We start from the raw sequence: 72,089 nt of genomic DNA on the forward strand, positions 1-72,089 counted from the left end.
ATGATCTGAATTTGACACTGAAATAGCAGTCCTAGGTGTCGGGGGTTAGTTCTTGAACATCCCACTATAGTACCAGTCGGCCTTTCTCTGTCCTTGCAAGACACCTTACTTGTCTGGATAAGGCCAAGTAAGCACCCGCACCCAAAGCTCTTCCAGCAGGCTATTCTGGGCTAAATTCTTAAGTGTGGTTGTGGAGGCCCTGTAAGCTTGCAAAGATCACGCTTGAGCAACCTCTAGTAGAGGAAGGGCTATAAAGCACTCTGCATAAGGCAAGCTTGTTATGCCTTGTATCTTCCTCCTGTAAGGAATCTGAGGTAGCTGTAGTTGCTGCATGTTCTGGTCTGGTACATAAAAGGAGCATTTTACTCTGACCAGTCTTGATAAAGGGCAGAGTACAGTGGGATAAGATCTTTGGACATAGATAAGATCTTTGGACATAGATGCTATCTTTGTCAATTGGGCAACAGACTTTCCACCACTGTGGCCACATGGCCAAAAGTAAGGCTGTTTACATCTGTACCCAGATCCTGACCATTGGATTGACTGTTGGACCATATTGTCAACATGGCAATTGGCCAGGATGGTTGACATCACAAAAGGTAGGAGACCATAGTTTTTGATCATTTTACTTGGACTTGAAGGCTAGTGTCTGCAGGGTTAACCCCCAGCTTTCATATCTGCAAATTGGGTCATCTGACGACATCCCAAAAGGTAGGAGACCATAGTTTTTGATCATTTTACTTGGACTTCAAGGCTAGTGTCTGCAGGGTTAACCCCCAGCTTTCATATCTGCAAATTGGGTCATCTGACATTCAGCCATCTATTTCCATTTTGGAGAAATGGATGACGAAAAGGAGCGGGCCCAGTACCTAGACCTGGGGGACTCTGCTACTGACTCACCTTGCCTATTTTGACCTCCAGAGTCCTAATCTAGCAGGTGATAAGGGTTCTCACCTAAACTAGTAAAATTTGTCTCTAATCCCTGAAGTATTGCATCAAAAGCCTTGGCCAGCTTCAAGTAAGCTGTGCATGGTCTTGCCTTCATCCAGTGGTTTGACTCAGTCCACTAGCTTTGATAAGCATGGTCTTTAACAATGTTATAGGCCTGTAATTACCTAGGTCAGTGGCTGGATCCCCTTTGTACAGGGGAATGACTGTAGCCATCTTTCATGCCTTGGGCACAACCTGACTGAAGGTTCCAGTTAAAGTTATTCAAGTGGACAAAAGGTCCTGTTTAATTCTATTAAACATCCCAAGATGCATTTTTTCCTCTAGTAATGGTTGGGGGTCCATTGAGGTATTTCCTTTTGGACTATTGGGTAGGGGTGGGAGAAGTAGGAGCTTAACATTGGTAGTGACCTCCAGGCCAGTGAGTTGCACTGGGTCATTCACTTTAGTCTGAGGTTTTGTTTTTAATACAGACAAGACTTCATCTTTAGTTCTACACAGTAGCTGGCATAAATATGTGAAAAAGGGTTGTTGCAATAGTGAGCCATATTAGAAAATGTGTGATTCCTCATGTTTGGAATGGCCAGATGTACTGTCTCTACAGTATGGTGCCCTTTGTGTGTGTGTGTATGCACATAGGCTTCTTTTGTACTTTTGTTTATCTGGTTGTAAAATTGCTTTAGGTAAATGAGTATTAAAAGCCTAAGGATTTTGTCATAATTTACCTGAAACAAAATTCAGGGAAGAAATCTAAATCTGCATGCAATTTTAAAGGCTTAAATGTAAGTACATGGCAAGGTGGTCCCAACTATGAGGCAGACTCTTTTTGTCCTTGTGGCAGGTGAAGTACCATTTAAGGGCTTTCCTTGAAAATAACTTAATTTCCATGAAGTGGCATTTCTGTTCACCCTAAAATTTAAAGAACTTTAACAAGGACTGGCATTTAATTGGTATAATGAGCTTTAAAAGGAATTTGTGGTACATGGGTTAAGATGCAAACCAGAAACTGTTGCAACAAGTGAGACAGGAAAAATAGTGGATCCTTTCCCAATAATATATTTCGCCACAAGGATACATTTGAAGATTCACCACTCACTTTTCTGGAAGGTAACATTCGTCCACCTCTTAAATGAACAGTCCCAAGAAAGTAATAAAAGGGAGAGGGAAGAAAATGTGATGGAAACGTACAAAGTAAAAGGGAGGAAATCTTCAACTGGGGAATTACAATTGAAACCAGTGCTAAAAACACTGGCACACCTTGGAAAATTCAACAGGTAGAGGGCTGGAATTTGTCCAGTGTCCTTGGACCTTAAAATTTCACCACAGTTAAAATTTCCTAAAATGATCCTGTGAAATCTAAGGAATGTTTACTGTTACTAAATGCTGCAATGCAAGTCTTCCAGACCTGTCGGGTATTGAGTAATTGCTCCCAATATGGAAAACTGGTTAAAGCATAGATGGGTGCAAATGTAAGAATAAGAGGTAATTAGTATGAGAGGTGGAAAGGAGAGCCCGTTTAGAATTGGAAGTGTGCCCCAAAAGGGCAGATGGGCAAACTTTACACGAGTAAAATAAAGGTGGATTACTTCAAACCTCAGATTACCATTTGAAAGGTATACTGGTCCTGCAGATGCTGTAGAAACAGCAACAGTGGACTGCTTTTGTGTGCAGTGTTTGCAAATTTCTATCTGTGCCACCCTGGGCTGTTCATTTCTCACTTTTCTGAAGCATCAGACACTGCCAACAGGATACTATCCTCTTGTTGGACAAAAGATATTGAATTGCAGCTTTTGTCATGTAGTAGGACAAGGCAATATTACCTTCACATTAACGCTGAAGCTCCAAGGCCAATGACCCAGAAACTGCTTTGTAGGGATTATGCAATTAACTTAAAATTGTGCAGAGCTAGGAAATTACACTTGAAACAAATGCACCACAACCCTTTCTGTGGGGAGGAAAATTGCTTGAGATGGCTAAAGCAAGCTTTAGTAAATACTCCTTTAGGCCTACTGGTTTAGGGAAGGCTAGTTACTTTTATGATGGAGAATTTACAGCACAGGCCTACTGGTTTAGGGAAGGCTATACTTTTTTATGATGGAGAATTTACAACAGGAGTACTTGCACAAAAGCATCCAGTGGCCAAAGGCTTCTCACCTGGCCTGAGCAGTTACTGCAGCTGCCCTGATGGCAGAACTCTGCTCCAAAACTGCAGTCCCCATGAAGTGTGCTTTACTAAAAGCAAAATGCATTCCTTTTCAAGAGGAGTTGCTGCTGATTTCATAACCAGTAACTCAATTGTTTGGTGTTCAGCTTTGAACTGTGCGTCAGTACAGGAAGAACATGATTGCATTAATTTCCTTCCTTCCTAGGAAGGACTGGCCAGAAATGCTTGGCGCTCTTTCTGAATAAGTTTTGTGGCAGAATGATGGATGTTTGCCAGAATTGCTGTAAGCAGGAAAAGTCTAATAACAAGATGTTAGTTTGCTAGGGATATTCGTGTAGATGTGTTTAGGGTAGTGCATGATTTGGGGGAGCTATGAAAACAGAGTTTAACATCAGAAAAAATTGTTTAAACTTGTCTTGTTGCCCAAGTAGGTAGCTGCACTAGATACCCATAGTAAAGGAAGTAGTATGCTGTCAAGGGCTACTCTGGCTGAAGCAAAACAAGATGGGTAAAGGTCTTCAGATTTCTGTAATATCTGAGCCACTTGTAACTAATTTTCCTACCTTTAATTTCCATGATGGATTACTACGTCCCTGAGGGGCACACTGTGGCATCTTGGTGTATATTGACTTGGCTGGTAAGATTTCTTTAACCATATAAAATTACTTCAGATGTATTGAATCACAAATAATATTCTGATTCAGCACTATGTAAAGAATTGTGAAATGCCTTGTTTCAGTACGAGTCTAGCCTGATTGTCTGCATTATTTTCAGCACATGGGCTAAATATGCATGCAGATTCTGTAGCAATGAAGTTAGTTTGATTCAGAAGAGTACCCACTTCAGTGCTGAGGTTAAAGAAATTGTAAATTGGAACTCCACTGTCCTAGTAATCTTCAATCCTCTTTAGCATTAGAACTGTTATTGGATCAGTCTCTTGGCACTTTCCCCAGCTTAAAGTGGCCTGATGCATTTCATTTGGCTCTCCCTCAATTTGAGATAGTATAGTAGTAGCTGTGGCGGTACAGCAGTTAGCACTGTTGCCTCACAGCAAGAGGCTCTATGGTTCAATTCTCTGTTGTGGTGCTTTCTGTTCGGAGTCTGCATGTCCTCCCCTTGGTCAAATTCACTTAAGACATGCAGGTAGGTACAAGTGAGTGGGTGTGCCTTCCTTTAAGGTTTGGCACTGGGCTGGCAACTCTACAGTAAAACTTAATTTGCAGACCAGAGTTCTGCTGGGGTGACCCCTAACAAGGAAAAGCCATAAGCTTTTCTAGTAAAAGCAAAGAATGCTGCTCACATGGCATTCTTATGAGCCATCCCATCAGAATGCCATCTGCTCCACATGTCCTAAATCTAAGATGCAAAAACCAAACTGCTGCAGGTACACTAAGGTGCCCAAAACGCACAACAGCAAAAGTAAATTAAGGCACCAAAGTTACACACTGGAAATCGGTCACTGTACTTTATTTGCAGAAGACAAATGGTAAGCGCTTTCACAACTTAATGTTGCTTCATCAGACCACATCACTACAACTGATGCTTGGTTAAATACTAGGACAATTAGCATGACATCACAATTTAAAGAGATGTTGCTCCACTAACAACATCTATTAATATCCATAAAAAAATACATAATATACAGAAAGGTGTGTTTACACACTATTTAAACTATATATATCCACATCACTACAACTGATGCTTGGTTAAATACTAGGACAATTAAGATGTTGCTCCACTAACAACATCTATCAATATCCATTATATATATATATATATATATATATATTATATATATTATATTATATATATTAATATATTATATATATTAATATATTATATATATTAATATATATATATCTATATATATATATATATGTATATATATATATATATATATATATATATATATATATATATATATATATATATATATATGGGGTAAGGAACTAATGAGGTGCAGCCATTCAAACCAGGATATTTATCTGCTTGTAATTTAGTGATCCATTGTTCTAATTCTTCAGTGTGGTTTTCTACGTCGCCACCTCTGTTTGTCCTTATTTGTTGTAAGATTAAAAATTTAAAACTATGGCTACTGTCTGTATTCAGGGCATGATTAGCTAGAGCTTTTTGATTGCTTCTGGTTCCGTATGTCCCTTATATGTTCTAACATTCTTTCTTTAAAGCTCCTATTTGTCTTGCCTACATAAGCATGGCATACTTGGCAAAGACAAAAATAAACATCATTGACACTTTTACAATCGTAATAATTCTTCGTATAAAGTTTAAAACCTTTCACAGAATGAATGTACTCATTTTTAGTGTAGACATGCTGACAAGCAGCACAATTCCTGCATGGGAAGGTGCCCTGTCAGATTTTTTCTAAAAGACTGATGTTCTCTATTACAGAGCTGCTGCTTTAAAGACACATTATTTCTAAAACTGAAGTTTGGGGTGTCACCAACTGTGGAAACCAGACCTGATATTTCATGAAATAAGTGCCAATTCTTTTTAATTTCCATATACTTATTGATGTCACTTGCAAATCCAAAAACTATTCTAAACTTGTTTCTATAAATACTTGTATCATAAGGTATACTTGTATCAGCACTAGAGCTCATGTATGGTTTACATCTTGTAGATCTCAATTTCCATGCATCTGCTATCACTCTAGTGATTTTTGAGCTAGAATAGCCTCTTGTTTGAAATTCGTCTTGTAACTTATTTAAAGCAACTACTGCATCATTAATAATCATTGCAGGTTATACTTAAATAACATTGTAGCCTTTCACGATCAATTTTTTCTACAGAAGATTGGAGTGGTTATGGGCACTTCGTGTGCAAATAGCTATGCCAATCTATCACTAGTATGATGGGAAGAACAATGTGTTTGTCAGATGTTAACCCATTTTTTGGCTACATTCTCTGTACGTCCGTTTTGTGGATGATGTTTTTGTCTTGTGGAAAGGGCATGGTGAAAATATCAGTAATTTCATTGATTACCTGCATAGTACTACAGACTTTTTGAAGTTTACTTATACTTTTTCTGATACATGTGTTTTCTTGGATGCGAGTGTCACCCTTACTGATTTAAAGCAAATGAGAACCAGTATTTATCACAAACCTACAAGAACCAATGCCTGTCTGCACAGGTCAAGCATGCACCAGAGACACATACCTAGAAATGTCCTCAAAGGACAAGTCTATAGCACCCTATGCCTACATAATAATGATGAAGAGGCAGTAGTTGCTTTAAATAAGTTACAAGACAAATTTCAAACAAGAGGATATTCTAGCTCTGAAACCACTAGAGCTATAGTGGATGCATGGAAATTGAGATCTACAAGATGTAAACCATACATGAGCTCTTGTATAGTGCTGATACAAGTATACCTTATGATACAAGTATTGATAGTTTAGAATAGTTTTTAGATTTGCAAGTGACATCAATAAGTATACGGAAATTATTAAAAATAAATGGCACATTTCATGAAATATCAGGTCTGGTTTCCACAGTTGGTGACACCCCAAACTTCAGTTTTAGAAATGTCTTTAATGCAGCAGCTCTGTAATGGGAGAACATCAGTCTTTTAGAAAAAAATCTCTCACAGGGCACCTTCCCGTGCAGGAATTGTGTTGCTTGTCAGCATGTCTACACTAGTACATTCATCCTGTGAAATGTTTTAAACGTTATATGAATTATGATTGTAAAAGTGTTGGTGTGTTTTTTTCCAAGCATGCCATGCCTATTGTGTAGGCAAAACAAATAGGAGCTTTAAAGAAAGAATGTTAGAACATAAAAGGGACATACGGAACCAGAAGCAATCAAATGCTCTAGCTAATCATGTCCTGAATACAGACAGTAGCCATTGTTAAATTTTTAATCTTACAACAAATAGTAAGGACAAACAGAGGTGGTGACGTAGAAAACCACACTGAAGAATTAGAACAACAATGGATCACTAAATTACAAGCAGATGGATATCCTGGTTTGGCTGCACCTCATTAGTTCCTTATCCTTACCTTAAGGCCAGGCGCCCTAAACACTAAAACATGAGTGTATGTATATGTATAGAATTTTAATAACCATCAGGGATGACACCCCCCCCCTTTTTTTTAAATATTATTTTTTTTAAATATTATTGTTTTTAAATATTGTGTGAATACACACCTTTCTATTTTATGCATTTTTCATATTGATATGTTCTTGTATTAGTGGAGAGTAATATCTCTAAATTGTGATGTCATACTAATTGTCCTAGTATTTAACCAAGCATCAGTTGTAATGATGTGGTCTGACGAAGCAACATTAAGTTGTGAAAGCGCTTACTTTTTGTCTTCTGCAAATTACAGTGATTTCCAGTGTGTAACTTTGGTGCCTTAATTTACTTTTGATGTCCTAAATCTAGACCTTATCTGTACTAATTTTGTTCAAAACTTTTTACAAACTTTGCACAAAAGAAATCTGAGCCTTTCCCAAAACCTTCAGCTCAACTCTGCCATAATATGCAGCCAATCTTGTACTGATGTTCCTGGCTAAGATTCTTTTTCCACTATGAAAATACTTGCTGTGTATTCATGATGGTCTTGACTCTGGCCAAGAAGAACAAGGAACCTCTTGCATATTTCAGTATGCCATTTAACAGCAATGTGTATTTTTGTCTGAAAATCCCTAAAATTCCAGTTCACCATGGTTTTAAAACCAGTTGAGAATCTGACTGTTTACCTTTTCAAAATTAACTAGCAGTTTCCACACCAGGAGATGTCTGCTATGCAAGACATGGGGCAGTTTTGTGTAGGAACATGGGCCTGTTAATTTAGTCTTGTAGGCTGGGGACAAGTTATGGATATGACTACATTTGGAAGAGATCATGCATTTTCCACAAACTACAGTCTTCTCCTGGATTTGGTAAACTTTGAAGGTTTGAACTGCAAACTGGCTATTCAAAAGATCAAAGTAGCGATAATCCTCGTCGGGATGCAAGTAGTGAAGTACTAAGTCACCACCTGTTTGACACTGTAGGAATCCAGACCTGCCAATATCCGAGTGTGCTTAACTAAAGGTTGCTGGTGCCTAAGCTGGGCAGTTATCTGCTCTTGCACTATATCACCCCCAAAAAGGATGGAATATGCATGTTTAGGGGGTATTGAGCTAAACCCAAGTGCAGCATAGTAGTGTTTGGGGGGGAAAAAATGGTACTCTATAGATGTGGAAGCATGCCCCAGAAGACTTGTGACTTTATATGACCAACTTAATTTCCAAGGTACTGTCTTGGAAACCAAAATCTTATTGCTGTTGTCTAATTGTGCATATTTGCAGATAAGTGCCCCATTTTTTTATGTACAAATTCAAACATGTCCCTCAACCGGAAAGGTACCACTTTACCACTTTACCAAACCAAAAGTAAAATGCCTTTGTCTTTCAACTCTCCTTAATAGTTTGTATCCAGGATAACTAGTGACCTACTATTTTATTTTACACTTGTTGACTGGGAAGACTGGGTATATGCCCATTTTCAGCAGCGGCCAGGGGAGAAAAGCTCCATATATTCAGACATATGAGATTTCCATAATACGAGTACAATCTAGCATATCAGATGGGAAAAATAGTAATTATAGTAAATACACAGTTCAACAGGAGAAATGACCTGTATGTCAAGAGTATAATATCACAAGGAAGGCTCCGTATGTCAAGAGTACAACAACCAATATAAGGTGCAAGACATTTGCCTAGTAATATTAATTTCTCACATACTGCAATCATCTGCTAGTTTAAAGGATATGAAATGGTAATGAAATACTGAACCTGTTGACAGCTAATGGTGTGTGGGATATCCCAAGTATCCCTAGTAGACTGGCATAATGGTTAGCATGTTAAACTCCCCATGTACAAGTTTGATCCTGACTTCAGCCATTGCCTGTATGGAGTCTGCATGTTTTCTCTGGGGTTTCTCCCAAAAATCTTACTGCTTCCACCTCACTCCCAACAATGGAGCTGTAGGCCACAGTACAGACTCTACATGGTGTTCTGTATAGTTTTGGACATAAACTGTTTCATATGGGAATCTCTAAAATAGGACATGAATTAGACTTGTCAAAATGGCTAGCCCTGACGCTGCCCAGTGTAAAACATTCTAGCTTCAGTTGTCGACTAACGTTGGTGAGAAAGGGATTGTATTTGCTAGTGTTGTGGGTTGAGGACCAGTCTACCTTGACCTATGTAAAAGACCCATGTTAACAGTGGGTGGCAGTGTCTGCCATAAAGCCCATTGGCCCTGTGTTTAAGTTGCTGGTTGGCCAGTGTCCATTTGCCTAGCTTGAGTTGCCATCATCCTGCAAAAATCCAGAATTGCTATACTCAATGTAGGTTCACTTATAGGACACCACTGAGAGTGGCTGACTTAACAGGAACCTTGACACTCCCTTCCAGAAAAGATGGAAGGGTAGTACACCAAAGTTACTTGGCTTGGGGTCCTGAATCAACTGCACAGGATTAAGGTAAACTAGAAATGTGTGGGGAATGGTGAGGGAAGATGGACCATGAGAGGTGATCATAGGGCCCTATTCATAATTTCAGCCTATGCTACATGATTGTGAGTGCATCCAGACGACACTTACTGGACCTACTCCTTGAATTGGCATGAATGTGCATAGGGCATACAGAATGGGATACGAGGACTGCCTTGGCTTACATGGGTGGGGCAACAGGAACCATTCTAAAGTACTGTGGCAAATTGCTTGATGGTGACCAACAGATCCAGTCACAAGATCAGACATGTTTGCCAACCAATTACAACTAAGTGACAAGCTTATTAAACTTTAAAGCCCCTCCAAACCACAGTGATGCTGAGGCCAAATCTGTGCCCAAGCAGAGTAAAACCACATTCATAGCTGCAGAGTGGAGGCAGGATCTCTCCAAGCCAAACCTTAGTGGCTAAAATGAGCCACCCTGGTGTATCCCTAGCATAAACAGGTTATTCAACAAAAGGAAAATCTTCAAAACCAAGGAAATGGAAGATGCAAAGGCACTCAGTCCAACAATTTGGAAAGGTAGCCTCCTGAAAGACTAACAAGGCTTATGTTCATAGCCTCAGGGGAAATGCTTGGCAATCTGAGCAACACTTGCACCTAGTCTGAAACTATAGCAAACCTGCTGGCTGACTAGTTCCATTTATACTTCCCTCCTACTACACACGTCTGCAACCATCCCCCACCCCCCATCGGTCATTATGAGGGAATGGATCCTTTCTGCACTCAAAAGCCAAAAAGCCTCTGGACAAGTTGTCCCAGAGGAATGGATGACTGCAGCAGTCATTCCTGCACAAGGATAGTCCAACAGACCCAGACCATTTAAAAACCCAGAATCTTGCCTGCTTAATCTGGTGGCTGACCTTGGTCACAAGAGCCATGGATGAAATTGAGCATCCCTTGGCTACTTGGCCAAAGCTTTCAAAGTCCCCGACATGGCCAAATCCAAATGAGTAATTGTACCATTTTATAACTTGCAAGGATATCTGGTTTACTAATCTTGATAGCATAATTTGATCACCTGGTAGCTACAGTAGGAATCTGTGGCTCAACTTAAAAGGCATAAAATTCAAAGTCATAGCAGGCCCATAAGTGAGTAAAACATTCACTTCTAGAAGTAACTAAACAGGCAGTTGGCTTCTCATGGGGGTGGGGGGTAGATTGACTGAAGACCCTCCTTGTTTATCAGGTGACTTAAACCTGACATACAAGGCATTTTCTGATCGGCCCTGATGAATATTACATATGTGCAAGAAATTCTAAAAGGGTTGTGTGCCATGGACCTGAACACTTCTTCTAGCAGAAGTGCTGGAGCAGCCTTCATTGCCTAAAGGCTGCCACATGTAGGAAATAAACTTCCTTGCTGTCCAAGAATTTGGATAAATGGATGGGGTACCCTAAATTACCTCATGGGGGAAGGTACACCTATGTCCCTTATGGACAGACTAAATGAGTTGTCAGGGTCTCCATCACAGACCCACTGCCCCATCCCATATCTAGGGAATTGAGATGTATTGCCATATCCTGGGTATTATGGGCTAGGCTTGTAATGGCTCCATTGTAACCACCTGAGTGTCCTTTTGTATCCTAAGGTAGTTGACTACTGTAATGCCTTTGTCCAGTATGTGCATTATTGAAAGTTTCTGCAGGTACATGTTTAAATGTGCACAAGTGACACTGGACTTTGTTCACTAGCTTGTACTGCCTAGGTAAAATTCCAAAGAAAGAGGCATGAAGACTAATTTTAAACGTTTCCATTTCCAACTTGCATAGTGTTGGAATTCAGACTCTGGGCATGGAAAGTGAAGCAAGTAATTTGTCGTACAGAATGAATGCCACTATGGAAGCAATAGTTTGTAGTGAAGTGTCTTGCAGCCAGACTCTGCAAGAAGAGTGATTGCACACAGATATTGACCCCCCATTAATTCTGCTGTGGAACAATAGGGTGCTTGAAAATTGATATTATAAAACGTTTCTTTTAATGGTAATTCCTTACCTGATTCAAGTACTGGGTATAATTGCATCTATTTACATGTACAACATTTTTATTTCAGAAGTAAACCACATTATTTGAACCAGAAAAAAGTAAATTGCATGTGAGCATCTTCAGCATAATGGATTTGGAATTATGCTCAGGGGTTGCAAATGTTCATATTTGTGTAAATAAAACCATACATATAAAGTTGATTTTCTTTTTGATTGTAGTGCCTTTATATAACTGAGGCATGCAAAACACTGCTGCATAGACATTTGCACAATCGATAATACCATGCAATATTTCCTGTAGGCTGCTAATCCAAACACAGCAAATTGAAGCTGTAAGGATTGGATTTATTCCTTTCATCCATCCTGGTTTGCCATTTAGGCTCAGTAAAGCTCCTACCATCTTCCACTTTTTATATAAAAAAAATAAATAAAATTCTCACCACTTGGAGTGAGTCGCATCTATTTTAGCACCCTGCTTACACTCAGTAATTACTGGTCTGCATGGTAGATGTGGAACATCTCTGGTGGCTAAACTAGCTCTACTTCATCTTCAACCTTGGCCAGTTAAAGCACAATTTTCCCAATCCAAACTTGTATCCCTCTTTTCAGAAGTCTACTGCACTAGCATATCCCTTTCCTTTGTAAAAGGAAGTGCAATTCTCATAGGGACTTGCTACAGGCTGGCTACAAATCCCTTCCACACTCCTCTCACCTAATAAATGTGCCATAAATTTCCAAATGGCTTAATATATCTGTCATCTGCTTCTCCATTGTAGCTTATCCAGAAAAATGGCATACTGCAAGATCCACTTACAATGTGTCTTGTGCAAACACATTTCTAAATTACCCAGGATCAGACTGCTCCCCTAATGGATCTAAATGACCTTGTCTTAACTTCTACATATTAATCTGTAATGTGTCACTGACATTGTCCTTGTCCTGTATAAGGCTCTCCTTTCAGCTCCACAATATAGCCTTCAATTTCCATGTCTGCTATTTCTATTGGCACAACCTGTGCCCACAATTACCACTGCAAGTATTGAGGTGGTAAGCTACCTCTAATGGATTGGTGTGCTACAGTGTTGCCTTCAAATAACCTTAAAGCCTTCTGCATTAAGATGTTCACATTGGCGTAGCTTTGCACATGTAGCCATGGAGACTCACTCCAGCCTGCCTATGAAAAGGTCTTTTAATCTAAGACTGGACATGTCCTAGGTACAGACCCAATGTACAGAAATACACACTTGTGTTTTATATATTCCAACAGGTTTCTTAAGTGAAGTCAATATTTTGCTGACTAAATGCACAGGTTTGTAAACACCATTCCAAAGACTGGCATATGCCCTTTCCAGTTTTCTGTGGTCTAGCAGTAGGCAGGGTTCATTTTGGGTGTATCCCCTGCAATTTGAATGTCTGCACTGAAGATCTCCAGTAACACAGCTATGTCTGCAGAGCAATGTACAGAGTTATACCAAATGTGTTGACATTGCATAAAAGATTAGGCAAATGTTTTCATTTCTTTGCATAAGGTAATTCCAACATTGTTGGGGAAACGCAATGCATCCTGCTCTAAAGGCTATGGTGAGGACTGGAAATAACTGCAGGATGCAGTGTCAAACTTCACTCTGCCATTTGGCATTCCTGATGCATGTCACAAACTATCCTAATTTAACGGATCATAGGAAGTTCCTAGGCTATTGGCCCTTGTAAGCCAAGCCAGGACTTTAGCCTGTGTTAAAGTCTGCACTTGATGCTCCTGTCCAGCAGGGACATCTCCCATCTAGCTAGCCAGGTTGTGCTTAAAAGGGGATAATTAAGTACTCTGGGGTGCCATCTCCACAGATGGCATCTCTGGGATAAATCGGTCCTGCCAACTAATCTATTTACCTAGCAGACCAGGTTGAGGTGCATGTGGGTTACTCAAGTGGAGCTTGACTTGCAGGTGTGCAGCAGTCCCATCAAGGCAAGGTCTGAGATTTCTTTGTATGCTAGACTGAGATCACCTCTGAGGAGTGTCTTTTGGATGTTTGTGGCTCCTGGATTCTCCTGAGGAGAAACCTCTTTCCAGCTGCTGTATGTGCTTTGCAAGGTCCATGCTAAAAGGGCTGTTGGATTTAATGGGCCTTGTACGGGAAAATACAGGGGTATTATGACCTTGTCCCCAGATGAGGCACCCTGGCTTAGGAGGTGGGCTATGTAGAAAGCTTTCTGTACAATGTAAACAACATGGTTAAGTTGGGTGCTATCACCTGGATACCAAAATCCCTCATGACTGATTTGCATGCTTAGGACATTGTTAATTTGATTTGTGAGGACATTTTTTTTGGTAACCCAACTGGAGGCCCTGTTTCTTCCACCAGTTGCTTATTGGGGGGGGGGGAGAGACCCTCTTGAAGGATGCCCATCACGAAGGGAATTGACTGTTGCCAGCTTGCAGTCCTTGGCAAACTTGCCATAGCCCACTGCTTTTGGCCTGCACCTCAAAGTATATCCCAAATAAGAGGCCCCAAGACCAATCCCTGGGGGTAGGCTGCTCATTTCATTACAGGCCTATTGCTTGAAGTGGCTTCCCCTATTCGGACTGGGGGACGCTCTCAGGGAGCCAGTTTGCTACCCATTGGGTAACAAATGGATTGATCTAGGTCCCAAATGGGAGTGTCCTGTCTTTGACCATGTCAAGATAGGCAATGTGCAGTCTTTTCCCCCTCTATAGCTTTATGACTCTATCAAATTTAACACCAGACCTCCCCTGGACTCCAAACGAGTGGAGGTTGCCAGTGCCCTTGTTAATGAAGTCCATGACTGTTCCATGGCCTTGCAGATTAGGCTAGTTCAAAAACAAGTGTCAGGCAGCCAAATGGATCGAACTGGAGAAACATTAAGAAAATGGGGCAAGGATCCAAACATGGCACCACACAAAAATGGCCAAGGATAATTCTCTTTGAGAGAGCCATTTGAGCTTATGTTTTGGACCCTTGACTGTTTGTTAAGATCAGGCTAGTTAGGCTGATGGGTCTCTGATCAGTAGATACTCCACCTTTGCAAAGGGAGGACTGTGGCTTTCCTCTACATGGATGGGATTAAGCCAGTAGTGACCCCTTTGAGCTGGCTAGATCTATGGCACTTGTGATTCTGGTGTCCTGTACCACCAGTTCTGAGCAGATCAGGGTGCTTGGGATTCTGGACAAATGTGAAGGCTTTATGATCGTCTGTAGATGTGGCTAACTTTGACTGTAAGTTTGCTTTGGAAGATTTCACTGGTGCTCTTATTTGCTTGCAAAGGTGAGCATACTTTAACCACAGACTGGAATTGGCAAGTGCATAATTGAGTCACCCCCGGATCAAGAGTTTAATCTTAGATTAAAGGGGGTCCAGATCTGTGGAGTGAGCACCTTGAGGTTTCTATGACTAGGCAACTGGCATCATCTTCTAGCGTTTAAGAATGCTTGCAATGAGTGCAGTTTCATGTTTAGACTCTGAAGCAAAACTACTGAATCTGCTGGAATGAAACTAAACCAATTGTTACTCATTTTCTGTTTGCATTTGTTAGATATTATGAACATAAGGCTGAAATTAATTCTGTTGTAAATATGCTGAAAGAAAGTTTGCTTGAATATACGTATAGAGTTTACAATGTGCATTCATACTATATGTATAACAGACAGGCTTCTCTTCACAGCATCAGAAAATGCCTAACAAAGCAATACTGGAAACGAGCATTACATGATTTTCTCATGTTTGTAGAACAAATATCTATTAACAGACATCCTTTTTTTATAAATTCAGCAATACGTGATTTTTTCCAGTAGGAACAGCTTATACAGATGTTTCCTTTCAGAATGGCATCCTCACATCGCTTAAATCACAAAAGGACAATAGAAAAGTCTAAAAACAGACATTATGTGACTTCCCACATCAGGCCAGAAAAACATACCAAGAGGGAATGTGTGCATGACTAGCTCTGTATATAGCAATTGTAGTAATTTAGTTATGGGAGAGAAGGACAGAGGTATTGAAGTCATCATTCATATCTGTAATGAAGGAAAACTTTGTAAATATATGCTACAAATCTGACAGACTTGCGTGTGGTTTGTTAAGTTATCTGTAACTGTGCTTATAGCTGCAAAATATTTATCTGTGTGCAATTTGAAAGGCTTGTGCTGCTCCATAAAATTTTTCAATGGTGATCCTTTGACAACATTCCTAGCCTGTATCCAAAAACGGGGAGTGAAGGGTAATGTCACTCCTGTAAAAATGTGAAGTACTTAAGATTTTTTTCAACAGTTTGTAGCAATACAGTTTAATAGACGTATAAATCCGGTGAGACTGCATTGCAGGAAGGTGGAGCAGTTCCATAAATTCTCCAGAAAAGGTACAAGACGAACTGAATCTGCCAGTTTTGCTGTATCAACTTCACAAGTGACTATAGAAACTTTTCAACCATCTACAGTAAAGCAGTTTGGCCATCTGCCTGTCTGACTGGTAAGATTATTCTGTTACATACAGTATGAATGCCATAGAGGTAATAACAGAATAAATGTATATACAGCATATTAGCAAATGTAAAACCTTATTAGGGCAAGTTAATAGTAAGGCATTATGCAAATGGATTATAATATTTGACTGGTATCTGAAATAAAATCGTGTGGTATAAAAATGTTTATTGTGTGTACAATGTCATAAAAATACAGTGCATGACCTTATCCAAAGGTTAGACTGTACAGACAAATTGTAAAGGTAAAGAAACCAAAAAAAGTTCATATGTTGACATCATATTCAAATGTTAGTTATGTTCTGTCACCAGATGTAAAAGGTTTATTTCAGTTGCAACAGTCATCAGTTACTGATAGAAACTCTAGTACATTTTGTTGCAAAGAAATGTAAACTTCTAAAAGACGGACACAATGAGTCAGAAAGCTTACACAAGTTATACACACCTTTTCAAAAGTGCATAGGAGTTTCAAAATTCAGCAGAACAGCTTACTAAAGAATGTCGGAGACCATGCAACAGCTTACTAAATGTCAAAGACCATGCAACATCACAGGAAATTCAACAGCAGTTTTAGGATAAAGGAAATTGGCTCAACTGGGAATTTCCTGCATACACAGTTAATCTGCGCAAAAGAAACATTTTATAATATGTTTATGGTTTAAAAATGGTTAAGCATGGATGGTAGGGACATGACATGCTTGTTGAAAGATATACATATACAAGACGGACATGCATGTGTGCACAATACACAAAAGCAAAAGGCAGACAACAGCAAATATAAATAAACATATGTTATAATTGTATAGTAACACCAAACGGTTACAGTTCTCATTTTTAAAAATAAATAAAATCAGATGGTATTAGTCAAACAGTTTTTGCAAAATTAATGGCAGGACAGTTATTTAAATAAAAATACTGAAATCCATGTAAGGTAATTGTAAAATGTCTATCTTGTATAAATGCATAGTTATGCAAATCACAATCACATTAAAGGAAAAATGCCAAAATAATTGTAGTTTATAGAGTATAAAATGTGAGCTCAGACCTTTCTAGACTGAATTAATAGTTCCAGGAAATGTTGGAAAGATCAGATGAACAACAAGACCGATTGCCATACAAGTAGCTTGAGTTTTTCGAAAGCATCATTGTTTAAAATGTTTACAGGCAACACTTTTTGGTAATTGTAATAAAATGTCACATTTGTGCATAGATGTCAAATCTGTTTTTGCAAGTAAATGTTAAAAGGACAAAAAAAACCTCAGTTGCATCAAGTACAGCCAGGAAATGAACTACAGTATATATACAATTCAAATCAATTGTGCAGGAGGGTGTAAATACCTACTAGAGGTAACATACAGTGAAAGCTTTATTTAGTAACCTAATAAAATAAATGTATAACCAAAGTGTTAGGCTGACATACATTCTATTCTCACAGCATAAAGCAGGTAAATAGTGCTGCAGTACTACAGTTGAGGAGTATTCTCAGTTTTACACTTACTGTATAAGCAGTACTGCACAAGGGTCTGAAATAAAGCTACAGAAAAATCTCATTCCTTCTTGAATACTAAAAATACTGGTAAACTGGATTAAACCTGACTGGGTAAGATATTTTACAAGTTAATAGCTATCATAATGGTTATTGTATTTAGAAAAATTGTATTTACAACCTGTTAAATTGTAAAGCTATACAAGAGATGGTTTAAAAAACAAGAGATGATTTAAAATTGCTTTATTAAAGCTATACAAGAGAATAAAGATATGCAAAATGCATAAATGTTTCTAATAGCAAGAATGGTCACTATTTTTAATATGTTTTTGGCAAAACAATGTTGGTATAAAAAAGCATGAATATTTTTAATTGAGTATGTAGTTTAGGACATATGGATATGGTATCAATTCTGGTATCAATTCCACTAGATATTTCTAAAGAGACAAACATTTTCCAAGATTTTGCTCAATATTAATGTTAAATTTGTAAGATTAGACTAAATGTACTTTACAGTCTTTGTATGTACAAATGTAGAAAATTTCAGTACAAATGAAATTAATGTCTAGTAATGAATGTGTGAAAACATATTTAAAGAAAACAATGGGTCCAGGATACCTACTAAATTGAAATGCATAAATAGCAAACAGTCTGATACTGATCAGGATACATTGTAATAAGTTCAAAAGTAATTTGTCAAGTTGTAATATCACTGGTTTTACCCCAGTAAAATTGCTTTCGAATATTTATTATCTAGGCTCAGCTCAGTATTTTACCAAGATGTTATTGAGCAGTTCAGAGACATGAACACAATGTGATGGTTAAAATGACATTAAAATTTCAGTAGTGTATAAATGCTTGCAGTAGCACATAGTTATTGTCTCTTATAGTTAATTCAACAGTTGCAAAGAGTTAATGAAACAATTCTAAGTCATAAATTAAATTCTGTGATTGCAAAATAATAAATCAAGTAAAATTAAAACACGCGGCTCGTAACTGAAAATATTTTCACAGAATGGTCTGCAAAAGGAAAAGTTAAATACATTCAGGTTTGGTAGTAATACACGTTTTCATTGTATTAGCTATGTAAAATTGCATTTTGACTTTTATCAAAAAAGACTAAAGGTTTTGTTTCTTAATGTGTTTATTTATATAAAATGTTTTGAGTGTTTAAAAACAGAGGGAATTGTTAGATATTATGAATATAAGGCTGAAATTAATTCTCGTAAATATGCTGAAAGAAAGTTTGCTTGAATATATGTATAGAGTTTACAATGTGCATTCATACTATATGTATAACAAACAGGCCTCTCTTCACAGCATCAGAAAATGCCTAACAAAGCAATACTGGAAAACAAGCATTACATGATTTTCTCATGTTTGTAGAACAAATATCTATTACCAGACATCCTTTTTTATAAATTCAGCAATACGTGATGTTTTTCCAGTAGGAACAGCTTGTACAGATGTTTCCTTAAAGTCTAAAAACAGACATTGTGACTTGCCACATAAGGCCAGAAAAACATACCAAGAGGAAATGTGTGCATGACTAGCTCTGTATATAGCAATTGTAGTCCTTCAGTTATGTGAGAAGGACAGAGGTATTTTGTAGAAGTCATCATTCATATCTGTAAACTTTGTAAATATATGCTACACATCTGACAGACTACGTGTGGTTTGTTATAAAATAAGTAACTGCTTATAGCTGCAAAATATATTTCTTTATCAGTGTGTAATTTGAAAGGTTTGGTGCTTTAAACAGACTACAGATGGAGTCATGCAGAGCTATGTGTCTCTAATTCAGCAGTAAACAGCTCCATAAAATTTTTCAGCATTGAGGTATCATTCTGGGTGATGGAAGAATGCTGCTTAAGGCTACACGTAGAGCTACATAGGCTGAGCTCAAACAACATGGACTATGACTGTCATAATGGTACTGTTTGGCTAACATGATTTTCTCCTTATCTATCCAGGTGAGACAGTCTTACAATGGAGTCAACACTTGCATCGATATGTATTTTTTACTGTAAAAAAAAAAAAACTGCTGTAGGGTAAGTCTTTAAACTGCTGTGGAGGGTGGTCCCAATATGGAAACAGAAAAGGCTTTTGAATGTTTCTGCATCTACCAACTACATGTAGAAAAATTGTTCAATTTTTAGAAATGAACAGCAGCATAATGTCAAAGGGGAAGAGAAGATGAAACTTAAGACCCCAATGTTTTGCATGCCTAGTGTGGTTTAATCATCCAGTAAACTAAGAACATTCACACTATAATAATTGGGTGCCAAGTTCCTGTTAGTACATTATAGGGATGTTGGTCGTTCATGTCGCAATGGAGACGGAACAGGTATGGATGGCTGGAGCTGAAACATTCTTTCTCTAGAAATGCATGTATTTCAAACTGCACTCTTCCACTTGGAAGACAATGATCAACAAGGATATATCAGACTATATTAAGATTTGTCTTACAATGATTTTCATTTCAAGTGTTACTGGCTTAATCTGGACTATTATAGCTCTCCATTCATGTTTAGCTTAATATTTAAACAATATTCCACTAAATGTGTCCTTCCTCCCTAAGGGGAGGATCAGTCCTGAACTACTTGGGTGTCCAGCCTTTTGGCTTGCTGAGGCTGCATTGAGTGAACAGAAATGGTCTTGGGGGCTTCATATAAAATATATCGTATAGTTGCTCTGGAAGACCACAGTTGTCCTCCTGGCTGTACTGTAGGGGCATTTGAACAATGAATAAATGCCTAATATTTGCCTTAACATTCTAATTCTCTAGTCTAACATCTTAGTTGAATAAATACATATTCACTACAGTACTAGCATTTCTCACTTGGAACTAGTCCAGCAGTCCAACTACATAAAATGACAACATCGCCAGTCCTACATTACTATGAACCAGAAAAATAAGCCAACAAATTTGAATAAAGTAAAAGTCACATTACTGACTTAATAAAAACAATTCTGAATAAGCTACAAAAGGGTCTCACATGAACCGATAACTGGTGCCAGAATTATGGCCTCAAGCTAAATGTCAAAATGCATCATCCCCTCTGTCAAAATGCATCATCCCCTCTGAGGAGAGTGAATTTATCACATTAATAACTAAGTAAGCATGCAATAAGTCGTATGGTACTTGGGCACCCAGGTTGATAGAAACCTGACTTTTGACCACCATGTTGCCTCCATTGTAAGGAAAGCTTTTTACATGGCCACCATGTTGCCTCCATTGTAAGGAAAGCTTTTTACATGGCCCAGCTGGGCCATCTCATCCAGGGACAAGGAGGTCATATAATCCCTGTACTCTTCCTTTACAAGAGCCATTATTGAGTGAAATTCCCCTTTTGACATGTCTCAGCAAAACACCCTGCCAAAGAAAGACTACAACCATCTCTGACAAAAAAGGTCAAAGGATTAAGTTCACTCTGTTATCCAAACAGACTAAACAGCTTCTTGCTTTCCTCTTGTCTCTCACTGGCCCCTATACATTTCATCACGGGCTTGCTTTCCAGACTAAGAAAGATCCTGCCTTAAGAGACTTCCTCTACCTCAGAAATACTGGTTATACTTAAAATGCTCACTACCAAGACCACAGCCTTCACTGCAACATAAACGAGCCACTTTGTATGGACAGGTTCTTGATGCAAAAACCTTCAACTTCTATATATATATATATATATATATATATATATAAAAAAAAGCTCCTCATTATCAAACAAAGTTCAGCAACAAGTTGGCTGGATGGATAGCCATAAATGTACTCCTTGGGTAAGTAGCATAGCCTTCATCAAACCAGATGGAAAATTCACATACTAACCTTTCCAGCTGGATGGCTAATATCTGTTACTCAAGTCTACTTGCCCAAGAAGAGGGGCATGTTTAAGAATTCCATTTGCAAAATTATATTCAGTATACATATTAAATCTCTCACACACATGCCCCTACTTCTAAAATAGGCAACCTTAGTAATCGCATGACACCCACTCACTGAATGAAATTGTCTGGAAGTCATAATATCTGGGGGGGAATCATAATAGAGATAGATGCATCCATGCCATTTCCCACCACCAAAAGGACCATCAATAAATCAACAACCAACTGCTTCAGAAAACCATAAACATTCTAAGATTACGCTACATACTGGTGTAAACATAACGTGTCAATCCCAAGGTTAATACATAACAAAAGATAGTTTCAGAGCTTCAGCTTTCTCCTGAAAACTTAACTCACTGATATTTGTATTGCTGTAATAACTGAAAAAAAAAAAAAATGTTAAGTTTATTCTGTACTTCACTGTTACAAGATGTAATCTCTGCCATATTCTAGGAGTACTACATCCATGATTTGCTTTCTCTCGGGTATTATATTGTTTTGTGTTATTTTGGAGCTTTTCTCCCTGGGCCTCCGCTGAAAATGGACCTGTGTAGAGTCAGACTTTCCCAAACAAATGTAAAAAAATATTTAAACTTCCCTCCAATCTAAAGCCATTTGACATTCAGACATTTTAAATTGTAAAGAAGTTACTCTGACAATTCACTGAGCTGTAATGCTGACCTTCGCTTTTGAAAAAAAAAATAGCTCAAAGTGTAGAGAGGATTATTTATTATATATTTTTTTGGAAAACTTCTTTAAAACTGTTAAAATCGATTACACCCAGAAACACAGAAAAGTTATTGTGATATGTAAACCACAGACTGCTGCAAGAAATCAATAGCACTCTATGCTTATGTCCGAACAGATGAATCATTCCTGTCAATTCCAAAAGAAGTAATGTAGCTTAATAAGGTTATTTGCAAGGTTACATGGGTGGTGGTGCTGCGGTAGCGTTGTTGCTTCACGGTAAGACTCTGGTTCGATTCTCAACCAGAGCGTCTTCTGTGTGGAGACATGTTTGAATAGGCATACCTTTGTTGAAGGTTATGCGGCAGGGCTGGCAACTTGGCACGTAAAAATCAGCTGTCAATCATTAGTGGACTGGAGTTCTGCTGTGGCAACTCCTAACTGGGAAAAGCTGAAGGACACAACAACATGGCAGTTTAAATTGGAAATGAGCAGAGATATTAAAAAGGCTCTTGTTTTTCTTAATTATGCTGAAAAATCTTCCAAGGTAAATACAACTTCTGATTTAGTATGGAACCATACCTCTCCCCCTTGGAGCAAGAAATCTGAACAAAGCGAAAAATAAAAGTGGGACACCGGCCCAAAAACAGTTATATATCACACACCATTGAAACAACTGTAGCTGCAAACCTTATATATCATTGTCAGTTAAACATTATATGGCTCATTCAGTCCTGCCTTTTGCATCAAAGGAAATCATGCTTTGAAATGACAAATGCATTAAAAATAAATAAAACACATTGCATTAACATCCTGCAACTTCCTACCTGCAAGCAACCACAGAGCTTTCACTGAAACTAGGGTTGCGTGTTTCCCCAGAATGACAGCTCTTGAGTCTACTGGTATACAATCTACAACTATCTGAAATTAAATTATGGTCTATAAATTGAAAGTATACTTTGTTTAATTAAACTATATTTCTAAGCCCACTTACTATATTTTTTCAGTAACATCCCAATATCCATTTCCAGGTCACTTTACAAGACATTGGCAGTGGTAGACTTGGCATCCTTCAGAACCCCACAGGCCCATGCTAATACTGCTAGCATTGTCCATTAAATGTAAATATCCATCCACGGTAAATGGCAAGAAGGTATGTCTTAAAAATCTACTTTTGGCATACCTACCCAAGTATCAAGTTTTGAAACAAACATATTCTGCACAGTCCGTAAGTCTCTTTAATCATCTAAGCACTCCCAACACAAGCACATATACACACACTAAAACCTCCACATTTAAAAAAAAATGACATTGTGCCCACTTGATTTGCCAGTATTGATCCGTCAAAGCTATGCTTTTGTCCAATCTACCACTGCTTAGAATCCACCAATGAAAAAAAGTTTGTCTGAAAAAACAATACAACTTTATATACTACAGTCCCACATAGTCAGTACACTACTGACCCATTAACCCTAGGCCACTGTCTCATTCTTACTCCCTGGACCTGCACTACCTTGGATGTCTACTTTTATTTCCTAAGCAAAAGACACAAATTGGAAGATGAGGCAAAAATCCAGACATTCTTTGAAAATCCATACAGTTAAGAGGTATGAGTTCAAGTTCAATACAACACTCTCCCTGTAAAGCCGCAATTTAATGAAAGTGTACTTTTAATGTATGATATATTTGTGAGCTAACTTGTTTGTGTTCAGTAGGTAGACTGATCATTGTTAGCCTCTTTGTTCATGTGTCTCTCTGTCATGCACACATATATACACACTCTTCTACTTTCACGCACAATTCTGCTTTCATGCACACATATATATACACACACTCTTCTACTTTCACGCACAATTCTGCTTTCATGCATGCACTCACTCCGTATGTATCTATTAACACAGGTAAGTACTGTCCCTTTCAAAGGCAACAGCGGCAAATCCATATGAGTCCCTCTTCAGCGAGAACATACACACTCTGTTCAGTGCAAAATAATGGTGTAAACACACTGACCCTTTTTTTTGGCTCAAAAACAAAACTAGAAGGATGCTTTGGTGCATGTGCACACCGACATTAGTGTTACAGGTCATGGGAACGAAAAACACAAAATAAGTGTTTTGGGGTATGCATACATTGATGTTAGAGTTTGAGGGCCGCAGGTTGGACATGTCTGACTTAGGGTTTACAGCTCCAGGGGTGGACAGTAAATGGAGGTGTAGCATGTACCCTTTTAAACTAGCAAACTATTTCTTACTAGCTGCTGCTATGGTTTATGCCATACAGAATGCTAAATGTAGACAATTGAGAGACCAAATCATTCTTTAATTCTGAAATACTTGATTCAGGAATTAACTAATTCTACATCAAATGGGCAGTGCAAGTTTCCATATATATGAACTAATGCAAACCCAAAAAATGAACTAACTGAAAAGACTCCACAGCTATTAAACATGATCCCAGTAGTTGATGCAGAAACACTTTTATTAGCAAAATAAAAACATGGTTATCGCTTTTGTTTAAGATTAGGTTAAACTTAATCAGACATTTACATCACATCCTTTTTATACTGTCAGTTCTTCCATTGGACCCATATGAATGACATGCATATATAATGCCCTGATTTTTTAAATATATTAAAATCTCAAATGTACGAACATTACACTGATTTGCTTAATGTGTGCCTTAAATATAATCTCTATTTTATGTAAGATGTCATTTTATTGTACATATCTATAAAGTACATGAAAATGCACCCTGATCAATTTTTTTTTTCTTTGCAGGGCTTTCGGTTTTAAACTGCTACTATAGAGCTATGCTTATTAATTCCAGGCCAATTATCTGCCTGTACTCTAATTTGCCATTTTAATTCAAGCTCCAAATGCACCCTAGATTTTTCACATACGAAAATGAGTTGGAAGTGTCTAAATAGATTAAGAGCAAATTATACATTGAATTTGAATGAAAAAGAACAAAGTGTTGTGAAAATATAAGCTGTAAGAATTATGAGGGACTATATTAGATCAGCGAACGCTTAAACAAGAGAACATTCATCGACCTTATTTTAGTGAAAGTTAAGAATATGGAAGCATCAGAAACTCAATTTTTTTCCTAGGGAAAGAATTCAGTTGTCTGTTTCTGTTGCTTTGGTATTTTCAGTGCTGTGGTGGAAAGTTATGAGTCTGATTCATGTAAGTGTGCGATTGTGTGGATGTGAGTGTTAGGGTGGGTTAGGTGAGTTAGGGCGCGGGTTAGGTATGTGTGCGATTGTGTGGACATGAGGGTTAGGGCGGGTGAGGTGAGTGTGCGATAGTGACGGACCTTAGGGTTAGGGCTCGGGTTAGGTATGTGTGCGATTGTGTGGACATTAGGGTTAGGGCGGGTGAGGTGAGTGTGCGATAGTGATGGACCTTAGGGTTAAAGTAAGTGGATAGTTAGTGGTGTGTGCATAGTTTAGTGTAGGGTTAGGTGTCTTTTAGGTTTGTGTGTGGATTTCTGTTTGGTGTGCTTGTGTTTTGGATTGGTTTACCCCCCCCCAAAGGAAAATCGCTGATCTAACCGTTAAAGATTGACCTTATGTAAGTGAAAGCTTGCAATCCGCGTTAGCTGATCTAATATAGACCCAATTATGAGATCTGATAAAGGGAGAGGGGGAGTTGAGTCAATAATATGAAACTTAACACCCTGAATACAGAGTTCTGCTGAAGTGTCACTTAATGAGGTAAATGAGGCCTATAGGAAAAGTATGTTCAATTAAATATTTTCCTGGAAAGATGAATCAACTTGGATTTATATAACCACTCCAAGAATTCGGGTTTCTTTTTTTTTTTGGAACCCCCTAAAATCCATAAGAGCACACAACCTCCCCCCATGTGCCATTTAGTGGATGCGAAGAGATTCTGTTACTTCTGCATGTGCTAAATATTTATGAGCTTAAGAACATTCTGGTGAAATAATTAAGATATCTTTCTGGTCAAATTGGACTTCATATGTTATAAAAATGACCACCAAAGCATATCTGGGTGCCGATAGATGTAGGTGATCTCTAGATGGTAATACTGCAAACAATAGGGTTAGAATAGGTTAATGAAATGCTTGTCTCGTGCAACTTTATGGTGAATAATCTCATTATGGAATTATTTGAAATGGTGTTGAGTAATTTTGTCACTTTTCTGTAAGGCAAATTTCTTATTAAAATAAGGCATTGCCATGGGGTCACCTTATGGAGGAGTGTATGCAAACATGGTGATGGCCTATTGAGCGAGAAATTTTATATTCAATTCTTAGTACAATGAATGTAAAAAGTCATATCGTAGATTTCAGAATGATATCAGTATTATATGGAGTGGTGCACAGGAACTACTGAATGAATTTATATATATATGGCACAAGTTCAGTTTACTTGGGATATTCATGTTGAATATATGAATTACTTGGATGTCCATCTAGCAAAAGACAGAATTAATGAGATGTATATAGCTGTCATCCATAGAAAAACTTATTCAAACTGCTTCTTACATTATAGTAGTTCACATCTGGAGCACCAAAAAAGATCTGTTAAGGGCCAACTTGTTAGGGCAGCCTGGATGGTGACTAAGTATGATGAATTTATGGATGAATGTTTTACTTTGTGTTAATGGGGAATATCCTAATACCCTGGTAGATGCATTAATTCAGGAAGTGACTAGTAAGAGATTGAATGGCCACTTTAAACCCATTTTGGATAAGCCCAATAATACTTGTAATGTCACCAGTCCAAACCATAACCATGTTCATAGGTTCATACTAGGCTATCTGCCCTAGGGCATTTATAAGCCTAGCCAGAGTGTGTTTTGCTTTCACCACCCATTTTAAATGAATCTTGCTATACCCTTTTTCGAGGTTAGTATACTGTGCCTCTAACAGTGACATAGAAGTGATACCTGGTGTAAACCTATGATCTCCCATCCACTCATCAAGATTCCTCTTGAAGAGAGTCAATGAGGGACTCTGCCTAACCTGGACTGGGAGTTTATTCCAGAGTGAAGGGAGCCTCTGGGTTATGAATCTGTCCCTCCAGCATGTCCTATTTATTTCAGTACTGAGGTTCAAGTCTCTCAAGCGTGTAGTTCAATGGGATTTGGATTTTCTGAGGTGCAGCATGTCCATTAATTCCGGGTTGGACATGGCTTTATACGTCAGGCACAGATTGTCTCTGAGCAGGTGGTATGCCACTGAGTAGAGCTGGAGTTTCTTTAACCGGGCAGCATATGGCATCTGTTTGAGCCCTTTGATCCTCTTGGTGAGGTACTTTTGGGGTCTTTCCAGTTGCTGCAGGTGTCTGGTAGGGTACATCCCAAAAGGGGCATTGTACTCAATTATGGGCCTGATGAGGGATGAGTGGAGGCAGAATGACCTCCCCTGATCTAGATGTGAATCCCTTCATGATTAGGTGGGCTATATAAAATGGTTTTCTAACAACTTTGGCCACGTGGCTTTCAAATGAGAGATTGCTATCAACTTGGGTCCCCAATTACTACTTCTGTACTTAATGGATTACCACCTATGTGGTAATTTGTGGGCACTTTGTTTTTGCCAAAGGGGATGACTATATACTTTTTGGCATTTAGCTTGAGGCCATGGCTCTGGCACCAGTTGTCTGTTTCTATGAGGCCCTTTTGTAGGATGCTTGTGTCGGCTGGAGAGTCTATTTATGGCGCCTAGTTTTCAGTCATCTGTGAACTTCGTCAACCACAGTCCTTCCATGTTACCCTGTACCTCCGAGAAATATATACCGAACAAGAGAGGTCCCAGGACTGAGCCTTGTGGGACGCCACTTGTAACTGGTTTGGAGTCTGACATGGCTCCAGCAATTCTAACCATGTGGGTTCTGTCTTTGAGCCAGTTTGCAACCCATCTAGTGACACAGGGGTTTATATTTAAGCTGGTGAGCTTATCTATAATGCCCAAGTGGGGTATTGTATCGAAGGCTCTTGTGAGGTCCAGGTAGGCTGTGATGACCACCTTCCCCTCATCAATGGCCTTGGTGACTGTTTCAAAGAAATCGACCAGGTTTAAGAGGCAGGATCTGCCCTTAACAAAGCCAAACTGGGTAGGATCCAGTGTCTGTATGTCACCAATATCTTTGAGGTCCATGATGATCCTTTCCATAGCTTTGCAGACCAAGCTAGTCAGGCTTATGGGGCGATTTCAGGATCCATTGAGGCACCACCTTTGTGGAGAGGGACCACTGTTGCTGTACGCCACTCTTTGGGTACTTATCCTGTAGTAAGGCTGAGATTGAGCAGTAGTTTTATGTTTGGGTTTAGCTCTTTTTGGAGTTCATGTAGAATGCAGCCCGGGACACCATCTGGTCCCATTGATGCTGTGTTTTTCGCTTTGGAGAGGGAGGCTCTTACCTGAGCATCTCAGATGTCAGGGGGGCAGCACTCTGCTGGGATAGATATTTTCCCTTTTGTGGGGAGGGGGGGAGAAGGCGCTGAACCTGTCAGCTAGGATGTTGGCAATGTCTGTGGGTTTGGTGTATTTTTTGTCATTTTGGACTAATTAATTCTGAGCATATCTGGGAATTCCCACCCAGGTTCCTAACATAACTAAAGAAAGCCTTGTAATTATCCTTAGTGTCTTGTGCAATTTTTCTCTCAAAGCTGGCCTTAGACGATTTTGAGTGCCCGTAGTTTTTTTGCTAATACTGATAAGAGATGCCTTCCCTTTTTGGGATTTTACTCTATCATGTAGTAGCTTCCTCTTTCTATTGTATAGTTTGTTTATGGCTGGGGTCCAGCAGACAGGACGTCTGCCTTTCGAGGATTGGGTCTTGGTTTTATTTGGGATTGCATGATCCATGCATTCCTGAAGGTGTTCATAGAATGTGTTTATAAAGGATTATGCTGTCTGGGCCGTATTTTCCACAGGCCCAGAGGCTTTGAAGGATTCCACCTCTGTTTGGAGGAGTGTGAAATTTGCTTTAGAGAAGTTTTTCACTGGTTTTCTGGGCAGGGGGTGGGGTCGGGATGTGAATATTCAGTGAGATTAGTTTATGGTCTGATCTTACCAGTGAGGGATACACTTCTGGTCTGGAGCATAGAGCCCCCATGTTGGTGATGATCAGGTCCAGTACGTTTTCTCCTCTTGTGGGAGTGGTAAGAAGTTGTTCCATAGCATTTGAGTTTATAAATTCTAGGAACCTTTGGGCTAGGGTGTTAGAGCTAGAGTAATGCTCCCAGTCTATGTTTGGGTAGTTGAAGTCGCCCAATATAATGGTGTTTGGAGAGACCTTCATATTTTCCAGTGTTCTCAGGAAGGCAGAGTGGGGTTCCTGGGTTTAGGAGGATGGTGTGTAGTGGGCTATAAACTGGAAGGCAGTTTTACCCACTGTTAGTTGCACATGGATAGTCTCTGATGCTTTGTGCTGTGCCACCAACCTGGAGGTGTGGGTATCTTTTTCGAATATTGATACTCCCCCTCCTTTTGTGGTTCGGTCCAAGTTTTGGGGCCGAAAAGCATGGTATGAGGTATAACCTGGTAGTGCTGGGGTGCTCTCAGGAGCCTTGAGCCAGGTTTCTGTTACTGCACAGATATCTATGTTCTCCATGCTAAGGAGAGTTTCGAGTGCATGCATCTTGAGGTTTAGGCTTCTGGCATTGAATAGCATTACTCTTAGTTTCTTATCCCTTGTGATACCTATGGAGGTGGGTTTGTCTTTTGAGCCTTGCCTAAAAAAGGCACTATGGGGGTGGCAAGAGCCTTTGCCAATATCCAAAAGCCCAGGGGTGACAGGTGCAAGCTGTCCCTAGCAAAGCATCGTGGCTTGTTGAGCATTTCATCCCAGGCTGACAGGCACTGGATCCCCTCTCAATTACACCAATACTTAATCCAATTGTTGAAATTGATCATCTTGTCTTCATATTGTGGCAACATTCTTGGTGAGGGTAAGATGCTACTCAAGGTCAGGGTCATACCAGCCTGGGCTACATGCTCAGAGAGCTTCTCTGTCTCTTTTCATGTAGTCCAGGGAGGTACATCTTGGGTCATTTACACCAGCATGGACAATGACTGAGTCATATTTGTACTTGCCTTGGAGTGACCTGAGTGCTTGTGTTATGTGGCGGATCCTAGCTCCCGACAGGCAGCTCACCGTGACCTTCTTCTTCAGCCTGGTGAGCGGGACGTCACTGTGCCTGACGGTAGTCACCTATTACAAGTGTATCAGGTGTGTTTAGCCTTAAGGGCTGTGGCTGTTCGGCACACTGGCTTTGTGAGCTATGTATTGCACGTGTTTTGTTTTTGGGTAGTGGTTGCTTGGGTGTCTGCTTTGGAGGTCTCTGCTGCTTAGGCAGATTTTTATTTAGAGCCTCCAAGTATGTTTTTGTGTGTTTGGTTTGCTGTCATGGTAGGTCTATGTGAGACTGGAATTGTAGTGTGTGGTTTCCTTCTCCTGACTGGTTACGCCAGTACTGAGTTGAGAGAGCTTAGCCTCCAGTTTGGCTATATGGTTGCATCTCTCAAGTGTTGGAATTTGTTGGGAGGAGAAGTGGGTTGTCTGTGTACATGAGGCAGTTGTAACATTGCCTCAAGATTATCAGATTCACCAGCTGGGCCGGAGAGGAGATTGACAACTGATCTTTGGACATGCTAGAATAGTATTGGGAATTCCAGACCAATGTATTTAATGTACAGTATGAACAAAATGATGGATTATTAAATCTGACTTTTCTAAAGCTCAGGTAATCACTTGTACGCTGGATCGTAATATAAAGAGATGTATTTGTGAAAAATTGTCCATTTTAATAGACCGTTATAAAGTCCTGAATGACAAACCTAGAACTGTGCATCGGAAAGGCAAGTGTCTTTAAAGATATTTTTAAACAAGTAATTTTGTATTCCTGTTCAGTTAAATCTAGGTATGACAAGATGTGGGGCATGTCATTGGTGCCATAAACTGAAAATTGGTGACAGTTTTAACCTTAGAAGTATAAAATTTTCTTTAAAAGGTAAATACAACTGCAATTTGAAAGCAGTTTAGCTATGTGCAATTATGTCCAGTATTCTATACTAGAAAAACGGAGTGACGTTTGGCCCAAAGAATATATGAACATGAATATGCTATAAAGAAACAATTTAAACACTTTCTAGTGAAGCATATTTGTGAATTTAATAGTCACAATTTCTCTTAGGGCCGTTGACCATGTAAACATTGAAGACAAGCAACCATGGGGGGGGTGCATTTAGAGTTTTAAAGAAGTAAAACGGCAACAGGTAGCTAATTGGTCTGGAATTAATGAATGTAGCTCTATAGCACCAGTTTTAAAACTGAAAGCCCTGCAAAGAAAGAATTAATTGATCAGGATGCATTTGTTTATGAATTTTATATAAAATTTTGTACTTGTATGCCATATCTATAAATATCATATTTAAGGCACACATTAAGCAAAGTCAGTGCAATGTTTGTACATTTTAGTGGAGATTTTAATATACTTGTTGTGTTTATTACATCAGGGCATTATATATGTAGGTCAGTCATAATATGGGTCCAATGGAAGAACTAACAGTATAAAAGCATGTGATGTAGCATTTTTTAAAATGTCTGAAGTTTAACATAGTCTTAAACGAAAGCGCTAACCGTGTTTTATTTTAAGTTTCTATGTATGATTAGTGGGGTTTTTTTTCTTTTGACTGAGTCATGGTATCGAAAACCTTTCTGAAAGGCCCTTGTTTTCGAATGACTCCACAGTATGATTCATTGTCCCACTTGGCTTGCATTTCATGCTTGAAAGGCTACTATGAAGCTCTTTTCTTCCCTGCCTGTCCATTAGAGCAAACTGTTTCTGTTCCCTCTTGCAACCAGCCGGAAATGTCAGCTCAACTCCAACTGGCTGGTAGCCCTGATGGCGCTAACGTAATCACCAAAATTGAAAAATGAAAAAAAAATAAAAAGGGGGGGTCAGAAATTAAGGGGTGCCACTCGGGAATTGACACACCTTCATTTGGACACCAAAACTTGGTAAAAAACTAAGTAATTTGGTATGGTTGGGAGGTATGTTTTTTATTTATTTTTTTATATATATATATTATAGCAGGCCCAATTCAGACACTCATTTTGTCAAATGATATATGGCCTATTCCCCACTCTAGAAAAACCCTAGAGTTAGAATATAGTAAGGGGGATGTGGGTGTACAGCCCCCCACATACTGGGATTCTGTAATGGTTTGGTAATTATTCATTGCACTTGTAAGAATGCATCTGTATACGGTAAAACATTTAATATGTGGGGGGCTGTGCCCCCTACACCACCCCTTACTATATATTCTAACTCCAGGGTCACTCTACAGTGGGTAATAGGCCATATGTAATTTTCGACAAAATGAGTGTCGGTAAAATGAAGTCAGTGAATTGGGCTTGCTGACTTGGTTGTCGGTGAAGTGAAGGTGAGGGAAGCGCTAATGTCAAAAACGTGACTCCTACACTACATACAAGAAGGGAGGCAAGCCCCTACTTAAATATACTTACTCCAAGGTTGCACTACACACAGACACCACCATAGAAGCAACATTACCCTCGCGCACACACACATCACAGTAAGAAGGCACACTGACACACTAAAGCCCTTAACCAAAATTCTTAAACACAAATACTTGAATCTCCAGCTATCCATTCACACAGTGCAACACCAGAAGCACTAATTCAGCATCTTCAGCCTTCGGGATTTTGAAATTCGCACGTCTGGGGTATCAGTTTTTTAAGCATTCAGCTTTATAATCTCTGAATTCTGACATTCGATATTTCAGGATTATAAAGTGTTCCCATATAAAGCTGATTTGACATAGGGGTATGCACTGACTGTAGTGCACAGGGTCCTGAGTTCAAGACTTTGGCAGTGAAATTGTGTGCATCTCCTTCACATCACTGAAAACTCAAAATACTGAAGTCATTTGACTGAGTCTCTAGTGAAAACTTAATGCTGAATGTCAAAATACTGAATATGAAGCCACAGACAAACACACTTACATCAATCTCTAACATTTTCATAAACTTAAACTACTTACCCTCTTAACAGAAACCAGATGATATAAAACCAAGCTAGGTTGGGAGCTATGTCCCCCCAACTAAATATACTAACTCCAGGATCACACTACAGTGCGGAAAAGAGCATATAACTTTTTCTTACCTTACAGTACTGTACACACTGCAACTATTGCCAGGAGTGCATGAAATGTCTAATATTAATTGAAATACTTCCCATAATAATGTAAAGAGGCATACCCACATTTAAAAACACTATATTACTTTCTACGCTATTATCAGTATTCTGACAGTCAGCACTTTGTTACAGTAATTGCAAGCAAGTCGCAGGTGAAGGGAAATGCATCACATTTATGGCTTAAAATTTAGTATTTTGAAATTCAGTATTGTAAGCTTTCAGTATAATTTCTGAAAGCCTTTTTAGTAAGATTTCAAACTCGAGCTCTCTGAATGTTCTGAAGCTGCAACAATGCAAAAGATGACTGCATATTCCTTACAAATAACTGGATGTCTTTGCAGAGTTTTTATACATTGTCATGGCAGCTCAACAATGCTATCATTCTGACACAAAATATGGGCTTTAACTTTCAGGTCTATCATGCAAATTGCTGCCAACCAGTACGCAGCCTGCAGTGGTTGACAAACAGGTACAGTATGTGTCATCTGCAAATGTCGCATGCTGAGTGTCCATACACAACTGCTGAAAACATGAGCACTTTATAACTTAGCAGTTCACTCCCACCACTTTCCATGGTACACCAGTGTACAAAGCATAAAATAAAATCCTCTCCATGAGTTAAAGCTTCATAGTACTAATAATAAATTATTACAAATAACCTCTCTATTTCCTTAACCAAAGGTTACCACATAATTTGACAATGAAAGTGCCCATCCCAGTTCACAATATGCTGACATAGGTAAGGCATTTATTTATTCCATATGGTTCGCATCCTGAAATAAAGGAAAGCAGAATTCTATAAGCTGCAAGTGTGGTTGGGCTTAATGAAAATTATTTCCAAACCTACTTGCCAAGCATTAAGATTCCTCAGCAAACACCCATACCAATAATGAAGTACAATGGCCTAGGCTGGTATGGCTACAAATAGTGTCAACCTCTGCAATAAAAAAAGCTATATATATATATTTTTTTTTTTAATAGTCTTCTAATAAATGAGTCCACTGTCATCAACTTCTGCACCCTAAAATGTTTCTCACTTCCGTAGAACCAGCACATCCCCACTCTTTCAGCAATGCATACCATGTCAAGTAGCAAGGCTGTCCACCTCCTGAGTCAAATACATGTCTTTATTTCTCAGAGCTTGGTGTGGTAAGCATTTGTAATTCCCATCTGAATTTGACAGTTCATTTGCCATTCTGTGAAATGGATACTTAAACATTTAAAAAACGTTTCCATAAATGATTACATTCCCACCTTGATGTAGTATTGCATACTTGCACTGCCGCAGTTCCTAATGAGTCTCTAAGATCACAACTGATAGTCTCAACGTTCACATCAAATTACAGACACATGCTAAAACTGTCAATGTAGATTTCATGTAGTGAATGCTTGCTGATATTTTGGACATGTCACTTCAACACTGCTGCAGACCTCTCAACTGTCCATATTTTTGCAAAATGTCCAGATTTCTGCTTCATATTTTTGGCCTGTTCCTCATATAAAATTTATGGTCTTTTCTTCTGGCAAATTATGGAGGACTGAAGTCACTAAATAATGAAATACATTTGAGTTTCATACTGTACATAACTAACTTTTCTATCAACTTTCTAGGTTTATAAGAGCAATATTTAAATTTATTCTCTGAGTGTGGGCCTTTGTCTCCTATTATTTTTGGCTTTGTTCAGATTTCTTGCACTTAGAGGTTGAGAGGTATGTGATGCTGTAATTGTGCAGTTCTAATCTTAAAGCTGATGTCACATATTGACTGCCAGATCACAGTTTGGGATGAAATTGCACAATCAATTTTCAAATTCATTAGCCAGTGTGGTAAAATAAGAACAATTACTATCTAGTCCAAAATTAACAACCCAAAGCTATAATCCTACATTTAGCCTGACAAGTGTTTATGCATAACATCTCTGGTTTTAATACCCCACATGCACATTTTCTTTATACCACGTGTCAAAACCTTAGACACTTGAGGTTACTGCGCAAAAAAGTAATTAATCATCACACCTGTGAAACTAACCTAAAATATAATAAGGCATCCAACCTGTGAAGCTAACTGACCCAAAATATAATTTTATCATTCAATGTGTGAAACTAACTGACCCAAAAAGTCATCTTCCATTTCTTAAAACTAACTGACCCAAAAATGAATTCAACATCCAGTCTGTGAAACTAATTGACCCAAAAAAATTCATCATCTACTTTGCTGGATTAACATTCTATCATTTTTGAGCATATTACTGCTTCAGTACATTATTATGAATCATAAGATTTTTTTTAAATACAAGGTAAAATAATTACCAAAGTAATGAGCCTTCAATACATACAGCCAACTGGGAAATTTATTTCTTTAGATCAAACAACAAATGTGTCCATGTCTCATTCTAGTATAAAATTACATCTATTGTGCAAAATTACTTGAGACCAGGGTGCCTTTCAACATCTATAACATTTCTATTTACCAAAAAGCACCATCAAAACATGTGTTGAAAATCCAGGTCAGAAAATATTACAGGTCTCCACACTTAATTTATTTTATTTAGCAATATTCTGGATGGACATTTTTTGTACTTGCACTATGGAGAGGAATATCATTAATTTTACTAGTGACTGTCCAAATTCTCTCCCATAAGTTATATTTCTTTTGGTAGCATTGCACTTCAGGGCTTAAGACTTAACACCCTAAGATCTGTTCTGAAAACAGATCACCAGTTACTATAACACCATCATTATTGTCCTGTAAATTTGTAATGACACCCTGCTGGCAATACTATATAAGCCTATGTATGTTTACGTATATATGTAAACAAAATGTTCATACAGCTGTAATCATCCATTAAAATGCATGTTCTTTTTTAATTGAGATCTCAAAATGTGGACATGAGGTCACACTTCCAGTTCCACAACTAGGGTAGCCAGCAAAGAACACTTGTTCTGCACAGCAACAGGGACCATCAAAGCAGGACATGATGGGGTAGAATTCCAACCTTTGAGCATTAATGTCCTTGCTTCTATGAAATGCATGGGGGACCATCAAAGCAGGACATGATGGGGTAGAATTCAAACCTCTGAGCATTAATGCCCTTGCTTCTATGAAATGCATGGGGTCTATTACGATGTTGATAGAGCTGTTCATCGAACACCCTTACATTGACGCATATCCATTGAAATAACACTTTGAACAGCCACAAAAGCAATTTTTTTCCACAGGGGAAAAGTCACTGGGCCAACAATCTGACACAATGAAGTGGGGGAATACCCCCCCACACCCCCTGATGTGGAGGGCTGTGACCCCCCAACTACTTAAATATACCAACTGCAAGATCGCACTACAGTGGAGGAAAGGGCAAATTCCCAACAGCCAAGTGATTTTTTTCCCCTGGGAAAAATTTGCTTATGTAGATGTTCAGAGTTTTGGTATTTCGGTGGATGTCTGATGAAAGGGTGTTTGAATAGCCCTTTTCAAAAGGTAATGTAGACACAAATGCATGTGATAGGGATTGGCACAGTGTAGTAAAATCTGTTTGCTTCCATGTGTGTTAACAGCCAAGGCTGACCATCTGTATCTGGAAGTTAAGCTAGTTCCAGAATAGTCAATACCTCTTGTTCCAGTCAGTAACGTAGTATGTTCCCTTGCTATTAGTAAATGCTGTCAACATTGTCCTGCCCATTACCACACACAGGATGTTAATAGGCTAATGGCCCCAGGGCCCTTACAAGCCTAGCCAAGTTCAACTCATTTTCCCAAGGGTGTCTGGTTAAAGCAGACAGTAGAATCTGCACCAATCGCCCCTGTCCAAGAGGAACACAGGTGAAACCCCCAGGGTGAATTTCCAGTTACCTATCCAATCATCCAAATTATGCTTAAATAGTACCAATGAGGGGCTTTATTTAACATGAATAAGAAGCTTGTTCCAAAGGTGGGCAACATCTGTGAGACAAATCTCTCTCCAGCAAGTTCTGTTGATGTCACATACCAGGTTAAGGTCCTTTGAGAAAGTGACCGGTGTGCCACTTGACTTGTGAATGTGTAGCATTTCCATTCGTTAGATCAGAGATGCTCTATATGCAAGGCACATGTCACCTTTGAGCAGTCTGTATGACAGAGGAACCTTTGTGTTCACTCCAATTGCTGCAGGTGTTTGTAAAGAAACATACAAAAGGGACCATTTGTACTCTTATTGACCTGATGATGGAAGAGTACAGGGGAGTAATAACCCTTTTTTTCTGGAGGCAATGCCCTTATGAGATGAGCAATATAAAATGCCCTTCTTACCACTGTGGAGACATGGTAATTGAAGTTAAGGTTGCTGTCGTCCTATGTGCCCAGATCTCTTACTGTGGTAGTTTGCAGGAAACGGACTAGAGGAACTGTTGCCAAAGGGGATGATTATGCATTTTTTTGCATTAAGTAGACTGATTTTGGTACCAGTCAGTCTGCATAAGACCTTCTTGCAGTATGTTGACATTGCTAGGGGTTTCAGTGATCACTCCCAATTTCTAGTCATCAGCAAACTTTGGCCGCCACAGTCCTTTAGTTTTAGCCTTTACTTCAGAGAAGTAGATTCTGACCAGTAGGGGTCCCAGACCAGATCCCTGTGGAACACCACTGGTTACAGGTCTGGAGGAGGTAGATTCCCCTGTTTTCACTATATGACTTCTATCAGTGAGCCAGTTTGTAACCCGCCTGACAATATATGGGTTGATATCCAGCTGGGTGAGTTTATCAATGATGCCTGAGAGATGGAGTGTGTCAAAGGCCTTGGCTAAATCTAGGCAGGCCGTATGCACAGATTTGCCCTTGTCTAGGGCTTTGGTGACCATCTCAAAGAAATCCACCAAGTTCAACAATTATGATCCCTCTTGACAAAGCCAGACTGGGTGGGTGTCAAGCATTTGGAGATTTCCTATATTTTTGTTAAAAAGGTCCATGATGATTTGTTCCATGGCCTTGCAGATAAGGCTCATAAGACTAATGTATCTATAGTTCCCAGGGTCCATGGATGTACCCCCTTTGTACAAAAGGATGACTAACTTTTTACATTTTGCTAGGATAAAGCCAGTGCTTGGGCTGGGACTTAAAAGCATGCCCAATGGTGATGCTAATTCCTGTTTTAACTCTAGTAGAATACAGCCTGGGATGTTTGGTCCTATACATGCTGTGTTTTTGGCCTTAAAAGTGTGTTTAAGACTTGATCCTCAGAGGTTCTAGGTAGGGATCAGGTGTTGGGGATGCTTTGGTGTATATGTGGTGGGAACAGGGGAGTGAAGCTTTTACTGAACCTATTAGCCAGCAGTTTTGCTATATCCACAGGTTTTGTATATGTAGTACTATTAACTAGGAGTTCAGCACAAATCTGGGCCTTATCTTTCAGGTTACGGATGTAACTAAAGAATGCCTTGTGGTTATCCTTAATTAGAGAAGCTAATCTGGATTCATAGTTAGCTTTTGAAGACTTCACTAGAAGTCTTATTTGCTTGCATAAGTTGAGGAGGGTGTGTTTCCAGTTTTGAGACCTTTCCTTCCTACTCTTAGACAGCAATTTCTTTCTCCTGTTGTATAGCGTATTAATGGCAGTAAGACTTCATACACACTCCATGGCTGTCCTATTCAGCATATTCAAAAGTCTTCTTGCCTCTGCACTGCATTTTCATGCCTGCATGTTTGTGCTTCTAGTAATGAATCTTCATCCACTGATTCTGTTTATACTGACATTTTTTATATTCCACATTTTCAACAACAAACAAAATGATTGAATAGTCAACCCTCTTTAGAGCCTTTACCCTGCTTTCTCTTTAAAAAAAAAATCATTGTTTTTATAGAACTCGCATTTTCTTTCGCACTCTCCCCCTGTCAGCAGTTATGTATTGTAATGCTTCCCTTCTATAAAAGCTCTCTGTGGTCCTTTCAATTTTATTATTAATTTGGCATTGAATGTTGCCTTTCTGATGCAATCATTTTATAAACAGGATTTGCAATGATTAGTCACGTTATCTGTTGCGTACCTCCTGATATGAGGTCGTCCCCACAAATCCAATCTCTCTAACTCTGAGGTCAAAGGGAGAAGATGGAAAACAAAAAAATCTCACCATCTCTACATTCAGTTCTGATGCACTGAAGCAGACTAGGGGAACCGGGTGACTTCTGTACGGCACTGTATTGCCTCCCATTTATAATGTATCCATCTGCCTTATTTTCTTCCTCATTCCTGCCTAGTAATGTCTAAGGATCAGTCCACACACTCTTATCAAATATAAAATTTCTTCAATAATTTGCCAGCCCTTCATTGTTTTAGTTCAGAAAATTTAAGACATTTATATACATAGCCTAGTACTATACTATGAAACTATCTGCCCTGGGGCATTTGTAAGTCTAGCCATAGTGATGTGGCTTTTGCCACCCCATGAAATGGTACAAAATGTACAGAATAAATCTAGAATACTGTGCCTCTGTCTAGTAGTGACACAATGAAGGTCCCCTTATATAATAGAATTAGTTTACTGTGCCCCTGTCTAGCAGTGACACAGATGTGAGCCCTGGGGTAAACTTACGATCTCCCATCCACTCATCAAGATTTCTCTTGAAGAGAGTCAGTGAGGGGCTCTGCCTAATACGAACTGGGATCCTGTTCCAAAGCATGAGAAGCCTCTGGGTTATGAATCTATCCCTCCAGCATGTCCTATTCATACATTTGCCGAGGTTTAAGTCTTTAGCTCTCATGGTCCTGATGGATTTGGATTTTTTGAGGTGGAGCATGTCCATCAGATCCTGATTGGACATGGCCTTGTACGTCAGGCAGAGATCACCTCTGAGCAGGCGGTATGCTACTGAATAGAGCTGAAGTTTCTTTAGTCTGGCAGAATAAGACATATGTTGGAGACCCTTGATCCTTTTGGTGAGGTACTTTTGTGGTCTCTCCAGCTGTTGCAAATGCCGGATGAGGTACATACCAAATGGGGCATTGTACTCAATCATGGGTCTGATGAGGGAGGAATATAGGGGTACAATGACATCCTTGGATCTGGATGTGAATCCCTTCATGATGAGGTGTGCAAGGTAGAATGTTTTTCTAACCACTTTGGCAATGTGGGTGTCAAATGAGAGGTCGCTGTCTACTTGGGTCCCTAGGTCTCTGATTACTTTTTCCGTACTCAGTGGGTTGCTGTCTATGTGATAATTTGTGGGTACTTTGTTTCATCCAAAAGGGATGACTATACATTGTTGGCATTTAGTTTAAGGCTGTGACTACGGCACCAGTTGTCCGTTTCAGTGAGGCCTTTTTGTAGGATGTGTGTGTCTGCTGGTGTATCGACTATGGTGCCTAGTTTGCAGTCATCTGCGAACTACTTTGTCAGCCACACCCCTCCCATGTTTGCTTTAACATCTGAGAAATAAATGCCGAACAAGAGGGGTCCCAGGACAGATCCCTGTGGGACACCACTTGTGACTGGCTTTGAGTCTGACATTGCTCCAGCGATTTTAACTTTATGGGTTCTGTCCTTTAGCCAGTTTGCAACCTATCTAGTGACATAAGGGTTTACTTTTAAGCTGTTTAGCTTATCTATGATGCCTGAGTGAGGTATTGTGTCGAAGGCCTTAGCCAAGTCCAGGTATGCTGTATGGACTGCTTTGCCCTCATCGATGGCTCTAGTGACTGTTTTGAAAAAGTCAACCAGGTTTAAAAGGCAGGATCTGCTCTTTACAAAGCTGAACTGGGTGGGGTCAAGTGTCTGTAGGTCCCCTATGTCTCTGAGTTCCATAATGATTCTTTCCATAGCTTTGCAGACCAGGCTAGTTAAGCTTATGGGGCGGTAGTTTCCAGGGTCTGTAGAGGCACCCCCCCTTGTGGAGTGGGACCACTGTTGCTGTACACCAGTGTTCAGGTACATATCCCGAAGTAAGGCTAAGGTTAAATAGCATTTTTATGTGTGGGTTTAGCTCCTCTTGGAGTTCACGTAACACGCACCCCGGGATACCGTCGGGTCCCATTGATGCTGTTTTTTTTTGCTTTGTTTAGGGCGGTTCTCACTTGGACATCTGAGGTGACAGGGAGATTACATTCAGGATAAGTATTTCTTCTTTTGGGGGTGAAGGAGGGAAGAAATTTGCACTGAACCTGTCAGCCAGAATGTTAGCAATATCTGTGGGTTCAGTGTATTTTTTGTTGTGAACCAACTCTGAGCATATCTGAGGGTTTCCACCCAGGTTTCTAACATAGCTGAATAAGGCTTTGTGGTTATCTTTAGTGTCCTTAGCGATTTTTCTCTCAAAGTTTGCCTTGGATGTTTTTATGAGAGAACGTAGTTTTCTGCTAATGTTGATCAGAGATGTCTTCCCTTCATGGGATTTCGCTCTGATGTGCAGTAGCTTCCTTTTGTTATACAATTTGTTTATGGCTGAGGTCCACCAGACAGGATGCTTACATTTGGTGGAGAGGGACTTGGATTTGTTTGGGATTGCATGATCCATGCATTCTTGGAGATGTCCATAGAAAGCATTTGTGAAGGATTCGGCATTGTGGGATGTGGTATCCACTGGCACAGTGGGCTTAAAGGATACCATCTCAGTCTTAAGAAGAGTGAAGTCTGCTTTTGAGAAGTTTTTCACTGTGGTCTTTTGTGCTGGGGGTGGAGGTGGGATATGTATATCCAGGATGATTAGTTTGTGGTCAGATCTCACTAGTGAGGGGTATACTTCCGGTGTGGAGCATTTTGTCCCCATGTTTGTGGTGATCAGGTCTAGTATATTATCTCCCCTAGTGGGAGAGGTGACTAGTTGTTCCAGTGCATTTGAATTTATGAATTCCAGGAACCTTTGGACTAGGATATTAGGGCTAGAATAATGTAGCCAATCTATGTTTGGGTAGTTGAAGTCTCCCAGTATGATGGTATTTTGTGATGCATTCATATCCTCCAATGTCTTCAGGAAGGCTGAGTGGGGTTCTTGAGATTGTGAGGGTGGTCTGTAACATGCCACCAGTTGTATAGCAGTTTTGCCTATGGTTAGTTGCACCTGTATGGTCTCTGATGCTTCATGTGTTGCTACTAACCTGGAGGTGTGGGTGTCCTTTATGAATATGGACACTCCCCCTCCCTTTGTGGTTCGGCCTGGGTTTTGGGACCGAAAAGCATGATACGAGGTATAGCCTGGTAGCGCTGGGGTGCTCTCAGGAGCCTTGAACCAGGTTTCAGTTACTGCACAGACGTCTATGTTCTCCATGCTGAGGAGTGCATAAAGTGCCTGCATCTTGAAATTTAGACTTCTGGCGTTGAGCAGCATTACCCTTAGTTTTTTTCCATTTTTGTTTTCTAAGGAGGTGGGTTTGTCTTTTGAGCCTTGCCTAAAAAAGACACTATGGGGGTGGCAAGAGCCTTAGCCAATATCCGGAAGCCCAGTGGTGACAGGTGTAAGCCATCCCTTGCGAAGCAGCATGGCTTGTCCAACATATCATCCCAGGCAGACATTGGATCCCCTTAGAATGACACCAGTACTTGAGCCAATTGTTAAAGCTGATCTTGTCTATGTATTGTGGTATCATTCTTGGTGAGGGCAAGATGCTGGTCAGGGTCATACCAGCCTGGGCTACATAATCGGAGAGCTCCTCTATGTCTCTTCATGTAGTCCAGGGAGGTACGTCTCAGGTCATTCACACCAGCATGGACAATGACGGAGTCCTATTTGTACTTGCTTTGGAGTGACCTGAGTGTGTGTGTTATGTGGTGGATCCTAGCTCCCGATAGACAGCTCACAGTCACCTTCTCCTTGTTCAGCCTGGTCAGTGGGACATCAGTGTGTCTGACTATGGAGTCACCTATTACTAGTGTATCAGGCAAGGTATTTGGCCTTAAGGGCTGTGATTGGTTGACACACTGATTTATTGAAGTATGTGTTGCATGTGTTTTGTTTTGAGGTGGTGGATTTTTGGATGTCTGCTTTAGGAGCCTCTGTTGTTTTGGTAAGTTTTTTTATTAGAGCCTCTGAGTATGTCTGTGTTTTTATGTGTTTGGTTTGCAGTTGTGTTAGGTCTATGTGGGACTGGGATTGTGTGGTTGCCATCTCCTCCTGTCTGGTCATGCCAGCCCTGAGTTGAGAGAGTTCAGCCTCCAGTTTGGCTATATAGTTGCATTTCTCACATGTATTTGTGTTTGTTGGGAGGAGGAGAGGATTGTCTGTGTACATGAGACAATTGTAGCATTGTCTCAAGATACCCAGATTGACCAGCTGAACTGGAGACTACGCCAGTAATCTACTACTCGACATACTAGAACAGTAATATAAATTACTACATATTTATACTATTAGAGTAAATCACACCTTCATTAAATGTTTATGTAGAGGTTGTTTATACAACAACTGAGCTTCTACTGGTGCTGTTCCCTGTAAACATGGATAAAGTTGCATGATATCTTGGTTATGCATCATACCAATGTAGAGGAGATAAACACAACAGGACAAAAGCACAGCACAGCAGAGCTAAAAGTTTACTTATAATTTCAATTTTTGCTTAGATAACTTTGTTTACATGTTGACTATATTTGCTTTTGTTAAGCTAAACTATTGATTTTTTAGTTGAATGCTGTTAGGAATATGCAGGTTTAATGATTAAATTATTTTAAAGTATGGCTGCTTACAATATATAGCCTAGAATTTAGCACTATAGCTGAATTAAGCAGTCGAAAACAAGATTTAAGGCATATTTATTTTCAATTTGTTAATCAGGGTAGAGCACTGCACCCAGTGGGCCCATTTCAGTTACAGCCCGGGGAAAACACAATAGTTACATGGCATTATATACTGAGTAAATGACAATGTACACATTCTATACAAAGTGATTATCATAGCTGGTTTGAGGGAATAAAGGCAGTAGAAAAATTACATTATATACAGAGTGAGTGGAAAAAAAACACTACGTACATGCATCTCATATAGAGTAGAATAATATATGATCACATGATTGTTTTAGAACAAGACACATTTAAGCCTCTTTGTCTCTTGTATATATTTTAAAGTATGTGGGCTGATAAAATAAGCACTGATTCATTGTTCATTTCTCTTGTATTAGTATATAAATAGGTGTGAATTGGTCATCTGCTTTTTAAGGATTTGGGTCTTTGAGGATGTTTTTCATTTTTTTTATGTTTTTGTAATCTTACCAGTGCTGTGTTGTACTGGCTACCTGTGAAACAAAGTATGAATTGTCTGCCCACTAATCTTTGTTTTTTAATTTGTCACATGCCTTGAATTTGCTTAGCAAGTTGATATGCAACTTGAAAGATCTATGCTAGGTACTAAAACATTATAAAGATATAGATACAGAAACCAATATAAACAAGAAAAATAAAATATTCAGAGATCGTGTTATCTCTGTTTCAATGAAACTGATACAATGTCTAGCGGTTTCTTCCTTTGTCTGAGAAGAAAGTAATTACTATGTTTAAAATGTAAAAGTACTTCTACTTCTGAACTAACATCCGAGAGATATATATTTCTCACACAGTGGTGTTTCTATTAGCCTGGGAACTGAAGGCAGGTGACAGTGTCATCCAAGCTGACCCAGCAGTAATGTTTGATAGTAATTTAAGAACTCTCTGAGAGAGAGAAACTGTGTGCACATTGTGTGTTGTCTTGGACCTAGCAAGAAAATCCACTCATCTGCATTTGCCTTGCTCTGTAAGTAAGTTATTTAGGGCATAGTATCTCTTGGATAGTAATATACTTAAGCTTAGTTTTAGTTTATATGTTTTCTGTATTTATTTGAGACTGTCCTGCAATGTTGTAAAATATTTCCTGTGATTCTGAACTCTGAAGTAACTGCGTCTGTGTATTGATTACTGTTTTGTTCTTAGGTTTAAATATATTTAAACCTATCTAGGTGGCTGATATTTGTAAGACATGTAAGCTCTTATAGTACTTGCATATGTATTTGACACTGTGCAGGCCACTCCTAAATAGCCTTGCTCTTGGTCACACCATTTGGATAATAACATTGCACAGTAGGATTGGTCACCCTTTGTAAGGGCTTTAAGTAGCTGATAGAGGGGGTGGCAGTGATAACTACCTTATAGTCTGTGCCAGCCTTCCCCAGGAGTGTCTGTGTTTGTATATAAATTAAATCTGTGTGTGCATGTCAGCTACTTGGGCAGAGACAAAGCACTGGTTGGACAGAGATGGTGATAGAGGTCTTGGCTTTACCCCTCAGCTGAGATCTTAACCCTATAGCTGTGCCAGTGGGGAGTCTTATTGGGGATCTGGAGAAAGAGGGATAAACCAGCCCCCAGATTGACTGTGATCTCTGTATGCTCTTAAGGGAAATTGTACTTTACTGTGTGTATACTTGTCATTCTCACATTGTGTATGTCCCTTACTGTTGCCAGTGATGAGGATTGAGGCTCCTTGATTACTGTGCCAGTGCAGGGGTGTCAGAACATGCATTACATATAGAGTAGAATAATAATATATGATCATAGTTTAGAACAAGACACATTTAAGCCCCTTGGTCTCGTATATAAATTTTAAAGTATGTTGCCTAATAAAATAAGCACTGATTCATTGTTCATTTCTCTTGTATTAACGTTTAAATAGGTCTGAATTGGTCATCTTCTTCTTAAGACTTGGGTCTTTGAGGGTGTTTTTTTTTTTTTTTTTAATACCAATGTTATGTTGTACTGGCAACCTCTGAAAGACCTGTGAAACAAAGTATGAATTGTCTGCCCACTAATCTTAATTTGCTTCAATTTGTCACATGTCTTGAATTTGCTTAGCAAGTTGATATAAAACTTGAAGTACCTATGCTAGGTACTAAAACATTATAAAGATATAGATATAGGAAAAATAAAATACAATGTCAGATCTGAGAGTGACAGGGATGGAATAGCAGAAGTTATGGAAGAAGGCCATCAGGGACATCTGTAAAATGTTCAGGATGCAGTCAGGTGGCAGAAATGTAGAGACTGCAGGATAATGGGGTGCATATTAGTAGAATGTGGCAGCTGAGAAGTTAATGGGTTGGCTTGTCAAGTACAAATGGACAGACTGGGACAAGAGAGGGGAAAACAATAAGAGGGCATAAGACAGAATGGGGTGTGAAGGAATACATGTAAGAAATGCAGAAGGCAGGAGATTTTTGGGCAAAAGATGTTGGGGCAGTAAAAGCATGTTGATTGGCACACAGTAAACTGAAGGGTAAAATGTAAAGACATGGGCATTAAAGGAAGGACATATAGAAGGAAGCCAGCATATGAAGATGGATGCAAATCATGCTGACAAGTGATAGGGCAGTAAAAGCTTGTTGATTGGCACACAGTAAACTGAAGGGTAAAATGTAAAGACATTGGCATTAAAGGAAGGACATATAGAAGGAAGCCAGCATATGAAGATGGATGCAAATCATGCTGACAAGTGATAAGGGAGAAAGAGACAAGTAGTCTTACAGGAAGCGATACCACAATAAAAATTGTGGATACAGGGACATTAATCCTGGATGGAAAGGTAGATGGCAAGAATGACAAGAGTGGAGATGTCTGGTAAGAACAGCGCAGAAGGGGTACAGAAGATATTAAATGCATTATAGGGACATAGGCAACTTCAACAGTGTTAAGGGCAGAAAGTGGCAGAACTGGAGGCAGAAAATTTATATAAAGGAGGGATACTAGTGTGGGATAGGATGTGAAGGAGACGAGAGCCAGTATGGACAGCAATAAGAGTTTTGCTGACTGGAGACTCGATTAGGAGTCTAAGCGAGAGGGGCCTTGATTTATGTGAAAGCAGTCTGAAGACCCAGTCTCAGAAATAAGTGGGATAAGATGGTTAAATGATCACAAAGGAGGAGATGACTGTATGTAGTTACCAATGATAGTCAGAGGAAATGGCTGAGGTGACAGCAAATGGGGCTAGTGAGGTGCCAGAGAAATGCCAGGAGCTAGCTTCCTTAGAGGTTTCACCTGTACCAGAAGCCAGTACCCAGGAGAAAGACAGAATTAAGAATAACAAGCTGCAACAGTGGATGAGAGAGGGAGAGAGAAGCTTTGAACTTGTATGAGGATGGAAAAAAGACCTACAAAAAAGCCATCTCCATGCAAGGAACAGACTTCATGTTGTGCCCAGAAGAGACAGTGGTGCTTAGTTGAAATGGTGCATCCCAGTCTGACCTTTAAACTAGGATGGAAGGGGAAAAGGAGAGTGACAGTGGTAGAGGAGGAGGATAGATGTTTAGTCAGTACGCAGAAACAAAGAAATGCAAGGTATGCACAAACAAAAAGCAAGGGTGACTTGGAGCATGCTAGTAATTTGGATAAGAGATGCTGTAAGCAGTAATACAGGAGGGGAGGCTAGACCATGCTGGTATCACCGACATTTTGGCCAGTGGCAGTGGGGATCCCTGAGCTTCCTGGTATAGGCTATTCAACTTCATGTCTCTCTGTGTACTTCTGAAGTAGCAATCTCCACAACGGAGGATGTATAATGTCAATTCATGGAGGAAGAACACCTCCCAAACTAAAAACAGGGTAAGGTATCAGCCAAGGTCACAACCTAGGTTAAATACCATGGCAGTTAATAGGGGAAGAACAAGGAGAGATGGACTGAGGTGCCTATTGAAAGCTCAAGGACATTTAAGTGTAATCTTCATAAGAGAACATGGGCTTGTGAGGAAGAGATACTAACTTTGAAGAAGTGGTATCTTAAGAGTGTTCCCCCTTCTCTGATGTAAACTAATCTTACAGTTAGTATACAAATAGTTGGTTGGGGAGTGTGGCCTCCCACATCAGGGTTGTAGGAGATGAATCTCATTCCTGCATATGTATAAAACTCAGTTTCAGAATTTGTGTTTTTTTTTTTTTAAATCATTCCCTCAACTCAAGGGGGGAGGATGAGATACTGGATGAGAGAATAAAGAACTAGGATATTGGGAAGAAGGTAATACATATGGTGTTTGAAAATCTGTCAGGAGCAGAGATTCTGAGCTCCAAGACAGAGAAGTAATGTGGGCTGATGTAGGTCTTGGACTATGAGACATTCAGCTAACTGGTGTATGACTATCAAGGAGTTCAGGGGCTGTTATGGATATTCAGATTAAGGAGCTATTACCACCTTGAGTAGGGAGAAAGGTAAAATACAGAAACAAAAAGCAGTCATGTGAAACTCTAGAAGAATAGGTTATATTGTGCTGGAAAAGAAAGTCAAGGATGAACTAGGTGATAGTGAGCAAACTGAGAAAGTAAGTAAGTTATAAGTGGGTCTGTGATGCGGTATTTAAGGCTATGGAATAAGGTATGAGGAAAGAGCCAAAAAGGCAAAAAAAGTCAATGTGGCTATATAGTGATGGGCTATGAAATGAGGTTAAAAATAACACCCACAACAGCTTAAGTGGGGGCTGTTCAGTGGGAAGAGGAATACTACAAGGTGGCCAACAGAAAAGTAACAGACAATGATGGAAGCAATGCTAAACATTGAAAGGGAGATAATAGAATGGATCAAGAAAGGCAACAAGGCCTTTTAGGTACATAACAAATAGAGAAGAACAGGAATAAAAGGACTGCTCAGTCTGAGCAAAGATGTGAGGGAGTCAGAGAGAAGAACAGGAATAAAAGGACTGCTCAGTCTGAGCAAAGATGTGAGGGAGTCAGGGAGACCAAAGAAGACTGGGAAAAGAGACTGAATAAATACTTCCCCCATAAGGAAAAGCAAGAGAACGGTGAAGTATTGGAGGAGTTAGATGTCAAACTGTGGAAAAAACACTGGAAAGATGTCAGGACAGAGAAGGAAAATGGAGGGGGAGTGTGAAACAGAAGGCCCAGATGAGCTGACTCAGAAGCATCGTAAATCTAGTCAGTGTGCTGGCAGCTAGTAGATCCCCTAAGACAGAGATCTGAAACTGATCACTGGCTAGTGAAGAAGTGCCAGAGGGCTGGAAGAGAGCAAATGTACTATCCCTTGTACAAGTGATGAAAAAAAGAGAAAATGAGAAACAAAGTAGCACAGGCCTCTTAACTTAGCAGCAGTGGCAGGAAAAGTTTTGCGGGGAATGTGATGGGAAGGCTGGAAGCATTTCTTAAGGACAGCAATCTCAGGGACACCAACATAGTTTTATGGCCAGAAGCAATTTTCAGTCAAATCTGAGCCAGTTTTATGACTAGTTTTTTTAAAGGAGAATACTAGAATATATAATCAATTTAGACTTCATCAAGATCCTAGTCTTACACACGAGGTTGACAGGAAGACTACAGGGTTTTGTATAGAAGTGATACCAAAAAACAAGATTGCTTTATGGCTGAATGTTAGGACACAGGTGTGCAATAACAGGGTTAGTTTCAGGAAATGGAAAAGTGACTAATGGAGTACTATAGAGATCTGACCAGGATCCTGTAATCTTCAATGTATTTGACTGAGGCATATGTGAGGGAAAAGAGCACAGAATTAAACTGTCCAGTTCTGACAGACAGCTGTAGCCATGGAAGACAAGGGGAATAATAATAGGGAAGGATTTGTAAATGATGAAAAACATTCAAGGCTTAGTACTGCACTTGGGTCACAACGACCCTGATGTAAAATATCAGCTGGCAGAAGTGGAGCTGATTGCAATGGAAAAGGAAGGATATCCTGGAGTATTGATCACAATGGGATTGGCCCAACCACCAGAAGCAGAATGAGAGGGTAATAGCAGCATCAAACAAATGCCTGGATTAATCTTCATGGAAAAATAATCCAGAAGCAAATGGGCAATGCTTCCACTTTACAGGTACCTGTTCAGGCCACAGCTTCCATACTCTGTGCAATCTTGGAGGCCATACAAGAAAACAGCATTGAGCAGCTCAACATAATCTGGAGGAAAGCCAACAGAAAGATCCATGGAATAAAGTGAAATAGATATGACCAACACAAAGGGAGGGATAACTTGAAGAAGAGACAGGAGTGATTGGTGCAAATATACTGGCTCACAAAATCATAATCGGGAGATGTCAAGGAATCATCCTGAATAGAAAGAAAAGAAGGGGACAAAGGCAATATATTGTAGGGACCAGTTACTGCCTGGATCTCTGAATGTACTACTTTGTATATAGGGCTGAAAGTCTATGGAGCAGACTACTGGAATGGGTGATGGAAGGAATCAGCAGATACATGCAAGAGGGCAACGGAGAGGTGGAGAAGGGGCATGGAGTGAAAGCAGATTGTTAATGCACTTGGAGGACAGACTGGAATGGCTTACAGGCTGCTCCTACTGCCAAACAAATGTAATGCAATGCCTTTGAGACAGGAAGGCCATTGAATTACTGAACTTATTTATTTTTTTATTTATTACCAGTGTAAGTGATCTATGCCTTCTCAAACCATTTCAGCTACAAGGTCAAAATGAAAGAGTATTTATGGGCATTTTAGTGATCTGTCTACCACTGTCTCTTTAATAAAGACATACAATAATACTCAAATGACTGAACAAAAATCGACAGTATGAATGCTTCACATCAATTAAGTTAAAGTGGCAACTAGTTTAAAGTGCACATTTACATGTTCCTACTATTTAAGAGCACATGATATCATTTCAAATGCACAATCACACCCATTTTCCTGAAATTACATTTAAAAATGTTATGGTATGTCTGCATTGATAGATGGCACATACTTGACATAACAAGAATGGAATATATGAAATATATCTAAAACTATTAAATATATATGGTAGACAGGAAGTAAACTAGTGCTGGGTTATGTCATCCCATGACAATCTGTGCTTGTGTAAACATAGCTGTCACTGACTGCAAAAATAAAAGTGAAGATGCAGCATTTCTGCATTCCTTTCTCATCTCTGATATAACTTGCCATGTATTGCTGCTCTGTTTGAATTATAGTTACAAATCATTAGGAAGCTAATGTAAAGAATAAAGTTCTAAAGCTAACACAAAAGCTTTCTCAGCTATTAATAAACAAGTACATATGTTATGATTAATATTTAAAGCCCAACACCATTGGCATGTTTACTGCTGGTATCTGAGCAAAGCTCGCAGACAAGACATTCTCTAAATATAAACTGCATTCATGTGCAGTTATGCTAATCCGTAGTCCCAGTGTTGCCCGGAGTGAAAAAATACTAGGTCTCTGAAGACAAGTCATTGTAAATCTTTTCTTGTCAGAGGATTTAGTTCACTGATTGTCATCCAGTGGAAGATTCACAGAACAAGTCACAGAGGAATGCCTTCTGCCACTGTACGTTACTGGCAGTGTTCTTACACCACAAGTACTCCATAATGACTGCATCTAAATCCCCACGTCTCTGGAGACCAGAAGAATACAAACACAAGGAAAGATATTTTTAACCATTATTTCTATTCTAAAATGTTAGAGAGAAGGTAAAGATGAGGCTTTTTTATTTTACTAGAACTAACTCTAGTTCTGCATTTACATCATTTTGAATAGTATGAAACATTTTTGATAGTGTTATAAAAATAAAATATAAGTTGGTAATATGTACATATAAGCTGAAAACGGATTCTTTTTCTTTCTACTGTGAAAGGCAAAATGATGTTTGGACCATGTTTTGTATTTAATTTTAGTAGGTTCTTACTTTCTTATGAAACAGATAAAATACTGACCATCTTTTTGCATTTAATTTTAGGTTGTCATGTAAGCATACCTCTCAACTACTGTGCTCAAGAATTATGGACAAAGCCAAAAATAATGGGAGCACACTGCGCCAAAATCAGGGACATTTTAAAAACTTTTACCATGATTCACTTTTAAATATTAACAAACAAAAAAAAACAGGGTTTTCATGAACATGCATTTTCTGAACAAAAGGCATGAAACCCTAACATCTGTCATTACTGACACTGCAATTCTCTGATTTTCTTTTACAGGGCATTGGGTAAAAATATGAAACAAAATCAGTGATACTCTGCAAACCTCTGGACAGTTGAGAGATATGGATGTAAGCATACACATTTTTATAGCTTATGTTTTACTACATCACTGCCAATCTCAAATAAAAGCTGATTTTAACATGAATACTACAGATCTCTAATAGAATTTTTGTAAGTGTTCCACAAAACCAACAGACATGCAACTTCCTGCAGGCTACTTTGCTCACTAGAAAAAGTGCATGTTTATTAATTCTTGTGGAGGAAGTGAATATTAACTTTAAGAGGTATAGCTTCAGTGTAAGCAGGAAAAGGAAGGAACTACCCATTAAATAGACTTGTAAGTAAGAAAACGAAATACTAGAAAAAATTAAACATAATGTGATTCAAAGTTTACTTTTCAGCATAATTTAACTTTTGTTTATTCAGACTGCATGCCCACAGTACCCCAAAACCTGATGTCCTTGCCTTGTTGCATATCTCATTCATGTCATAACAGTTTGCCATAACTATACCTATCTGGCCTACCTAAGTCAACATATCTAACTAGGCCAATCCCCTGCATCGACAAGGGAAGGATTTATGGGTCATGACCACCCCCCCCCCACACACACACAACTTTAGTCAAAGCAAGCTTTTCCACTCTGCTTTAAAGGATTAGTGGTGTTTTAAAAGCATTAGTGGTGTTTTAAGGGATGGAGTGACAGCCTTCATGCTAGAAATAAGTAGCTGTTTCAAAAAAAGAAATCATCAGTGGCATGACCGTAGAAACACATTTCTGCAGCATGGCCCAGATTTATATTCTTCTATATGCATATACAGTAAGAAGTCCATGAACCTGGGAAAAATGAAATGGAGGTAACAGCAAGAGACAAACATGCATGGGTGATGTGTGTGGACAGAGAGCCCCACAATGCCAGATGTAGAGAATAAGGAATTTCCCTGAAGTATTTGGCTGACATAATAGTATATTGCCTTTTATATGGTAATGAAACATGTCATCGGAATATATTTAGATGACATGAGGTATAATGCTGAACTTCCATCTGGTGCAAATGTTTGGAAGAAGAAATTCCAGCAAGTGGTATTATTTTTCCAGTATTTATGACCACCAATTTTAATATCAGTGGCTGCATGTAAGCATTTCTGAGGCATGTATTAATACTGAGTAATGCAAACTTTGTCACATGTTAGCAGGAGGGGGAGACAGGATGAATCTATGCATATGAGTGTTTAAAAAAAAAAAAGAGGAACAATAGGACAGGTGGATATGGCAGTGTTTGTAAGCAATGATCTAAACCCCACAGATATGTTGCCTTTGGCTTCTCTGCATCATCCTTGGGTCTATAGCTTTATTCCTTCTATCCTGAACATAACCTCTTGGATCTCTGGTCTAATCCAACTAAGAAAAACAAATACATATTAGTCCGCAACAGCTGAGCAAAATTATAGGTAAAGAATTGTCTAGTCAGATGAATAGTAGAGAAAGAAAGCATCACATAAGAATAATGGCTTGAGTAACTGTGGAATTTGGTTGCAGAGGATGATGGGTCTGAGTGGCTGATGCCAGCTCAGAGATCCTGGTGGAAGAGAAGTGGCTCTGGTTCATCACACGTGTGACACCCAATAGAAGAGCTAGTTGTTTACCCAGTGGAATTGTGAACCGATGAAAATCATGCTACCATGGTGAATTCATAATGACTAGCAGACAGAAAAATAGTGGTGTAAGAACACGCTTCCACTCAGGAGGTAGGAGTTGCAGCTTGGTGGACCATTGAAGGAGGGGTTGTTCCTAGGGGATGCCCACACCCACAGGACCACCCTCTCATCAGGGAATGTAGAGAGCTGGTGAGGATTCCTGCTAGGAAAAAATGGACATTGGGGCTCTTGCCTAGCCCATGAATAGCTCCTGGTCTCCTGGAACCAGTTGGTCATGTGGGAGAAAGTAGAGGAGCCACTGTGTAATGTCCTGGGGGAGCAGAAAAAAAGTTACAAAACATGGGAAAGTAAGGTAGCAGCTTATGAGGTTAAGTTGAGAAAGTAAGAAGAGATGGAGACAGATAAATGGAAAAATAACTTGGGAGAAGGTAAAAAAAAGTTTGTGAAATCAGAAAATAAGGCACAGGGTCAGATGGGCTTCTCCATCCTAACTTCAAGTGGGAAGAGAGCTGGCTGATAAGCACGGGGTCAACAGGTAAGGGAAGTAGGTTTGTACTAGTGATAGAAGTCTAGAGTGTGCAATACAGGATACAGTGGTCTCCAAAAAAGATGGGACTGTGTGGGGAAATAGGGAATTACAGACCAGTGATCCTTAAAGATGAATACAGACAGGAGCGAAGTAATTATAGACAAGTGATCCTTAAAGGTGAATACAGGCAGAAACAAAATAATTATAGACCAGTGATCCTCAAATGTTTAATACAGGATGGATTTAGATAATTACAAACCAGTGATCTTTAATAAAGGTGAATACAGGGAGCAGCAAAATAATTGCAGACCAGTGATCCTTAAAGTTCAATACGAGCAGGAGCTAGGTAATTACAAACCAGTGATCTTTAATAAAGGTGAATACAGGCTGGATATAGATAATTTATTTTTTTTACATTTGTTGACTGGACTAGTCTTACTGGATACATGTCCATTTTCAGTAGAGGCCTGGGGAGATGAGATCTGTGAGAACAAAACATCTCATATAAATAATCTCAAACAACTATTCATATGTACAATGTACGTTGTAGGTATAGTACTGAGATTATCAGAGTAGACATTCCAAACATAGTACAAAGAAATGCAGGTATAATACAAAAAATGCAGGTTAATACATAATATAAAAAAGAAAGCAGGTTATACTATAATTGTTAGTCAAAAAAGTTGTCACAATCGTAAGTTTCTAGAAGATGCAAGTAAGAGTATATAGTAGGACAAGGGTATGTTGTATTTAAGGAAAATAGGACTTGATTAATGAGAAGAGGGTAGGCAGAAGCAAAATTAGAAGAGCTAGTTGCTTAGTCAGGCTTAGTACAGGGGTACAACCAGTGTTCTCTGAGGAAGTTTGTTTATTTTTGAAAAGTGATATAGACCAATGAGCCTTAATAAAGATAAATACAGGCAGGAGCTATGTAATTACAGATCAGTGATCCTTAATAAAGGTGACTACAGGCAGGCTCTAGATAATTACAGACTAGTGATCCTTAATAAAGGTGAATATAGGCACTAGCTAGGTAATTACAGACCAGTGATCCTTAATTAAGGTGAATACAAGCAGGAGCTAGGTATTTACACATCAGTCATCTTTAATGTAATTCAAGGAAAAGTTGTGATGCCATTTCTGCAAAGCTGGCTAGTGGCATGCCTGAATGCAAACTTCCTAGTAGACTTGTAACTCTTCTGACTTATGCAGTAGAGATTTTGCTATTTTAATTTTATGTCATCAAGAAGGCTGATAAATACTACCTAGTGGAGTTAATCTATCTGAATTTTGATAAGTTCGTTGACTGTGTGCCACATGATACTGACTGGAAAATGAATATATAAGAAGAACTCTGCAAAACGGTGATATGGAGGGAAAATGTCCACTAGATAGGAGGAAGATACTGGCAGCTAGAGGGATGTTGCTGAGAAAAAAAGTAAGAAAAAATATCATTTAACACACTTGATCAAAAGAAGTGCAACTAAAATATCAAAAATCACACTTTAATACTGAGAGCTTTCATCCTGTACATAGCTAAGGACAAATTTACATAGTCACATGTTCCACTAATTAAATTTATTAAACAAGTCCCTAGAAAAAAAGCATCAAGTAGTACTAAGAAATAAAATAATTATTAAATGCATTTGAAAAAAATAATAAAATGTATATATCAGTATAACGGGTTACAATTTCATAGCTTGCAGTTTCAGTACACTGTTTAAAGACATGTTATCATTCAAGCCAGGAAATAAAGTTGCTTCTAGTAACAGTTGCCACCATAATCTCTTGTACTTTAAAAATGTTTGGCAGTCATCCCCTTTTATAGATGGAGAAACATTTTCTAGTACAAAAAAATTGAATTTCTTAAAATTAGTATATAACAATGAATGTCTAAAAAGGGTTTTATTAGTATCACCCTTCCGTATACTATTAAGATTTTTATGGATCCTTCTTTTACAAGGGTCTCTCCATTTTACCTACATAAAATGTGTGATATGATTAGCAACTATCTAAATGCACAATTTCTACCATGTTACAATTACATTTCTCCTTACAATAAATATCCTTGGAGAAATTAACAATCTTTATTTTTTCACCAATATTAATATGAGCAATATGAATAAGCCCAACAAATTTCCATTTTTTTCTCCCTATTATCTTCAATGTTTCCTTCTAAAATATTGATGTTCTTACCCCTTTAGAACTCAAAATTCATATACTTAGCCAATTTTGTTATTAAAGGTCTGCGCACATTAACTTGTGTTTTCAAGTTCCTTAACATAAATTCTTTAATTTTATTGTTCTTATTACTAAAGCATAAGACAATCACTTTATCCCATTTAATAATGGAGTATCAAAGATATCATTCCTCAATTTACTCCCATTCAAAACTGATTTAAATTACTCTCCCTTTTCGACAAGACTTTCTTCTTCGTGTCTTCATATAATTTCACTAGATAACCTCTCAACATTTTTTTCTAAAGAATCTTTAATGTTCGGCAATCATCTGCAATAGTTTCACCATCTGACCCTTAACTAAACTATACTTTTGTCCAAGGGTGGTGACTATTAAACATGAATAAGAATTGGAAAAAGTGGATTTACAGTGAATAGTGGATTCATATGTTTTCTCCTCCATAGTCTTATATAGTTTGATATCCAAATACTAATGCTTCCTTTATGCCAAATATAAGTACATTTTAAAAAAATCAGTATATGAATTAATGAATGAAATAAATTGATTTAAGCTGTCCAAGGAACCTTTCCAAATTACAAAAGTTTCATTCAGGAATCTAGAATAAATGTTTATATTATCAATAGAATCATATTCAAAGACTGTTTCTCCCAAAATTACATGATAATGTGAACATACACTGGTGCTGAAGCTGCACCCATTGCTACTTCCTTAATCTGTTTAACGATTTTTCCTTCCAAAAATGTGTTATTACAAAGAATTAGTTCCATCATTATTGTAAAGTTTCTAACATCCCTATCAGTCATATTCTTAAATTTGACAAGTGCATGTATCATGTGGTATGGTTAAAAAGAAGTATTTTACAACAGTAGTAACTAAAGTATCAATTTCAAAAATCAGTATCCCAAATTAATTCCCAAAAGTTTCAATAGTCCTTCAAAATAATGATTTTATCATTAAAGAACAATTTCAACTTGAAATCAATACATTTTAGTATGCAAACAAAACATGATTTGACTATGCAAATAAGAAAAAGCAGAACAGGTGTTGAGTGCTTTCATTCTTTAATCGTGACAAGACCTTCTTCAGAGAAACGTTTTCAGAAATAAGTATGCAACTGGTAAGCAGTACCTTAAATATCCTTGTTGGTGCAAAGTAAGCAGTCAAATGTGAAAAAAAAATTAAATCCGCTGTAAATGATAAACTCAACCTTTTGAGCTAAGGCAAGTCAAAAGGTGAAATGTTACAGGCAACCAGTTAATTGTTTTAGTGAACCTGTAAAGTCTTTAAAAAAAATAGTGGTTATGGGGTTACCTCAACCACCGCAAAGCACACTAATCAGAATTTCATTCGGTCCTGGGAAAACCTCTGCATTGAGGAATAACTGCCACTTTAACTCACAAAACTCCAGTAAAGTATCCACATCTCCATTAAATAAACCAACCTGTTCAAAAACTAGAAATACAAATTTCTGGAACCCTGTGCATACTTGACTGTGTTTACCTAAAGCATTGTCTCTCTATTACGTATGGCTGCACAGTGTTCTTTGATATGGCTTGACAGTTTCCTCGATGTCTTTCCTACATAAAAACTGTGGCAGGTAACACAATCCCCTGCATAAACCACGTTGATGCTATGAGAGTTAAAAAAAAAATCTATGGAAAACCACTGTATAGTTACATTGCTGAAAAACACAGTTTGAGCCATTGTAGATGAAATTGTAAACCATGCAAGCCATTATTTAGTGGAAATACTACTCCTCAATCCCACTCTCTTGGACCTCATTAACTACTACCTCTCAACCACACTTCTACTGGTTCCACGTTCCTTTCCTGTCCCTACTGCTTTCTCAACCTCTTCTTCTTACTTCTCTCTCAACTACTTCTGCTAACTAATATTTAGACTTTTTATCCCCCCTGATTGTGTATTTAAATCTTACCATCTTTTCTTTTACTGTATGTTTTGATTTTATATCTTGTAAATATTTAGACAATTGCATCTGTCATGCTCTGCATATTTTCAACAAACTGCAAAATGTTTGTAATTAAGTACCACACTTTATACTCTTTGTATTGTTCTCATAAGTTGCTGTTTTTGTAAACTTTTGTATGTACTTTTGTGGAGTTTTTCTCCCCAGGCCTCCACTGAAAAAGGGCTCTAGTTCAGTTGGAAATTCCTGGTCAACAAATGTCAAATAATAAATACATATTGGACAGGAGTTAATTTAAAAGATGAGTATATTACATTATTAAAGCTACTTCTTAAAGGCATGTTCAGATTGAAATCTGTAGTGCTTCAAAGACAAGCTGTCAACATAACATCTTTCACAGTGCAAAGATAAAGTGCAATAAGATTTTAACATTCTTGATTACCAATAATTCATACTGACTATATCTTCAATAACATAGAGCTCAAGTTTCGCTAATCTGCCTCATACAACTGTCATGATAGCTTTAAGCAAAATCTTTGCATATGTATTACACAACATACATTTTAGTTTTATTTTAATCTTTCAGTGACTATGTGTTACACTATTGGTGGAAGCACAAATAATTTCCTTGCATTGTCTGATTACATTAGACTGGCTATAAATTCCAGCCCCCATTAATCATTAGGTTTTTACTCATCATAAATATGAGCAGCATAAACATTCCATTTAGCTTCTTACTTCATGCTTAGATTATTTATACAGCATGAAATTGCATTTCAAATTTTGCCGATCTGCCTTTTAATAGATTTAGCAAAATTCCCTCATAAAACAGTGGACTTTGGTCATTAAACAGCTTAACTATTTTCATTTTGCACATATACTATACAAGCCATCTGTTGTCTTTCTAAAATTATTTTCAGTTCAGTTGTGTTTTAAAAGATTAATGTAGTTAAGATTTTATTTCAAACAGAATCTACCCTATTACTGTCTCCTCCTTTTGTCCTAAGAGATGCTTCTGTATCTTGTATGTAATATCTCTTGTCATTCTGTGGGGTTGAAAAAGATATGTATCTTGAGCCGCCGATTAGTTTTTATGTAAAAAAAATAATAAAAACTAGCACTAAATACTGCATTCAAAATTTGTGACACCAGGAAACTAGGAAACTGAGGAACATTTGGATCATCTGCATTTGAAACAAGTGCATCTGCTGTTTTACATGATATAAAAGCTTTATGATTCATTGACATAGGTCTGGATTTGAACCTTATGTATTAAGATTCCTTTGCTAAGGCATTTTTTGCCTGAAAGTGCCTATTTTCCAAAACATAATTAATCTATGGGGAAGGCAAATACATGGAGTTTCCCATGGTGAACTTATTCAAAAGGGTTTGACACAACAATCCATCATAATAAAGGTTACTCTAGATGACCAGCACATCTCAGTAGCAACTGATCATTTGGCATGAACTTGGCCCCCTGCTCTTTATATGTTCTTAATAGGTGTAAATAATTCAAAGTGAAGCTGATCTATTTCCTCACTGCATTACCAATGCCTTAGTGATCATTTTCACAGTTGTGAAGTAGGTTACATCAAACACCTACATTTTGACAAATCATGGACATGTAATGCCAAACACGTTTGAACCATTTACCTTGCATCTAGTTGCATTAACTCAGAGAAGCCAAGCTTGTAATAGACTTTATTGTACCTCAGAAGCCATAAAAAGCACATCAGATTTAAAACTTTGAATTACATGTATAAGTTGCTTACAAATGTATCCTTTTTTATTTGGTATTTTGAAATGAACTAGTAATTTGAACAGTTGTTTTTTTAACATGCTTTAACTTGGTATGATATTTTCAAGTTCATTTATTGATTAACATAATGCTAATTCATTATTTTGGACTTGAGAAATGAGTAGTTTAATTATAAATGACTGTCAATATCGGGGGATACATATTTTTGAAATAATGTAGTGATACTGAGAAAATGAGAGTACTGGTTGGTTGCTGCAGCTGAATACATTACTCCAAATAAAATACACCCTAGCAGATTATCATGTTTGGTTAGTATATGCCCCACAGGAACATAAGTTACTAGGCTAACGGCCTTAGGGCCCTTATATGACTAGCTAATTCCTACTTATTTCTATGGTCACCAATTGACCCTGTCCAAGAGTGACACAGGTGGAACCCCTGGGATGAATTTACGGTTACCCATCTAATTACCCGAATTGTGTTTGAAGAGGGCCAATGAGGTGCTCTCTTTGATGTGAAGTGGGAGTCCATTCCAAAGTTGTGGTAGCCTCTGGGAGACAAATCTGTCTCTCCAGGAGGTTCTATTAATGTCTTATACCAGGTTAAGGTCTTTAGAGCGGGTAACCCATGTACCATCTGACTTGCAGATATGCAGCATTTCCAATACAGCAAGGCCAAATATTGCCTTATATGCAAGACATAGAATGACTCTTGAGTAGTCTGTGTGAAACAATAAAGTGACAGTGATTTCAGATGATACACAGGCAGATGCTGAAAACCTTCAGTTTTGCTTGTGAAGGAGGAGGAACCTTTGTGGTCTCTCCAATTGCTGCAGGTGTGTGGAAAGATACACACCAAAAGGGTCACTGCACTTAATTATTGGCCTGATGAGGGAGGAGTTCAGGGAGGTTATAACTTCATTTTTTCTAGATGCAATTCCCTTACTTATGAGATGAACAATATAGAATGCCCTTCGTACCACTGTGGAGACATGGTGCTCAAAGGTAAGATTACTGTCAACCTGTGTGCCCAGGTCTCTCACCACTGAGTGTGTACTTAGGGTGTTATTGATGAGGCAGTTGGGAACATTGCACTTACTGAAAGGGATGATAATACATTTTTTTTGCATTGAGTTTAAGGCCATGACTTTGGCATCAATCATTTGTTTGTGTAAGACTCACTTTATTTTATTTATTTTACATTTGTTAACCGAGGGTGTCTGTCAGCAGAAGTCCGGGGAGAAAAGCTCCACATAGAAAAATTAGATACATTTAGTTATTTAGACATGATTAGTATATACACAAATTACAAAAGACATGTTTTTACAGTGGTATGCAGCATATCAACAGTTACAGTGGAGAGAACAAACAAAAAAATATTACTTTAAAAATAAATGTAATTAATAGATTTGTGGTGTGGACAGCTGAAATTTGGAACATAGGTAGAATGCATTCATAGCATACAGGTACAGTACATACAGTGTGGATTAGCCAGTGTTTGAGTAAGATTGAAAACCATTATCAAATACTCTAGGTTTAGTATGTGTACCTTATCCGCTTTCACTAGCCTGGGCAGCAATCATGGCACTGCCAGCTTTGCTTGAGATGTTGCCTGATGAGGCCTTTAAAGGAGGCTTTGGATGATGTGTTTTGAATGCTAGTGGAGACAGAGTTCCATTTATTAGCCACTGACCTACTATATAGTGCATCCCCAAAGCTATTGTAGCTGTTGGTGACTTCTAGTAGTTTGCATGATGATCTAAGAGGCCTTTTGGCTGAGTGTTGTTGTACTAAGTTTTTGAGCGCAGGACACTTATTGGGGAGGTAATAGATCAAATGACAGAGGCAGAGCTGATTGTAGGTTAGGATGTTGGGCAGTTCAAGCCAGTGGAGCTGTCTCAAAGCAGTACAGTGATGAGTTCAATATGAGCAATTTGCAACAAAGTGGGCAATTCTGTTATAACAAGCTTCCATTTTGCTTAGTTCAGTTTTGTTGAGATTAGTCAGAATGGGAGATGCATAGAGTAGGGTGGATAGAAGATGGGAACGAGCAATGGCTGATCTTGTGTTGTTGTTAATAAATGCTTTGAATGTGGTAGAGTAATCCCAGTTTGGCATGTACTTTTGTAATAGTTGAGATGACTATCAAATTTTAGGTGGGAGTCTATGGTTATTCCCAATAGCTTAGCCTGTACCACTAGAGAGATTGGAGTAGCATTTGTGGAATAGATAGTGAATTGACTTATCAGTGTTTTTGTTAGAACCGGTTATAATCATAAGCTGAGTTTTCTTTGGATTGAGGATAAGTTGGGCTTTGGTAAGGTAGTTTTCATCGTCCGAGAATGTTGCATATGGAGATTCTATGACCACTCCCAGTTTGCAGTCATTAGCAAACTTTGTCAGCCACAGACCTTTAGTTTTACCTTGTACTTCAGAGAAATAGATTCCAAACAGTAGAGGTCCCAGGACTGATCCCTCTGGAACAGCACTGGTTACAGGTTTGCTGTTGGAGGTGGATTCCCCTATTTTGACTATATGGGTTCTATCAGTGGACCAATTAGTGACCCATCTAAATATATAAGGGTTAATACCTAGCTGGGTGAGTTTTGTCAATGATGCCCGAGTAGGGAATAGTGTGAAAAACTTTGGTTAAGTCTAGGTAGGCTGTATGCACAGATTTCCCATCATTCAGGGTCTTGGTGACTGTCTCAAAGATGTCCAACAGGTTTAACAGGCATGATCTCCCTTTGATAAATCCAAACTGAGTATGGTCCAGTGTCTGAAGATTGCCTATATCTTTTTGTTGATAAGGTACATGGTGATTTGCTCCATGGCCTTGCAGATAAGGCTAATCAGGCTAATAGGTCTATAGTTCCTAGGGTCAATGGAAGCACCACCTTTGCGCAAGGGAATAATGGTGACTGTTTTCCATTCAGCTAGGATGAAGCCGATGCTTACACTATGACTGAAAAGAGAACCCAGTGGTGTTGCTAATTCTTGTTTGAGTACATGTAGGACACAACCTCGTATAACAAAATGCTAAGGTCGTCACTCCTTGAGAATACTGAGTTTATTTTATTTATATATACAACCTGGTATTTTATCAGGTCCCATAGATGCTGTGTTTTTGGCCTTAGTGCATTTATGACCTGCTCTTTATAGATACAAGGTAGAGGACAGGTGTTAGGGATGTCATTGGGTACATGTGGTGGGGACAGGGGAGTGAAGTTTTCAAAGAACATGTCAGCTAACAGGTTAGCTATGTCCACAGGCTCAGTATATGTGGTATCAACTACCAGTTTGGCACAAATGTGGGCTTTTCTTTTTAGGTTACGTATGTAACTAAAGTACGCCTTATGGTTGTCCTTAGTTGAGGAAGCTAATTTGGATTCCTAGTTTGCTTTGGAGGACTTCACAAGAAGTCTTATTTGCTTGTTTAAGCTGAGGGGCATGTGTTTCCAGTTTAGGGCTCACTCCCTCTTACTCTTAGCAATTTCTTCATCTTATTGTAAAGCCTGTTAATGGCAGTTGTCCACCAGGCAGGCTTGCTCCTCCTTGAGGAGCTTGTTTTGTTCCTGTCAGGTGCAGCTGAGTCAATACAGTTATACAGGTGTTTGTATAAAACACTGGTGTAGAACTCTGCATAGTTGCCAGTTCCATCTGAGGGGGGAGGTGCAGCAAACCTATGTATACCATCCTGTAAGAAGTCAGTCTGCTTTGGAGATGTCGTATAGTTTAGTTGCTGCTGGGAGGTGGGGTCAAGTGTAATAGTAACTTTGAATGAGACTGATTTGTAGACAGATCTCACTAGGAAAGACCTCACAGTGGGGGTGTCAGCCAGCTGGTCCAGGGCATTGGAGTTAAAGTTGAAGAAACTTTGGGAACATGAGTTAGAGCATGCGTAACTTACCCAGTCAATGGATAAGTAGATAGTCACCTAAAACCATGGTGTTTGGATGTATCTTGATAAACTCAAGTTGATTCAAATAGAGTGGGTGTCCTGATTCATGGAGGGGTCCTGTAACTGGTATTGACATGAATAGGTGTCCTACCAACAGTTAATTGCACCTGAAGTATCTCCAGGGAATCGTACCGTTTAGCCAATCTAGAGGTGTATTTTTCTTTAATGAATATCGATACACCCCCTCCTTTAGTTTTCACACCTTCAGTTTGTGGCCTGAACGTGTGGAAGTAGGTATAGCCTGGTATGGCTGGATTTTTCTCCACAGCCTTGAACCAGGTCTCCGTGACTGTGCAATTGTCTGTCTTCCAATGTAAGGACTGCTTCCAATGAGTGCAGTTTCATGTTGACTCCTGTCATTTAATAGTATAAACTTGAGGTTGTTTTTAGATGGAGTTTTTACATCGGGGAATTTTACCCTTGATACCTAAAAGGCACTATGGGGGTGGCAAGAGCCTTAGCCAGTAGCTAAAATCCCAGGGGTGACAGATGAAGACAATCTGTGGCAAAGCATTGAGGTCTGCCGATCATGTCCTCACAGGCTGACAGATACTGTATCCCTTTAGGATAACACCAGACACTAAGCCAATTATTGAAGTCATAATTTTCTGTTTGTATTGAGGCACCATCCTAGGTGAAGGTAAAATACTGCTTAAGGCTAGGGGACATACCTGCCTGAGAGACATAGTCCAAGAGGTCAGTCATGTCTCTCTTCATATAGTCCAGAGAGGTACGTCTCAAGTCATTCACCCAAACATAGATTATGATAGTCATAACAGTACCTGTTTTTAAGACAAGTGCATGTGTGATATGGCAGATCCTGGCACCTGACAGACAGCTGACCATGACCTTCTCCTTATCCAGCCTGGTGAGAGGGACATCTGTGTGTCTCGCAATGGAATCTCCTATGATTAATATGTTTGGTTTTGTGTTTTGCCTTAAGGGCTTGATAGGTGAGACACTGGTGTGTAAGCTATTATGTGGGTTGTGTTCTGCAGAGGAAGTATTATGTGTAGCATGCTTGTTTTGGTGTTTGGGACATCTCTGGTGTTTTGGTATGTTTCTGGTGAGGACCTCCATATATGTAGATATGTGTGATGTGGGTTTGGGTGGGGTAGAAAATGAGGTGTGCATGCTGACAACCCATTCATTGTCATATGTACCAACTGGTGTGTGAGAGAGTATGGATTCAAGACTGTTAATATAGTTGCATCTCGCACATGTTGAGTTTGTGTGGACTAGGAAAAGAGGGTTGTAGTTAAACATGAGGGAGTTGTCACACTGCCTCAGGATGCCCATGTTGACCAAGCTGGCTGGAGAAATTGGCCATCCATAGTGTTAGGTTAATTTATATGGTCAGGAAAAGGGTCACACTTAGGAATGGCTAGTGTGTGAGAGGTGTGTTGGTACCTTTGAGGCTAGGCTCAGTGTTCCACCTGACAGTACACAAAGGCCTTAAAAAACCTCTGGAGGACCACATGTAAAGTGCTAAGGAAAATTTAACAAGCAAAACATTTTTGTCTACAATGACCAACAGTAAACACTACATGCCTGTGCACAATGGTGCATTACATGCAAACAAGCACAAATGCAGGGCTTAAATAAAACAACACTCAAGTTAGCCAATAGGGATGCTCTCTCTGAGCTGTAGTCCAGTCACCATCAATTAGTTGGGACCAAGACAGCACTCTCTTCCCACAAGGGGGCAGAAGGGCCTTGTCCAACAAAGATGGCTTGAATTTAATGCTCAGAAGTTACAAAACAGACCCAGAAACAGCAAACCTGGAACTGGGCTACAGCTAAACTAGTACACTATATAGTAAAATGTGGCAAAAAAAAAACTGTTCAGACAATTCAGACAGGCAGTAAAATGCAAATGCAATTAAAAGTGCTATATGAGAGCAATAACAGGCACTTAGTTACTTGGGAGCAACAGATGCCTCAGATCTTTCAGTATTTCATTGAAGAGCTGGTTTTAGTGTTTAGTCTAGATTCAGGAAGACTGAATCTAGTCTATGCTACAAAATGCAGGAGCACCAAATATCCAAAGTGCTTCAGATCATAATCACAACACCAAAAAACAGTTTAAATAAAGGAGCAATTCAGCAGAATACTGTCCTCATTTTAATCAGGCTACTGATGAGCAGTAATGAATATGGCAAAATAAATGCAGTTGAACATTTTTAAGTACAAGCAGAAAAAGCAGCAAAAGAAGGTAGGAAGAGGCACAAATACAGAAGGAGCAGCTGAATAAAGTGGATTTTTTTAAGTAAAAAGGGAGGAAACAGAAGATAATTCAAGGTTAGGAAGCTAAAGGGGTGGGCCTTTACAAATTATCTCACTGTACTCCGTAGAATGAGCTGATGTGATAGGACTGGGAGGAGTGTCCATTATCAAATTTATAGTACAGGAGGGGTACTAAAAAGCCACCATACTTTAAGACCACAACAACAATTGGGTGGATAGATGGGGAAAAACAAAAAGGAGACAGAGATCAGAACAGAGGTAAGGATTCAGTTCACTAAGCCTAAAATAGAGTTGCACAGTTTAAACAGATATGCAACTAATATTGTTTTAGTTAATCAGAAGTGCAGAAAACAGTTGTAAATAAGCACTTATCTTTGTGAGTCTCACAGCAGGTTTTTGGAAAACAGCAGAGCTCAATGCAGATTTGAGCAAACAAGCACAAACCTGTTCAAACACTGGCTATTTAAAGCAGAGAAACAGGAACTAGCCAAAGTTCAAATTATCCAATCAAAATGCCCTAAACAGAGCCCTGCAGCAGTAACTCTAGATAGATTAGACCGAACTGCAACCCCCTTCCACAGGGGCATAGCTAGGCCTCTCCAGACAAAAGATTAACTGTTTTCCAAGCACCAAAGGTCACAAATGTACTAGATTCAACAAACCCTGAACCTAGTCTATGCTAGTATTTTTCAAGTGCAGCAACAAGTAAAATGAACAGAATAAGTAGATGAATGGTAATTATAGTTGTAAGACAAATTCAGTAAACAGACAAGCTAAAAAAATGCAGTAAGATACAGTTGCAGAGTTTATAAACAAACAGATATACAGCAAATGTTGATTGAGTTAATCAGACATGCAGAAAACAGTTGAAAATAGGCACTTTATCTTTTGTAGTCTCACAACATGTTTTTGAAAATCAGCAGAGCAAGGGCAGAAGACCTAACTCACTCCAGCCTTAAGCAAACTATGATCCTATATGCCCCATAATCATTGATTCCCTATTAGAAGACCAAAGATACATTCTTTCGAATGCATTTTGGTCGATCTCAAAAGCCTGAAATGGCAAAATATTGAAGCGACTCTTAAGCGAATTCTTTCCCTGGGAAAAAATTAGCTTGGCCACTTCATTACTTTGATATTTTTGGCATCGTAGTGCGGTCTCTGAGTCGGTATATTTAAGTAGGGGGGGTGTAGGGCCCCCCACTTAATGTAATGTTTAAAGTTTGTTTTTTTTTTTTTTGTTTTTTTCGGAACACTGAATCTTTTGAATCTTTTCCCTAGGAAAAAAAATAGCTGTTCTGACAGTTTGAAATTGTTAGCTTTTGCTTACATGGGATCGATTAATCACCGTTCACTTTTTTAAGCATTTGGTGATCTAATATAAACCCTAATCATTTATGCTGTACTCGGATACAGTTTTATTTTGATCAAAGAGGTCATGTATGGTACTGAAAGTTTTATTACTACAGCTATCTTAGCCATTCAGTTGCATAGATGGGTATGCTACTAGCTGTAGAACTTTGAACTTTGGCACCCTTTCCAGGATAACAAAAAAGAAATTCTGAGATGTAAATCTAGAAAGCACTTGTATAACTAGACAATTCAAGGGCTGATGTTGAGTAAATGCTACAATACTTTTTGCTGTTCTGTGGTATGGAGTGAATGTCTGCTTTCCACAGTGTTGGAAAAATTAATTTGATAGGGCATTTTTATAAATGCATGTGATCTATGGAGTTATTGCTTCTAGGTAAACAGAAGCACTGAACAATTTCAATTAAAAACTGTGATAAGCTTGAAGCCAGATTAGTAGTAAGTTTTGCTTTCACTATAAAGTTTACATAAGAGAGCACAAGGTGATGAAAATGCAAGGAGACCATGTTTCTGAAAAGGAAATTCTAGTGCAGGTAAATGCAGTAGAATGAACTTGAGAGAGAAATGAGATTCATGAGTTACTCATATTTCTATACTTCTTTGAAGCTCTGACCTGGTGATTAACTGTATAAACTTTATACCATAGCAGATGATATATTATTATTCAGCTGGTAAACAGTATATTAAATGATGGCAGAATAGTCAGTTTGAATATTTCAGAAGCAGTTCAGGTGTGCATGCAGTTGCTTGGTCCTTTCTACAAAATTAAAATATTGTTCAAACACCTGTAGCCCATATGGGTTTATAGGTGGCTACTTGGCATGTAGTCTAGAAGACCATTGAGGAACCTAGCCCATATGCTCCAAAACACTGTCTGGTGAAGTGACTTGCTCTGAAACGCACAGTAGGCAAATAAAAGCTGTGGGAATCAAACCCCCAGACTATGGTAAGCATCTCATTAACAGTCCATAGCCTTAATCCTCTGTGCTGTCTGCCAGACTCTCTAATCTTGGAGTGAATTAATTCACTTCTCAGATAAATAGGGGTAGTTTGTCAGAAGTTTCTGTATTGTAGTTGCCTTTGTAGCAGGAAGTATAAATTTAATAGTGCCTTCTCTACCACAGTAAGACTAAATTGCACATATTGAGCATGAATTAGTACTTTTGTAAATTAATGTTTAGTGGGAGTGAATCCCTTTTTAACTCCAGCTGGAATACTAAAAAGTAAATACCCAGTTCAGATTTACTCAGTCATACAGATTTTTGCGTATTCCTGAAATAGAGACCAATTCACACATATTTAAAGAAACTCATGTAATTCAACTGCTATCATTGCTTCTGATCAACATAAATTCTGCACTCATCCTTTAAAATAATGTCACACTGTTAGAAAGATAAAGTTTTTGAGGGAATGCTTTTAAACAACATTTTAAAAGGAGAGCAACCATTATCACACTGCTTTTTCCTGCTTTGTCATTACTGCAACACTTGTCACTGGCAAATACTCCATCGTAAAAGGGACGTGTCTGAGCTGTGTGAATATTAAGTAAGCTACTCACTCAACTCGAGCAAAAAGACTAAAACCTACTCTAGTTAGAAAAAGAATAGTAATGATATTGGTGGCCAAAGTATAATTTTTATCTGCTGTCTCTCCCATGGTCTGAGTGTTTGATCCCTTGGCTTAACCACATGGATCAAACCAGGCTAGCTATGAGTAAATCCAACTAAAATTCCCAGCATCTCCAGATATTATTGCTATTGTAATCCATGTCAGGGATGTGCAGATTGCATTCTCTTTCTTAGTGAAAGTGTTTCATCTTTCAGCACCAAACGTATGTAATTCAAGAGTAAATCCATATAGAACTCACACCCCTGTCACAGGTTACTGCTTGAGTAATCTGGCATACAACTAATATCAATTGAAATTTAAAATATTGATTGGAAAGTTGATGCCTTCTTGTCTTAGTAAGTTCCATGAATGAAAATGGTAGTCATTCTCATTATAGTTTTATGGAGGTCTATAACAAAAGCATGAATATGCTACAGAATACCATAAAATTAACTTTATTTGTTGTAAACAAATAAGTAAATTAATTAGTATATAAATGTGTGGCAAAGAAAATGTAGATGTACTCTGTAAAGGCTTTTTCAGCCGAGGTGCCAGAGAAGTTATCGTATCTTGTGGAGAGAGAGAGCATTTCTTGTTTTAATAAATCAGTCTGTTTTGATTACAACCATTTTGACTCACTTGGCTTTGAAGAAAGGTGGTTTTACAAGTAAATTAACTAATTAAAAGTGACTTTTATAGAGGTCTGTAGCATAGTCATGCTTTTGTTCAGAAAAGTTAGTATTAACAAATGCATTTATGAATACCACTGTAACATTGGCTTAATGAGAATTTCTTTTCCAGAACTGCCTAGCCTTTTAGTGTTAAATTAAATGATGAGAAAGGGTTTGAAGCAGAAGTGTTGCAAAATGGGAAAAGCAGTTAAGCAAGAAAGATGGCAATTTATTATTTTAAGTTAGCCAGAAGCAGTTGCTTTGCAAGTACAAGCAATAACAGATTAGTAATCAGTGAGAGCAGATTGCATTCAAATAAGAACATGGAGAAAGAACTAAAACAGAGGAAAAAATTTTGAAAGAAGCATATTGGTTTGTAGGAAAGGTAAAGGACTGAGCTGGTTCAGGTGCTGTAGGTGAGACATGGCACTATGGCTAAAGGACCTGTGTAAGTTTAAGTTTACCCCTGGGATCTCTTCTGGGTCACTGCTTGACAGAGGTACAGTAAACAAACCTTAAAAGGACTACCTTTTGTGACCTACTATACAGAGGCACAGTCAACTAATCTAAAAGGGTGGTGAAAGCCAAACATACTCTGGCTAGGCTTATGAATGCCCTAGGGCAGATAGCCTAGTATCAACCTATGAACCTATATGAACCTATGACGGAGATGAGTGGTTAGCCTGCAGGCAGACAGATGTTGGAAGTTAAGGTTACGTTGGTGAAGGTGATAATTAGAAAGCTCAGAGTCTCTGTCAGTCTATTGTAAAACTGGGAAAAATGAAAGGAATTATGTGTGTTTTGTTATTTCTGCATATTATTTAAGTTTTTATACTCTATAAAAAGAATTATAGTGCTGCATTTTCTATTACTTAAAACTGTATTTTTCTGCAGTCCTGCTTTTTGGATGTGTCTACTGTTTAGAATACTAAATTCAATAATTTCCTGCACTTTAGGCAGCTTTATTTTCTTGTACTTTAGGTCTATTTTGTGATTTACCAACCTGGAAGGGTTAGTACTGCATTCTGGTGGCAGTGGAGGGCAGCCTGGTTAAATTTTGTGCTGTAAGTTATTTAAGAAACATTTGCTCTAGATGTGATTGGCAAAGTTCAGTTTTACTTGTTTTACTGGTAGTTGTTTTGAGCCTCTGTAAAGATGTGGCATTTGTGTGAAGCTTGGCTCATCTCTACAGAGTTTAAACACATAAGCCGACCATGCCACTGATTAGAGGGAAGTGTAATCCCAAAATGGGTAAGTATTTTGCATGACTAAAGTGTACTTTTAAAAGTTGTATATAAGTGCTGCTATTAATTCTGTGCATTATTTGTTACGTTTATACACTCTAAATCAATTGAGTGCTGTACTTTTGCCACCGTATTTAAAACTGTATTTTCTGCACTCCTGCCTACTTCCTGTGTCTGCTGTTTGGAATACAACTGATTTCCATCATTTCCTGCACTTTTGGTAGCTTTATTGTTTAAGAACAAAAATTAAAAAAAATGCCCACACACTAGAAACAGGCACTCCAGACCAAAATGAAAGTTTAGCGTTTTTGTTCCTTTTAATTCAAGAGCTTCTTCAATACAAATGACAACCCAGAAGTAAATTTTTTATATAATTATTCAAATCAATTGTCCAAAAAATTGTTTGTTCAAAATAAATAAAACAACCTCTGTTTTTTTATAGGGGCAAGCTATAATAATCCATTTCTTAATAAATATTTGATGTTAATGATATCATTCAAACCTGGCACCTTATCAGCTTTTAATGCAATTTGTCACTTATTTCTTTAATTTCTAACACATTGTTAAAACTAGCAATAAAAAAACTTTGATCAACACTAATGAAAAAAAAAGTTTCTTAATTACTACATTCAGATACATGCTTAGCTAACGTATTTGTAAAATCCTTTTTCCTAATAGCAGCACACTG

Source organism: Protopterus annectens, chromosome 1.part1, assembly GCF_019279795.1.
Source record: "Protopterus annectens isolate FY-2018-M chromosome 1.part1, PAN1.0, whole genome shotgun sequence".
Classification (NCBI taxonomy): domain Eukaryota; kingdom Metazoa; phylum Chordata; order Ceratodontiformes; family Protopteridae; genus Protopterus; species Protopterus annectens.